Source organism: Carassius auratus, chromosome 23 (assembly GCF_003368295.1).
Source record: "Carassius auratus strain Wakin chromosome 23, ASM336829v1, whole genome shotgun sequence".
NCBI classification, from domain to species: Eukaryota; Metazoa; Chordata; class Actinopteri; order Cypriniformes; family Cyprinidae; genus Carassius; species Carassius auratus.
Window position 1 is genome coordinate 1,039,090 of NC_039265.1, and position 72,089 is coordinate 1,111,178.

Consider the following 72,089-nt stretch of genomic DNA (forward strand, 5'->3'; position numbering starts at 1 on the left):
ATATAGAAACTCTTTGTTTATTTTTGAGCGTGATGCTAACGGTTTAATCAGATTCATTGATCCATCTTAAGCTAAGTGCTACCCCCAGACCCAAAAATTGTCTGAATGGATTCGAAAATGGTAAAACTCATCTCTTTAACTCCAAGGGAGTTGGAAAATGAGCCTATTTTTTTAGAAGTGAAGATTTCCTTTAAGATCTGAAAATCGTCTAGTATGGCCTAAGATAGACAGCAGATAGAAGTTGTTTTTAATCAAATTCTGTTGCCTCTGCAGAAAAGCTGGCCGTCCCTGAGGTGAGGGTTGCTGTGATGGGACAGTCACTACAGATGGAGTGGTTTCAGGGTGTTGGGGGCGGAGTCCTACACTCTGATTGTATCTGAGGACAACGAAGAACATCTGAAGGAGGTTGTGTCCGTGTACAGGACTGAGATTGCTACAGTTACTGACCTTGAACCTGCAACACTATACTGCATCATCGTGTCTGCCAAAAACCACAACATCCAGAGCACCTATTCCCAGCCTGTGCGTATCATTACTGATGCCTCCGAGTAAACGGCCTTCCTGTAGGGTGCACTGTACAGGACTGCAGATACAAAACAAACCAGTGGTGTTCTCTTAACTAGCATCTTCTCTTTCTTATATCCCATGATTACTACTAAAAAGGGAACAAAATCAGCCTATTTGTCATAGCAGAAATCTAACAAATATAGATAAGAATTCTTGACTGATTAACTAATCCTTTTCCAATGAACCCAGTCATAATAAAGCAAAGTACTGAATTTCTATGATTTTATATTTAATATATAATCATTTCTGTTGAATGAATCAGCGTTTGTGTAGCTAGATCAAATAAATGGTTAATTTATCCAGCACTAGTTTTAAACCATACTTTGTATTTTCTGATGTATACGTGGCACTGTTAACTATCTGAAATAGTATTTTTACAAATATGAAAGGTTTAAAGTCTGTGAATGAAAACTTCACAAGCGATACTAGTACTAAGTACTAATAATATGAATCTTCATCTTTTCTTCTAATCACCTAAGTGTAATGCAACATGCTTTTCTTCAAAAAAAAAATAATGTTGCATGATTTTTCTTCAACAATCTGAAATCAAGAATTTTCTCCCAGCCCTAAAGCCATAGAAGTGCATGAGATTGTGATATATACATATATATATATATATATATATATATATATATATATATATATATATATATATATATGAAGATGTTATCATCACCTAACATTACTATCTCAGTGTCCATTTCAAGTAAATTATTTAAAGTGAAGTGTTTCTTAACTATTTGGTCACAACCTCAAAAAATTTAAATAAAAATGTGTTGAACCAGAAGGACAACATAATAGTATTGCAACAACTAAATGGGTCAATTTTGACAGTTACATTGTGGAGCAATGCTTTGCTAAAGGCTGAATTCAGTTAAAGGGAGCCACCTAATGTCTAACTGAGGTATTTTTCTTTTCTTTTTCATTGCCTTTGTCCACTTTGGGACTTAGCTGTGCTATATTTATTTAAACTTAAGGTTATCTGTAAGGTTTATAGCCTACTAATAAATATTTTGAGGTCATGTTCTCCACACAAATGTTTTTTACAGTTGAGCATGGAGTGGACCCTTACATAAAATATCATATACAATATAATCCTGCATCTTAATTAGAAATGAGAAAATCATCCTTTTTATTTCTTTATTAATTAATATTTTATTGAAATATATTTGCTGATATCTATGTTTCTGTACATAGATGATCCTAATACACTTAAATACCTCTGCTATCTTAAAATAGCCAATAGAGAGATATATTATCATCAGAATAATAACACATTATAATTGTTTAGATGTATGAAAGTAGATGCATTAGTCTGGGACCCACAGGTTTTATCCTTTTAACCCCCAAAAGTGTTTTCTGTGAGCAATCCACCATGTTAAATGAACAGGAAATCTAAAACTAAGATTGGATGCTAATCAAACATATTATTTTTTACGATTATCATTGCATTAAAATTAAATTTCTGTTACAGGGGTAGTAAAATCTCAACAATAAATTGTCCATAACAAAAATGTAACATATTCAACATTCCATTAAACATTTAAGGGACTGACAACTTGCTCCCCAATCAACTCCTGCTAAACATCTCATAATATTTATTGCTTTTTTGCATTTATCAACCAGTTTCTGTATATGTATACGAAAATTCAGTTTCAAATCCATTCATATACCTAGAAACCTCACAACTGCTGTTTGCTTCACTTCTTGTCCATATAATTTAATGTTCTCTCGGAGTCCTGTAAAAATAATACCAAAATAACCCCAGCGTCATGACGCTCGAATATGCGCGGTGACGTCATCGGCGCGCGTCCCGGTCGGATAGAGCTTTTTTGGACAGGACAATCGGTGATGATTGTGTATATACAGCAGTGTTTTAAAGTGATCCGTTTCAACGTAAAATCGGATAAGTGAAAGAAACAGGCGAGAGGCATCAGTGAGTAACGCGGGGAGTTAGTTGACAAAGCTTGCGGGTAAGTTAGTGGTTTGTTTATCTAGACTGAAGGTAGAAAGTTTAGCTTGCTAACAGGCTAACCTAAGCAGAAAATAATAAAGTAAATCAAAGTTAAACATCAACAAAATAAAGGGCTAAATACCACTACCATAATCCTGCTAACACTTATTAACTTAATTCTGTACTGTATGAAGTGTCATGAAGTTTTTGTGGCTCTTTAATGTTTTCAGTTCTGTCAAATGTCTGTTTATCAACTTATTGTTTTGTAAACACTAAAACCAATGTGTTTTGGGATAGCTTTAACAGTAAGTTTAATGAAATGCTAAAGGTTCTGGCTGTCTTTTTGGTTTATGGTTCAGTGTGCTGTCACTGTACAAAGACCCGTAGAAGAGTAGCAGAGTTAAGTGGGCCAGTTTTGTTTATGCTGACTAGGAAAGCTGTCGTGGATAAAATCAAGACTGCATTAAAGCTAGAGGAAGTCTGCCAGGAATTCAAGAAGGGCTTTCAGTATTAAAGTAAAGCTTTTTCAGTGTGCACTACATAGTTAAGAAAAATCTATGAGATATGACACCCTCTATGGATTTCCACCTTGTATTTAAACATTTTAAAATGTGTCCTTTTGCTGTCTTTGTGCCTGTTGATGTCTGTTGGCCATTACATTAATGACTTAGTTTGCCAGCTGTGCAAACAAACCACCTACTAATCAGTGTTGATAATATGTAGTTTTGCACATCCCTGGTAAAGTAATGTCTGTTTGCCAAATGAATTTTCATAATATGATAAAAAACTGTTAAGATTTACAATAGTACAAGTTGATGCCTCTAATATTTTTCTGTTAAAATCAATTCACACAGCCTGCATGTTGGAGAATCTTATCTCATTTTTTCTTTCATTTTTTTTTATAGTGGTTGAGACTCCTGCTCTTTCGCGTCTTGCTGCTGTCATCTTAAATAATGGAGGAGCCTCATGTTCATTGCATGTCCTGCATAAGCAGAAGATGCATGGTCAAACCTGAACCCGGCACTTCCTGTGACCTCATCAGCTGCCCTCTTGTGTGTGGTGCTGTCTTCCACAGCTGCAAGGCAGTTGAACACAAGCTGCTGTGCCCACTTGAAAGGGTGCCATGTCTTAACCAAAGCATTGGATGCCCTTTTACACTGGCCCGTGGCCAGATGGCAGAGCACCTTGAGGTGTGTCCTGCAGGTGTGGTGTGCTGCTCTATGGAGTGGAATAGGTGGCCAGTGAACGACGAGGATTATCGTTCGTATGAGAGACTGAGTCAAGAAGCAGATGATGTGGAGCAGCTTGACATGGCGCTTGCCCTCCAGGACCAGCGTACCATGTTAGCGTCACTCAAACTTGTCTCTCTGGCACCAACTAGTAGCCCGGAGAAAAGGACTCAGGCGGCAGGACAAAACAAAAAGCCTGGCCTAGTCTCAGTTGCTCAGGCTCCATGTGTGCAGGTGGAGAGTGTTGACATGGAGCCTACGGCTGGCTGCTCGAAAGAAAAGATTTCCAATGGGATTAACGGTATTAAAGAAGAACATTATGGTGAGCTCTACGAAACCACAGTAGAGACAACCAAAAGCCTGTCTGCAGCTCTCAACGTCCTGATCCACCTTAATTCTTCAGAAACAGATGGTACAGACACTAATGCATCAGTTGGACTTACAGAGCGCAATGGGGAACTGCATGAAAAGGTGAGGAGGAGAGAGGATGCCGGGTTCAGCTGTGATAAAATAGCTAGCGAAGTCAATGGCCTAAAGGAGGAGCTACAGCCTCAACAGCACCAGAAACTCATGGAGCTTGGCAGGAGCTTGGCCTCTGCTCTCGGTGCATTAGGAGATGCTGTCAAAGGCACTGAGACAATTAATGGTTCAATAGTAAATGACAATGGTATGCTCATTCAGTCAGAATCTTTGGAGTCTGCAGATGTTGATATGAAGGATGTTACAGCAGTGGTTAATGGTGAGCTTGGGGCTGTTGGGGGATTTGATGGTGGAGAACCCACTTTAGATGTTCTTGCTCATGAGGCAACAGGTGAGTGTCGACCATTCATGTTGGAAGACATCGATAGACAAGGGTTCTGTAATGGCTCTCATAGTATTGTAGATGACTTAATGGAATCAACCACCGAACACCCTCAAAACCCAGAGTCTCAAGGTTCTTGGGAGTTTATTGGTCCTTTAATTCCCCATAGGCCAGAAATCAGACAAGATCAACATGCTTTCTTGATTCAGGAGGCCTGTGGATCACAAGCTCCATTACTGCAGCAACCCATACATGCTCAAACTCTGACCGTCCAGAGAGACAGTGCTGTACCAACGATGGCATTAGACTTTGAAGACAGGACTTTTGAGAGGAAACTCCAAAACCTTCAGTTCCTGCGCAACTTTATGCCACTTGCTCTTAATGGACGGAAGGGTCCATTTACCGAAGTCTTTCCTCACAGAAATCCACATTGCAAAATGGAGGACAAAGCTGTAGACACATCGGATTTGAATCCGGAGCCAATGGATGACCCAATGGGACTTGGGGAAATTGACTTTACGGCAGCCGCTCTTCTGTTCTGCTTAGAAGAGTCGCCACGAGCTCGGAGGATATCGGACACAGTCTATGGGTTTGGGGGCTCACGTGTTGACTTCGGCACCCAGACGTTTAGTTTCCCCGCTGCCATCTTGGCAACAAGTACGATGGTTGGCGAGGTTGCATCCGCTTCTGCTTGTGATCGAGCCGCTCCACGCCTTTCACAACCAAGTCCGTTTTGCACTCTACGGCTTGATCTTACCTTGGAGCAGCTAGTTCCTCGCCCAAGCTGGGCCCCACGCGAGGGCTCCATGTTTACCTTTGAGTGCGGCCAGCTCTTCCGTCGAGAAGAGTTCCTCTCGCATGTTCGCAATGTTCATGGAGATATCCATTCTGGACTCAATAGCTGGATGGAGCACCGTTGTCCTTTAGCGTATTATGGCTGCACATACTCCCAACGCAGATTCTGCCCATCCTCTCAGAGCTCAAAAGTTGTTCACGACCGCCACCTCAGGTCCTTCGGGGTACAACCCATCTCAGAACCTGTGACTCAACCCAAGTGTGATCACCTTAGTGGATTGCCATTTGAAGTACTTCAACATGTAGCCCGGTTTTTGGATGGCTTTAGCCTATGTCAGCTGTCGATGGTGTCCCGTACAATGAGGGATGTTTGCGCCAGTCTGCTGCAGACTCGTGGCATGGTGGTGGTACAATGGGAAAAGAAGCAATATTTGGATGGAAGACAATCCTGGCAGATAAAAGACAAGGTACAGTATGTCTAAAGAGTAGCAGCATGCTATTGTTAAACCAAGGGTGCATCTCAATCAGCTCCTGAGCTCGTACATCAGTATATTGTGAATAAAACTGTGAATAACAACTACTGGTAAGGGCCCTTGCTCACTACACATGGGGACAGTGATTACTTGATTTCCAGCGACATGACTATGTACAATGTCAACATACATCATTGTGGAATGTCACCGCTGATATTAATCAACAACAGGCAGAACCCCCACTTTTTAATATTAGTTTTATGCTCCTTAAACACATTGTTTGATTACAATGTACTATTATTTTCTATTATGTCATTGAAAAATTTCAGGCAAATTTGAACTATAAATGTTAACTAGATGTGTTTACTACCTGTCTAGCGATATGTGTTTATGCTAAAATATACAAACAAAAGAAAGGTTTGTCTTGTCAAAACTTCTATTGTGTCTCAATATATAGTTATTGCATTGGCTCAGGCATTTTATGTTTCATTCTTCGTATGTGTGACAATTTCTGGTAAAGGGGCATTGTGAGCATTGGTGCTCCCTGTTTTTTAGCTGTCTATTGTGGGATTTTTCAGGGAGTGAAAATCACAGTGCACATGACTACTGAACTAGGGAGCTGATTGAGACACACCCCAAGTGTGCCCAGCACATGTCCTGAAAAGTGAAGCCAAAACATTTTGATCGCCCCTAGTGGCTGGCTGCAGTATAGGTTATAAACCCTGGCCTTCATGTAAACTAATTGGACATTACCAACACAAAATAAAAACATAAAATCTAATTAAACTTCAAAATTATTATTTCCCAAAGATGGTTTCTGTCATTTTAGCTACTTAGTATTACAATGATGTATATTCAAGTGTTTGTTATTCTAATACGATTTTGGCTTCATTTTTCAACAGTGGGAGGAAATAGAGACGCATATCCCATATATATATATATATATATATATATATATATATATATATATATATATATATATATATATATATATATATATATGTATGGATTTTTTTTTTTTTGCTTTTTTATGTGTTAAACAGTTTGTTTATTTCTTTCTGACTGTACTCTTTTCCCAAACGCAGTGGACGAAACCATCTAAACGGATAACACGTGTTACCATAAACTTATGTTAAGCTGTAAATTAAGTAACTGCTTTGTTTTCCTGCAGGTTTGGCGTTTCAGCACAGCTTTTAGCCCAGTTAACCGCTGGGAGTTTGCGGACATCTCTAGCATGGCAGACCATCTGAAACATTGCCCATACAATGAAGTCCTCCGGCAGGTGGAGGCGGTTCCTCTGCCCTGCATGTGCACGACCAGAGAGCTAACACGAGACGGCAGATCGCTTCGATCGGTTCTCAAACCAGTATCATAACACTACGAAAACTTAGTTTGCAAAACAGAACTAAAACACTTCAATATCTAACCTCTTCGATCTACAGTATAATATCACTGTGTAAATAAAAGAAAACTAAATATTTTTTTGTTTTGATGCTAAGATTATTTTTTTAATAATATAACAAAGATTAATTTGGTCTGAAGGTGTGTGATGCTAATGGTTTCTTTGACACAGACCCATGCTTTCTTTATCAAGACCAAGGACTGGTTTAAAAGAGAATAAACAAGGCTTGATTCAGTGGGATTTTATGATCCTTAACCTGACAAATAGCACTTGATTTATTAGTTTTAACACCGCAAGATAATCTCTGTAAAGATGATCAGAAAATGACTTCTGGTTCTTGTCAGTACATAGCCACAATATAGTATATATTTGCATGGTTTGGTTAAGATACTTTTTGAAAAAGGACACCTTCTTTGATTATTTTTGCATGATTCAGTCTTGCTTCATTTTATGGTGACATTGCAGACAGGTGCACTTCCCCCTGTCCCGGGAACAGCTGTCAGGCTTAAGATTTCAAGGGCTTGGATTTATATTGGGCTTCAGAGTAAGAGAGCTGTTCTTCCTTTCACATTATCATAGAAAAGGAGGTTTCCATTTACAGCAGTTTTACAATTGCCACACTCCTAAAGACTTAATCCAGAAATGGCACCAATGGATTTCAGTCAAATGTCTTTGTTTGGACGCTTTCTTTGTACTGAAGCATATGCACTAAAACACCTTGAACTTGTTTAAATTCATTTTCTCCAGTACTATATCATTCAATATCAGCATGCCGACCATATATCAGCATTTAAAGTCAATATTTGCACTTTACTGAATCTTGTGGCTGTCTGCACTCTGATCCTCACTAACCTGAAGTAAGCAGATGCTCTGCTATTGTGTTTCCTATTGAGTGAGCAGGAAAAGCTTAGCTAACAATATATTTGAGTACAAAGAACCTGCTCTATAACTTACGTATGTGATGTGTGACATGTCTTTACCTGTCTGCATTTAAATGTGTGCTGTGGGAATTTGTGGAGGCTAATATTTGAAGGTGTGATCTGCAGCTAATGGGAACACCACAGAACTGTTTCTTTTAACCTTCATGGTTCATGGAAAGCTATGCAGCATTTTCGTGTTAGGAGCTGTTTTAGGCTTCTCAAATTGTGTGTTACCCAAGTTTGTGTGTTCATTTCCATGTAATCAAATTGAAGTGTTTTTTTTTTTTTTTTGTGTGTGTGTTTTTTTTTGGTAATGCAGTCCATATATTGTATTACTCAAGCCATGTTATATGAAGTCTGTTTTTTGGATCTTAGTTTGTTTGTTCATGATATAAGCAGGTGAATTGCCAGTACAGCCGTTGATTGGAGTTGCATGTGGTTTTTGACTTAAATGAATTAAAAATAGCTATATATTTTATTATCTTTATTTTGGCTCGGTGTTATTTTATTAAGTTTTAATTGTATGAATTGCTTTCTTCATCCATACGTTAAACAGGTTTATACTACAGTTAAACTCGGTCAGTACATTCATCAGTACACAACCATATTTCAAAACCATCAAAATTATGAAATTACATATATGTATTTAAGTTCTACTTAAGTATGCAAAACTGCACTCGTGTTCCAGTATCACATTTAATTACATGCAAAGTAAAATACATTTTTATTTGCCTGTAAACCTCACAAACAGGTAGATTTGAATATTCTAGGTCAGAGTTTTGTGTGATAGAGAGTCCATTCAAGGGTTTATAACTAAGTGACAGTATTTTATAATCAATGTGCAATTTAACAGGTAGCCAGTGCAGGCTACGCAGTGATGATAAAACCAGATGATGTGATCAGATTTTCTGGATCTGGTAAGGTCTTAAAAATGCATAGGCCAATTAGCCTGTGCAAGACTTAGTTAAATTTTTAGAGGAACTGTAAAAGCATTGGATTACACTATGAAATTAATAATAGCCTGTTCTTGACATACACTTTGTTGCATTAACAATTATTATTATTAACTTAAAGTATGAATTAATTATTTTTCATTTAAAATGGGTTTAATCATTCTTTATTTGTGTATTCGCCAAACGATACACACATGAGCACAGAAGAGGGCCTCAACGAAATTGTTTAAAAAATATTTTTATTTATGCAACGTTTTTTTATTTATTTTATTTTTTATTTTGTATGTTACTGTCTGAAATCCAGTCTTTTTAATTAAAAATACGAGTGTCATCTCAAATTTCAAATCTAAAAAAATAGCAAAATAATGAGATCTGAACGCAGCTCAATGGAGGATTCATCTTTCTGAGCCATGTGTCGCCCTATGAAGGATGCTTCCTAGTAACAGTTGACGAACAGTGTTACAAACCGACCTGTATAGTGAGATATCTTTACAACTTTATTATAAAACGCACAGTTGTCCCCTCTCAGCCACTGTATCGCATTAAATCAGTGTTGCCAACTTAGCGACTTTGTCGCTAGATTTAGCGACTTTTCAGACCCCCATAGCGACTTTTTTCCAAAAAAGCGACTAGCGACAAATCTAGCGACTTTTTTGACAGACCTTATTTAGTCTCTGAGACTCTCCGGTACTGCCGCACGAGCTCTCTCTCTCTCTATTTCTCCCAGCGTGCACACACGCCTCACTCTCTCTGCATCTGCTATGTTCAACGAGCAGAGAGGAGCAGCACTTTCAGTTAAAAAAATATATTCTGTTGCTTCTAACTCTATTTTACATACAAGTATAGCCGAAATCACAGTACAATCATTATCTTAATCTTATGTGTATGTGATTTCATTAGACAATGTCGTAAATAGGATTTTAGTGCAGAGATTAACATCTTTGAGAGCTGGTTATGTATTCTTAATAGGCGCGTTTCAGTCATTATAATATTAATTCAGTTGTTGGACAACAGAAACATTCAAATATAATAATAAAACTTTTATTGAGAATTTTGGCTGCCTTAAAATGCAGTACATGAGCACAGAAAGGGCAAGATAATATGACGCACTTACGTCATGAATATGCTAATTAGCATATTACGTCATCTAGCGACATTTAGCGACTTTTCAGGCAGGGTTTAGCTACTTTCCATTGAAAGAAGTTGGCAACACTGCATTAAATGTCAATAGTACCGCGTGTATTTTTAGCGCACGCAGCCATTTATAATGTCAGTGACCGAGGACGCACGAAGATCAGTCCCAGTTCCAGATCACCTGTGTGTTTTTACACGGCATGGTTGTGTTCAGGGTGGGTGTCATTCTGACCCCAGAGTGTTTGGATCTCGAGGTGTTTGTAGTGGGCTCTCGGCCGGAGATGGGACACTGGGATCCGGACCGAGGTGTGAAGATGAGTCCGAGCCGCTCGGTCCTGTCCCCCGATGAACTGTGGACCAGGGACGTGCGTCTGTCCGAGCCGCCTACAGATGAGCTGTACTTCAAGTTTATAAAGCGCGTGGATGGCCACTACATTTGGGAAGGTAGATGGAGATGGACGAGCTGTGGGCACGACACAAACACACTTTTTCTAGTGATTACCCAGCTTCAGTTTAAATGAAACATCACTTTTAATGAAGGACACAGAGTGCAATACATGTACTGACGCACCAGATGGAGCTGATGTTTTAAAGTCTGACGTGTAAGACCACTAAATTATTATGAACCTTTTCCATTTAACGTGTGACATTGAACATGTTTACAGTCGCTAACTCTTAAGTTAGTACTATTGAACACTATTTAAGAAATAACGAATTGCACGTCAAAGCCTTCAAGAAATAAAATATGACATAATAAGCTATCTTCACTACTAATTATCGTATTTAATTGTAGGCCTATTTGTTTGTAATGGAACAGTTGATTGGGACCCCACCTTAGACTGTGTGATGAATCACAGCAAAGAGACACGTCTATGCGACTTTAAGCGGGATGTTGAAACTAAAATGAAATAAAAAGGATTCATGAATCAAGTACTGTGTGATATAGCCTACAGTGTTCAGTGAAAGTGATGATGTCAAAGGGGACACTTGTTAACATCTGAAGGGTTATTAGAAGAGGAAGTCATTATAGTTGGTCAAACTTCTATAATGAGAGACTTACAGCAATTCATAATTTAATAACTTTTGTGGTCCCATTTGATCAGATCTTGTTTTTAAAGGGGGGAAAAGAAGATGCTTGAAAACTTTAAAAACATACAAAAAAGGCATTTTCTTACTTTAAATAAAATAAACATGAATTGAAATAAAGTAAAACATAAAGAATTCGAACATTGATTCAAAATATTAAACTATTAATATCAGTGATAGTAAAATAACACTGCTTTCTATTTTTTATTACATTGTTTCACTTATTTTTAAGTCATTTTCAGCAAAAGTAAAACTGCAAAATCATATACAGTGTATTGAAGTCACTGTATCTATATCTATAGGATCTAGGATTTGGATCGATTGGGAATATACTGCATAATATACAAATGTTGTCCAGTATATGTTTGTGCATGCGTGCTTGTTAACTGCCTTTATCGGTCTTGTTTTATTCTTGTAGACAGCATGTAGGAAAGTATTTGTCATAAGAACAAACTTTAAACTTTGCTTTGGGAGCCAAGTGGCAAATATTTGAAAGTGATGAAAAGTGTGGTGTCATTCAACCCTGAACATGACCTGGTTTGTCAGAGAAGCCAGTCTGCTGTCGGCGGTTCTCTCATTCTGTCTTGTTTCTTGTTTGAATGAATGCGCCTGCGCCTGACAAATGGACGATCTGCTCCAGTGCTCACGCCGTCTGTTGAATGAGGTTTTGATTGAGCCATTGTTTGCTGGCATCTTGTCCATTCACACAGTCTCATATGAAAACAACCAAGATCTTCATTGTGTTGAGATGTGTTTTTCGGATTGAAATGATGCTTGTTGATTGCTCTGAGCATGCCTCAGGTAAGCAAGCATGAATTGACAGTCCTCCAGTTGAGATAAAAGTACTCTGATCAGTGGAGTGTTTCAGTTGGGACATGGACAGACCTGGTTTAGGACGTATTGGCCTGTACACTTCAGCAGGCTCTAATTCTGCACCGTTTTTTTTTTTCTGTTTATTGTAGAAAAAACCATATGATAGAGTGTGAACCATTTTTAGTTCAGAGAGGACTAGCTGCTGCATGTGGGGTGGAAATGATAGCAAAACTTATTTTTAAATGATTACATGTAGATGAGTTTGTTTCTCCATCAGATTTGGAGAAATGTAGTATTGCATCAGTGTCTCAGCAATGGATGGCTCTGCAGTGAATGGGTGCCGTCAGAATGGGAGTCCAAACAGCTGATAAAAACATCACAATAATCCACATCATTCCAGTCCATCAGATAACCTCTTCTACCCAACATCGCTTTCTCCAGTGAAAAAGTCAGGATAGATTTATTCACAGATCACTGTTTTTAAGTGAAAAACGTCCAAAATAGCTTTAAATTAATATGTGGGTGGATTGTGACGTGAGAGGACAACAGAGGATGGACATTATCACTGGAGGAAGTGTTGTTATGCATTATGGACTCGTATTTTGGGCAAAATAAAAAAACACATTTTTAAATGTAAAACGTCTTAATGATGGATTTGTTTTTTACAAACACAAATTTTCACTTCTCAAGACGTTAAATGATGGTCTGGGGTGGTGTGGATTATTGTGATGTTTTTATCAACTGTTTGGACTCTCATTCTGACGGCACCCATTCACTGCAGAGGATAGTCAGCAAATGATGTAATGCTACATTTCTGCAAATCTGATGAAGAAACAAACTTAACTAAAAAAAGCAAAGCTTCATTTTTGGGGTAACTATTCCTTTGAGCGCAAAAACATTCTGTATTCCACTGTAATGCTTTATCATTGTTACAGAATGTAGTGTCGAAACGGTCTATTTTTAAAATGAGATTTTAGAAATGAATATCAAAACAAGCAAAAATAAATAACAGTTTTGGTAAACTTACTGCATTTTGGCTTTGTATGGCAATATTGCTTTAAGACATTTAAACTCCACCATCCTCGCACTGTGTGGTGTATACAGTATGCAGTGTATGTACAGTATGTGGCTTCAGCTGAGACTGTGAGCATGATGGTAATGGCCTCGGTTTTGTTCACGCTATATGAGTCAGCGTGAGCTTGATTTGCTTGTTTGCTTGTGGGGCTCTGATCAGCCCAGCAGTGGAAAGAGTGGCATTGGGGTGGGATGATAAATGTTGGACATATAACACATCCCCCCCACCCCCTACTTTCAGAAACCCATACGCTCTCCCTCATTAAAGTGCATTACGTGCACGTGTAGAACTGAGGCAGCACGGTGATACCGTATTAGCAACTCAAGGACTCATTTGAATGTTTATTGTTTTATGAATCATGCTTATGGCTTGACCATCAAAATTATGTGGGATTATGCCCATTACAGGAAGTTGCTGAATCATTGAAGAAACCCTTAGCTTTTAAGTGTGAACTCTCAGGGGTCAGGAACAGGTGACCTGCAGAGTCTGAAAAACACTCAATTTAATTGGCTATTATAATTTAATTGGCTATTGACTTTCCCCTTCAGAAATATAAGGCTTGAACAAAAATGCTATATACCTGTCTGTCTGTCTGTCTGTCTGTCGATGCAGGCTTCCATAGTTTTGTGATATTGACATGCCTATTATAAACATATCGGCTGTTTATTAATACTTATAAAGCAATATTTTGTATGACCATATTCTACACCCCTAGTCCTACCTAAACTTAATAGCTGCTATACTAACTATTAATAATCAGCAAATTCATTGAGGCAAGCATCGTAGTTAATTGTTTGTTAACAGCGAGAATTGAACCTTTAAATAAAGTGTGAGCGAACAACTAAAAACTAGATTTTTACAAGAATATGCTTTTCATTGTATAATTGATTCTAGTTTGTCATTGGTGTGTAAATGATTGAGATGATTTGTAAATGACTGGTAATTGTTTGCTGTGTGTGTCTGTAGGCAGTGGGCCGCATCATGACCGGCACTGTGTGTATGACGACAGAAACATGGTGGACGGGGTATACTGCCATCCGATTGGTCACTGGATCGAAGAGACCGGCCACACAGATGAGATGAAACACACTACCACCTTCTACTTCAGCATAGCAGGACAGCAGGCCATTCACTTCTCCCAGTATGTGTGAATGAATTTCCCATCCATCATGAGTTTTAATGAGAAGTCACATATACTTTTGCTTGCCAAAATTCATTTAAGAAATCCAGTCATTTCATTACAATCTGTGTGAACTTTTGCATGAGCGGAAAGTTCCCAGCTCTGATTTCTCTGAAGCCCCTTTCACACTGCCAATCCGGAAAATACAAGGGTAATATGTCCCGGCAATTGTTCCCGGGTCGCTAGATTTTGCCCCTTGCACACTGCCAGTGATTACCCAGAATATGTGTGTGTGCATTTACACTCAACCTGTAAAGGTCCCGTAATGACACGTGACATCAGTCGAAAATGCTAGGCACTCAGAATCACTGTCGGTCTCCACAGATCAGGGGGTCCAGTCCAGCTGGAGAGTCATCTTCTTGACCTTAATTAGCTAGTTCATGTGTGTTTAATTAGGGCTGGAGCTTGGCAGGAAGGTGGCCCTCCGTGAGCAGGATTGGACACCCCTGATATAGAGTCACCTGAAGTGAAGTGTCTTGGTCAAAGGAACTATGCTGATAACAGACATTAATATGAATCGCTTTATATTAAGGATTACAAGCCCAGAACATCAGACACTAAGCTACCGCTATCCTATTCTGCTCAGAGATACACATCAGAAACACCCTTTTTCTTTTATCTCTCCCTCTCCCTTGCTCTCTAAATTAAAACAGTTTGCTTTTTTATTAGTTTTATATTCATAAAACTGTGTGAGTGTAATTTCATAACACTGTAAAGTTAATAAGGCTCTTGTAACAAAGAGTTCCTCTACTAGGAGCTCCTACAGTAGTAGTCTCATTCACTGTCATCTTCTTCTGAAATTTAAAGCATCAATTTTAACAAATGCCAGTTCCCACTTTTGTTTTAGTGTTTAAGGTAAGGATCAGTATTACTGTTACTCATACTTAAAGCTTGGGATTTAAACACAGCATCAGTGCTTAAGTCATGTGACTTCTTTTGTACTGTAGACTTCATGTTTTTCCTTGTGTCTTTTTTTTGCCACCATTACTGCATTTTTTTTATTAATTTCACACACATTTCATGGCCCTCTATATATTTTGTTATATGAATAATTGAACATGCGGTATGTCAAAAGTAAGAACAGAGCCTCTGCATTTTACCTAGCCTTATCTCCAAATGACTACAGCCCCATTGACTCCCTCTGCAAATGCATTGATGAAATTAATAGTTGGATGTGCCAGAACTTTCTTCAGTTAAACAAGGAAAAAACTGAAGTCATTGCATTTGGAAACAAAGATGAAGTGTTCAAGGTGAATGCATACCTTGACTCTAGGGGTCAAACAACTAAAAATCAAGTCAGGAATCTTGGTGTTATTCTGGACACAGACCTTAGTTTCAGTAGTCATGTCAAAGCAGTAACTAAATCAGCATACTATCATTTAAAAAACATTGCAAGAATTAGATGTTTTGTTTCCAGTCAAGACTTGGAGAAACTTGTTCATGCCTTTATCACCAGCAGGGTGGACTATTGTAATGGGCTCCTCACTGGCCTTCCCAAAAAGACCATTAGACAGCTGCAGCTCATCCAGAACGCTGCTGCCAGGATTCTGACTAGAACCAGAAAATCTGAGCATATCACACCAGTCCTCAGGTCCTTACACTGGCTTCCAGTTACATTTAGGATTGATTTTAAAGTACTTTTACTCGTATATAAGTCACTAAATGACCTAGGACCGAAATATATTTCAGAGATGCTCACTGAATATAAACCTAACAGAGCACTCAGATCACTAGGATCGAGTCAGTTAGAAATACCAAAGGTTCACACAAAACAAGGGGAGTCCTCCTTTAGTTACTATGCTGCCCGCAGTTGGAATCAGCTTCCAGAAGAGATCAGATGTGCTAAAACACTAGTCACATTTAAATCTAGACTCAAAACCCATCTGTTTAGTTGTGCATTTATTGAATGAGCACTGTGCAATGTCCGAACTGATTGCACTATATCTTCACTGTTTTATTTTATATAAAATCAATTTCTAATTGTTTTTAAATTGATTTTAAGTAAACGTTTTAATCATTTTAAAAGTTTTAAAATTGCTTGATTTATTTTTTTTCTTATTTTTCATGATTATTTTACTTTCTTTGATGTAAAGCACTTTGAATTACCATTGTGTATGAAATGTGCTATATAAATAAACTTACCTTGCCTTGCCTTAAATGAAACCATTTTATTCTAGCATCATGCATTTGTCAACACATGAATGTGGGTAAATGTAATTAAAAAAGCAACATTTTGAACAAAAAGCTGAGAGAATCATGTTCACAGCTGCGACTTAAAGTTAAGGGCACACACTTTGAAGGTCGCAGACTATGAAGGCCAAACCTCTGAAGTGCATGAAGGACGCTCCGCCTTTGCAGGATTTCCTAATTGTGCCACCAGGGGTTCATGGAGCAATGGTGGGAGAGCAGAGCTGTCATCCTGATAGGATAGGTGGAGCCAGATTTGCTTATTTTTGTTTTTATGTTTAACGTCATAATGGAGGAGATGGTGAGAATGATTCAACGATGACGCACCTCAGGCACAAAGACCGATGGCAGGTAAGTTACACTGGTATGCTGCATCCTTAATTGCGGGAATACAGCTTTAAATGCAGGTATTGACTTGGAACTTACTTGAATAATGTAAGGATGGATACATATGGAAACAAAATACATGCACACACAAAGCGGTTGAAATATTCAAGTATATTACAGTATGCAAGATAATACATTTAGTTAAAGGATAGTTCAGTTAAAAATTAAAATTCTGTAATTATTTACTTCACTCTTAAGTTGTTCAAGGTTTGGAATTTTCATTTTTGGGTGAACTATTGCTTTAGCTAAGGTTTTAAAAATTACTACTAGTCCATCCCCAAAAATATGGTATTGGTAGTTACTAAAATTAGTTAACTAAAGTATCTCAATATTTATTCTACCAATTACTTTGTCTAAATAGTTTCCCTTTTCCTTCTTTCCCTAAATCAGACCAGACCCTTGTACTGCAGGATAAAGCTGAATGTGGCAGTGTTGGACAGGTTTTTATTGGTTTTAGGCTGAGCAGCGAGGCCCTGACAGTGCTGCTGGATCTTCTGAGAAGTGAACGTTAACATTTGTGGGGTGCCACAATCCAGACCCTGGTGTTTCTCTTATGTCTGGCCAGTGGTACATCATACGGAGTGGTCCCCAGAGTGTTTGACATGTGCCTCCTTCCACTGTCCACCGCATTGTCCTCCGAGTCGCTGAGGAGGTGGTGGCTACTCGCTACCAAATAATTCACCTCCCAAAGACCCCAAAAGACCAGGAGGCAGTTTGGGTTGGGTTTGTAGGGCTGGGTTTAAAATTGATGTTGTCTTTCTGATGTTAAACCAGTTATGTTGTAAATATATAACAATTTGTTTTAATGTGTAAAAAAAATTATTACTGGACAAAAAACAATTTATATACAAAATGTTTTGTGTAAAAGCTATAAGGTGTATTAAAAAAATAAAAATGTACATAACCATTAATACAACACTCTTTTATTTACACATGAACATGCATAACAAAAAATCACAATGTGTACAGAAAGTACTTGGGCTCATTTACAAATAAATTACATTACAAAAATGAATAATGTATACAAATTATTCATTTAAATTCAATTTACATCACAAAAATAAAATACAGAAATTGGGTTGTTTAATTAAAAAGCTCGACCAGCTTCCACTCACCCCCTCACCTGTCCCAGGACGCTCTCGCTCCCAGGGTGCTCGCTCCCTCACGTGTCCCAGGACACTCTCGCTCCCAGGGCGCTCGCTCCCTCACCTGTCCCAGGACGCTCTCGCTCCCAGGGCGCTCGCTCCCTCACCTGTCCCCAAAAAGACCATTAGACAGCTGCAGCTCATCCAGAACGCTGCTGCCAGGATTCTGACTAGAACCAGAAAATCTGAGCATATCACACCAGTCCTCAGGTCCTTACACTGGCTTCCAGTTACATTTAGGATTGATTTTAAAGTACTTTTACTCGTATATAAGTCACTAAATGACCTAGGACCGAAATATATTTCAGAGATGCTCACTGAATATAAACCTAACAGAGCACTCAGATCACTAGGATCGAGTCAGTTAGAAATACCAAAGGTTCACACAAAACAAGGGGAGTCCTCCTTTAGTTACTATGCTGCCCGCAGTTGGAATCAGCTTCCAGAAGAGATCAGATGTGCTAAAACACTAGTCACATTTAAATCTAGACTCAAAACCCATCTGTTTAGTTGTGCATTTATTGAATGAGCACTGTGCAATGTCCGAACTGATTGCACTATATCTTCACTGTTTTATTTTATATAAAATCAATTTCTAATTGTTTTTAAATTGATTTTAAGTAAACGTTTTAATCATTTTAAAAGTTTTAAAATTGCTTGATTTATTTTTTTTCTTATTTTTCATGATTATTTTACTTTCTTTGATGTAAAGCACTTTGAATTACCATTGTGTATGAAATGTGCTATATAAATAAACTTACCTTGCCTTGCCTTAAATGAAACCATTTTATTCTAGCATCATGCATTTGTCAACACATGAATGTGGGTAAATGTAATTAAAAAAGCAACATTTTGAACAAAAAGCTGAGAGAATCATGTTCACAGCTGCGACTTAAAGTTAAGGGCACACACTTTGAAGGTCGCAGACTATGAAGGCCAAACCTCTGAAGTGCATGAAGGACGCTCCGCCTTTGCAGGATTTCCTAATTGTGCCACCAGGGGTTCATGGAGCAATGGTGGGAGAGCAGAGCTGTCATCCTGATAGGATAGGTGGAGCCAGATTTGCTTATTTTTGTTTTTATGTTTAACGTCATAATGGAGGAGATGGTGAGAATGATTCAACGATGACGCACCTCAGGCACAAAGACCGATGGCAGGTAAGTTACACTGGTATGCTGCATCCTTAATTGCGGGAATACAGCTTTAAATGCAGGTATTGACTTGGAACTTACTTGAATAATGTAAGGATGGATACATATGGAAACAAAATACATGCACACACAAAGCGGTTGAAATATTCAAGTATATTACAGTATGCAAGATAATACATTTAGTTAAAGGATAGTTCAGTTAAAAATTAAAATTCTGTAATTATTTACTTCACCCTTAAGTTGTTCAAGGTTTGGAATTTTCATTTTTGGGTGAACTATTGCTTTAGCTAAGGTTTTAAAAATTACTACTAGTCCATCCCCAAAAATATGGTATTGGTAGTTACTAAAATTAGTTAACTAAAGTATCTCAATATTTATTCTACCAATTACTTTGTCTAAATAGTTTCCCTTTTCCTTCTTTCCCTAAATCAGACCAGACCCTTGTACTGCAGGATAAAGCTGAATGTGGCAGTGTTGGACAGGTTTTTATTGGTTTTAGGCTGAGCAGCGAGGCCCTGACAGTGCTGCTGGATCTTCTGAGAAGTGAACGTTAACATTTGTGGGGTGCCACAATCCAGACCCTGGTGTTTCTCTTATGTCTGGCCAGTGGTACATCATACGGAGTGGTCCCCAGAGTGTTTGACATGTGCCTCCTTCCACTGTCCACCGCATTGTCCTCCGAGTCGCTGAGGAGGTGGTGGCTACTCGCTACCAAATAATTCACCTCCCAAAGACCCCAAAAGACCAGGAGGCAGTTTGGGTTGGGTTTGTAGGGCTGGGTTTAAAATTGATGTTGTCTTTCTGATGTTAAACCAGTTATGTTGTAAATATATAACAATTTGTTTTAATGTGTAAAAAAAAATTATTACTGGACAAAAAACAATTTATATACAAAATGTTTTGTGTAAAAGCTATAAGGTGTATTAAAAAAATAAAAATGTACATAACCATTAATACAACACTCTTTTATTTACACATGAACATGCATAACAAAAAATCACAATGTGTACAGAAAGTACTTGGGCTCATTTACAAATAAATTACATTACAAAAATGAATAATGTATACAAATTATTCATTTAAATTCAATTTACATCACAAAAATAAAATACAGAAATTGGGTTGTTTAATTAAAAAGCTCGACCAGCTTCCACTCACCCCCTCACCTGTCCCAGGACGCTCTCGCTCCCAGGGTGCTCGCTCCCTCACGTGTCCCAGGACACTCTCGCTCCCAGGGCGCTCGCTCCCTCACCTGTCCCAGGACGCTCTCGCTCCCAGGGCGCTCGCTCCCTCACCTGTCCCAGGACGCTCTCACTCCCAGGGCGCTCGCTCCCTCATGTGTCCCAGGACGCGCTCGCTCCCTCACCTGTCCCAGGACGTTCTCGCTCCCAGGGCGATCGCTCCCTCACCTGTCCCAGGACGCTCTCGCTCCCAGGGCGCTCGCTCTCTCACCTGTCCCAGGACGCTCTCGCTCCCAGGGCGTTCGCTCCCTCATGTGTCCCAGGACGCTCTGGCTCCCAGGGCGCTCGCTCCCTCACCTGTCCCAGGACGCTCTCGCTCCCAGGGCGCTCGCTCCCTCACCTGTCCCAGGACGCTCTGGCTCCCAGGGCGCTCGCTCCCTCACCTGTCCCAGGACGCTCTGGCTCCCAGGGCGCTCGCTCCCTCACCTGTCCCAGGACGCTCTCGCTCCCAGGGCGCTCGCTCCCTCACCTGTCCCAGGACGCTCTCGCTCCCAGGGCGCTTGCTCCCTCACCTGTCCCAGGACGCTCTCGCTCCCAGGGCGCTCGCTCCCTCACCTGTCCCAGGACGCTCTCGCTCCCAGGGCGCTCGCTCCCTCACCTGTCCCAGGACGCTCTCGCTCCCAGGGCGCTCGCTCCCTCACCTGTCCCAGGACGCTCTCACTCCCAGGGCGCTCGCTCCCTCACCTGTCCCAGGGCGCTCGCTTCCTCACCTGTCCCAGGATGCTCTCACTCCCAGGGTGCTTGCTCCCTCACCTGTCCCAGGACGCTCTCACTCCCAGGGCGCTCGCTCCCTCACCTGTCCCAGGACGCTCTCGCTCCCAGGGCGCTCGCTCCCTCACCTGTCCCAGGACGCTCTCGCTCCCAGGGCGCTCGCTCCCTCACCTGTCCCAGGACGCTCTCACTCCCAGGGCGCTCGCTCCCTCACCTGTCCCAGGGCGCTCGCTTCCTCACCTGTCCCAGGATGCTCTCACTCCCAGGGCGCTCGCTCCCTCACCTGTCCCAGGACGCTCTCGCTCCCAGGGCGCTCGCTCCCTCACCTGTCCCAGGACGCTCTCGCTCCCAGGGCGCTCGCTCCCTCACCTGTCCCAGGACGCTCTCACTCCCAGGGCGCTCGCTCCCTCACCTGTCCCAGGGCGCTCACTTCCTCACCTGTCCCAGGATGCTCTCACTCCCAGGGCGCTCGCTCCCTCACCTGTCCCAGGGCGCTCGCTTCCTCACCTGTCCCAGGACGTTCTCGCTCCCAGGGCGATCGCTCCCTCACCTGTCCCAGGACGCTCTCGCTCCCAGGGCGCTCGCTCTCTCACCTGTCCCAGGACGCTCTCGCTCCCAGGGCGCTCGCTCCCTCATGTGTCCTTCCTCACCTGTCCCAGGATGCTCTCACTCCCAGGGTGCTTGCTCCCTCACCTGTCCCAGGACGCTCTCACTCCCAGGGCGCTCGCTCCCTCACCTGTCCCAGGACGCTCTCGCTCCCAGGGCGCTCGCTCCCTCACCTGTCCCAGGACGCTCTCGCTCCCAGGGCGCTCGCTCCCTCACCTGTCCCAGGACGCTCTCACTCCCAGGGCGCTCGCTCCCTCACCTGTCCCAGGGCGCTCGCTTCCTCACCTGTCCCAGGATGCTCTCACTCCCAGGGCGCTCGCTCCCTCACCTGTCCCAGGACGCTCTCGCTCCCAGGGCGCTCGCTCCCTCACCTGTCCCAGGACGCTCTCGCTCCCAGGGCGCTCGCTCCCTCACCTGTCCCAGGACGCTCTCACTCCCAGGGCGCTCGCTCCCTCACCTGTCCCAGGGCGCTCACTTCCTCACCTGTCCCAGGATGCTCTCACTCCCAGGGCGCTCGCTCCCTCACCTGTCCCAGGGCGCTCGCTTCCTCACCTGTCCCAGGACGTTCTCGCTCCCAGGGCGATCGCTCCCTCACCTGTCCCAGGACGCTCTCGCTCCCAGGGCGCTCGCTCTCTCACCTGTCCCAGGACGCTCTCGCTCCCAGGGCGCTCGCTCCCTCATGTGTCCCAGGACGCTCTGGCTCCCAGGGCGCTCGCTCCCTCACCTGTCCCAGGACGCTCTCGCTCCCAGGGCGCTCGCTCCCTCACCTGTCCCAGGACGCTCTCACTCCCAGGGCGCTCGCTCCCTCACCTGTCCCAGGACGCTCTCACTCCCAGGGCGCTCGCTCCCTCACCTGTCCCAGGACGCTCTCGCTCCCAGGGCGCTCGCTCCCTCATGTGTCCCAGGTTGCTCTGGCTCCCAGGGTGCTCGCTCCCTCACCTGTCCCAGGACGCTCTCGCTCCCAGGGCGCTCGCTCCCTCACCTGTCCCAGGACGCTCTCGCTCCCAGGGCGCTTGCTCCCTCACCTGTCCCAGGACGCTCTCGCTCCCAGGGCGCTCGCTCCCTCACCTGTCCCAGGACGCTCTCGCTCCCAGGGTGCTTGCTCCCTCACCTGTCCCAGGGCGCTCGCTCCCTCACCTGTCCCAGGACGCTCTCGCTCCCAGGGCGCTTGCTCCCTCACCTGTCCCAGGACGCTCTCGCTCCCAGGGCGCTCGCTCCCTCACCTGTCCCAGGACGCTCTCGCTCCCAGGGCGCTCGCTCCCTCACCTGTCCCAGGACGCTCTCGCTCCCAGGGCGCTCGCTCCCTCACCTGTCCCAGGACGCTCTCACTCCCAGGGCGCTCGCTCCCTCACCTGTCCCAGGGCGCTCGCTTCCTCACCTGTCCCAGGATGCTCTCACTCCCAGGGCGCTCGCTCCCTCACCTGTCCCAGGACGCTCTCACTCCCAGGGCGCTCGCTCCCTCACCTGTCCCAGGGCGCTCGCTTCCTCACCTGTCCCAGGATGCTCTCACTCCCAGGGCGCTCGCTCCCTCACCTGTCCCAGGACGCTCTCGCTCCCAGGGCGCTCGCTCCCTCACCTGTCCCAGGACGCTCTCGCTCCCAGGGCGCTCGCTCCCTCACCTGTCCCAGGACGCTCTCACTCCCAGGGCGCTCGCTCCCTCACCTGTCCCAGGGCGCTCGCTTCCTCACCTGTCCCAGGATGCTCTCACTCCCAGGGTGCTTGCTCCCTCACCTGTCCCAGGGCGCTTGCTCCCTCACCTGTCCCAGGACGCTCTCACTCCCAGGGCGCTTGCTCCCTCACCTGTCCCAGGATGCTCTCGCTACATACAGTTTGATCTCCATACAGTGGAGATCAAAATTAGAGAACAATTTACTGTATGAACACTTGATTTTATCCAGAAATAATGTAATCTTCATCATTCAGAATATTAGGAATTGTATTTGTGGCTGTGCCATACTATTAGAACAGTGTTTTACAAAGTAACTAAGGCACTTCAACAAAAACCCTTTATTTATCAAGTAATCAAAAATGAGAACATCAATGATTGTTGCAGGAAGAAAGATTACAAGTGAAATTTCTGAAGGTTACAGCAAAATTAGTAGGAAGTGTAGAGGCCAATGCTTTGAATGACTTCAGCACAGCTGTGGCCACAGTACATCACTAGTCTCTCACACTGCTCTGGTGTGGTCATGGTCCACTCTTCTTCCAACCTCTTCCACAGTTCATTGACTGTAGTGGGGTTCTTAGCCGTAACTTTGTCACCAAGGATTTTCTAAATATTTTTAATCAGGTTTAGATCTTTGGGCCCACCCCCAAAACATCTCCTAAACCATGACACTTCCTCCTCCACCTTTCACTGACATCTTTGCACACTTGTACTTCAGTCTTTCCTCAGTTTGACGACAAACACCATCAGTTTTCCATCAGACTCCAAAGAATTGAACTTGCTTTCATCACTAGTTTGGACCAGTTCTCCTCTCTCCACACAACATGCTCTTCAAAGGTTAGATTAGCCTTTTTATTTATTTATTTTTTTACTGAAGAGAAAAGAGATTCACTACAGAATGCACTTTCAGTTCGACTTCTCTTAAAGGTGCACTTTGTAAGATTGACAGCTAGTGGATGAAATGGGTTCTGCAGTCCAAATTCTAAATATTGGAGAGAGCTGTTTCTCCTCCTCCCTTCTACTCAGACTCGACTCTCAAACAGGTTTTCCAGATTGAGGACACGTGTCAAGCCTTGCACTTTAATTTGATAAGTTAATTATCAAATTAAACTGCATTGTGCAGTTTGTAATATTGCCAGCTAGCGGTTGAAATTGCTGCAGTTCCGACCCGCGGTCTACCCGAAACTCATATTACAGAGTAGAATTACTGGCTATAGCATTATTTTTCAGAGAAACCGTAAACAAAGTAAAAATAGCATGCTTCCTAAATATCTACAAACATATTATGTTATTTATTCATTTATTAAAAGTTTTTTGCTTAAGAAGTCAAAAAATTTTAACCTTTAAACTTGCAGACAGATCCGTACCCTCTTCAGTGCTGAACTGGAAAGCAATTCCAGTTGCTGTGTTGAACTGATTCAAGAAATCGCAGTTTTAAAATGACCAGTTACTCTTGCAATGACTAAAAAGGGTCATCCCTTTGGCCTTTATCAGAAACACCTCCCGTCGGAGGGTTTTAGTGACTTTGAAATGGCCCACCATCTTAGAGTGGTCAGTAAAACTGGAAAGTTAGGCTGCCAGTTACTGTAAATAGGGTTTGTCAAATAATTAAGGATATTCGCACCAGGTGTCAAATTAAAACAAATATCTTCGAGGTATCTGTAAGTGTTCTCCAATTTTTTTCAGTGTTCTTTGTTAAATATCTTAATTTTTTTTTTTTATACAGAGATTCAGTACTCTTTAAGAAACACCTCCTGTATAACAGTGAAAACATGGAAAGTTGGAGGATTCCGTCAGTGGCATTAAAGATATCTCAAACTTTGTGGCTGTTACTTTTCTAAGAGATGCTAAAAGAAGAGATTTCCTCCAAACAGATGGTAAAAATACATCCGTTTGCCTGTGCAGAATTTTGAAATCCGATTGTAATGTCAGGTCCACTAAAAAATTTAGTTTGAAAATGATTTTACATTGATAAGAAACCACATAGTAACCAACAAAAACCCTATTAACCTAGCAGCCAAAAGATTCCAAAGATTCCTCATAATTCACAAACACAATCGGACACACGAGTCATATTAAAAATGAAAACATCTGATTCAGAGTAAAGTGTCTCAGTGAACAGCAAATTTAACTTGCCATAAGCATTTTCCAACTCTTAAATCCACAGATGGTAACATCTAATTACCCAGAGGCATTTAACTTTATTTTCTATTCCCCTCTCTTTTTAATTGTGTGTGTGGTTTCAACAGTGCTATGTAATTAGCTCAATGGTTCTAAATCGCTTAACTCCTTTGGCAATGAGCTATAAGTGCTTGTTTCGTTTGACATCTGACCTCAAAATTTGAAAGTGGAGTTGGATACAAAAGTCTGGGTCATTGAGTCTGGTGTTGGGGAATCCATTAGAGTAATGGCAGATTTACAGTGTCAAAGAGGCTGGTGTAAGTCCAAGAGGGCAGAGATGTCTTTTTAAGACAGAATGCACAGTCATCTCAATAAAGAGTAAAAATTTTAGAAAACACAAAAAGACTTTAATTAGGTGAGTGACAGTGTCAGTACAAAGTTAACCCCGAAAAATATTTAATCACCTTTGTGTCCAAAATCTGTATGGCTTTTTCTGATCTGTTTAAACACAAAATATATTTATCTTTTTATCCAAACTGTTCTTCTTGTTATTTAAGAGCTTTAAGTGAGGACCGGACCAAATTGAAGTTGTTGTTTATAAATTTATAAGTTTGACTGCATCATATAATAATTATTGTTAATAGTGTTTATCTTCTGTTTGACTACATCTTTAATAGATTTTTCCATAAATTTCTGCCATATGCACATAAACTGACAGTCACCACTGAAAAGCTACTACTAAATGTTGTAGAAACTTTCTGTAAAGTTGCTTTGCAAAAAAAAGTGCTATACAAATTGAATGAATATGAGTGGTTATTAATCCACTTACATCTTTACATGTAATATATTATTAATATGTAAACTTAATATTTTTGGTTTAATTTCTGTTAAAACCTGTATAGTATGTGATATATTCAAATATATTACACATTTGTAATAGTTGAAATTTAGTAAATAGAATATGTTAACTTTGTGTTTTATCAAATAACATACTGTAGTTCAATTTTTAAGTCCTTTACATGTGCTGTAGTATTTTAGTCTACACACCAAAATAAGTGAACTTCTGAAAGAATTACAAAAGATGATTAACTTAAAGATTTAAAATGTACTTTAGATACTTTTAATGGACATTACAAAGTGCATTTTTGTAACAGTAAGTAACAGTACAAACAATTCATTTATTTAATTAATATTAGTATCTGCAATTACAGGTTTATATATATATATATATATATATATATATATATATATATATATATATATATATATATATATATATATATATTGAAGTGCTCACGTCCCACAATTAAGTGCATGTCTTTCTCTCTAAAGGCTTGAAGGAACATGAATTACAAAAGCTACAATGACAGGACTGAGAACAGGAAAATGAACTACAAGACACAGTATGAGTCAATGTTCGCATTGTCACTCTCACAGAAGTCTGTCATTGACTCCATAAGAAACTAACAACCATAAACTCAGGAAACAGTGTCTGTCTGTCGTGTAATAAATACAAAGTCTAATTCACACCAAATGGACAGTGTGAAATAAACTCTGGCAGTTGAATGCACAAAGTCCCAAGGAAACATATAAGGATCTTGTTTTTTTTGTGTGTTTTTTTCTCCCAGAAATCAAGTAGAGCTTGTTAGGTCTTTGACCACTAATTAAACATAACTTGTACTTGTCACCTTTGCTCAATTAAAATGCACTACACGTGCCCACTTCTAATGCAGTGCTCAAACACACCCACACACACACACAAGTCATTAACAGGGAAGGGATGCTTTGCACACACCTCTCACATCGTGTACAGCAGCACCAAAAAGAATTTGGACACTTAGGCCACAGAGAAAAAATATATACATGTCATTGCCTTCGACATCAAACCAAGCGCCCTGCCCTGCAGAAGATTTTGGGCAGAGGATAGATCATACTCAATGCTTCAGACCATTAACCTGCAGCAAATTCACTTTCCCTTCAGTCATCTCATTTATTCTTTTCCCTCAAAGAGGCATGTGGGTTTGTGAGGTAAAAACACATCTCTCACCTGATGTCTCTGACCTTCCTGCCTTCATTCCCCTGGCTGTCAGTCTGTCTCCTCACACCACTAAACACTCATTAGCATTTCCATTATTTGAGTCTGGAGCTCTCACTTTCACAAGAGAGGGAGTCTCAGAAACAATAGACCCTAAAAATGTACATTTAAAATGATTTCCTTGCCTCGCCTTGCCTTGCCTTGCAGTTAAGCTATGCTTATTTGCTGTTGCTACAGTGTTCATTGTAACCATTGCTTTGCCCAAGTCAACTTTCCACATTGACATGACATGACAAACAGTGCAGAATGAACTGTGTAGGGGTTAAAGCCCATAGAGAGACCAATATGCTCAATAAAGGCCAGGAGTCACATTTGGAGTTCAAGCAGTTGACAGAGTTTACTAAAGAAAACAAAAAAAAAGGAGACTGCCTTAAACTAACTTAGAATACAGAAAGACTTGTACTTAGTCTTAGGGATCATTTGATGTCATTTCTACAGGTACTGTTGGGCTAATAGTACAGATACTGTGTTCTTTGTTCTGTGCTATCTTTACACAAATCGTATTATCTCTAAGGACAGTTTCGTTAGGAATGATCCTGAGGACTGCAGGCGAGTCATTAATCTTGTGAGGGCACTTCTCATCTGGGCAGTTGTTGATTCTTCTGTAGACTTGTCCTTTGGCATAATCGCATGCTTATTATATTCCTAAACAAGCCCTGCAAATACACCATTTGATAAAACATAGGCAATATCCTTTCCCTTCAAGGTTGAGTGGCAGTACATCACTGGAACAGACCAGTACATTCACACAGTACACCGATACAAACATCTACACAGCGCTGTCATAGGCTCTCAGTCACCTCTCAGATTACAGAAGTGATTTGTAACATAAAAACTAGAATAGCTACTGTACATTTGTTTTTAAGAAAACTATTATTGTGTATTCATTAAATGATAGAAGAGGAGGAGATTGGAAATCTATCCCTTCAGTTTGCAGTCCTAAGATGAATACGAAGGGTCAAGGGGTTGTTTCAGTGACAAAAGGCACTAAAAGGTAAATCACTATGCAGTAACACTGTCTGTGCAGCTGTTAAAGGCACATTTATTTAATACACTATATGTTTTATGATCTCCCCTATCAAACTGCCACATTTATTTCTCCTTCTTGCTCTGGGATCCCATGATATAACTATTAAGCGCGGGTGACCGTATGTTACACCGGTGGCACATGAGGGAATTTTCCAGGGAAGAGTGCAATATTGATCAAACCGATACAATTTTATTTATTTATTTTTGTTGTTGTTGTTGTTTTGCTTCTCATTATACTCCTATACACAGATGATCTCTGGTCTACCATGCAATAAAAAATAATGGTAACACTTTACTTAAAGCCTTTATGTATAATGCATTATAAAGGGTTATTAAAGGGTATAATGCTCTATAATTATTCATAATGTGTGTTGTAATACATTATATCTTGTCGTTGTCGTAAATAATTTTAACAATTTAAAATACATAGTGTAACAATGAATTGAGAAGTGTTATAATCTATTAACTGTGTCTAAAATTATGCATGAGATTTACAATTTATTATAAGTTACCCTAAAAAGCATAATTTATGCTACTTTTAAAATAACAAATAACTACTTTTGTATTGCACTATCCATAAAGATTTTAAGTGTTACCAAAATAATAAGTTTTACTAAAAAAAAAAAAAAACTTTTACTTTTGCACATGTGACCTCTTCAGCCCATTGTCCTCTTCTGATTGGCCGTCACAGGTTTGCGATGTTTCCTCTCTCTCTTCTTAGGGTGCTGCCACATGTCTGGTTGGGCAGCTGCCCTCGACGGGTTGAACATGTGACCCTAAAGCTGAAACAAGAACTGGGTGTAACAGCAGTGATGAACTTTCAGACTGAATGGGACGTGGTAAACAACTCCCATGGCTGCCGGCGTGACCTCAGTCAACCCATGACCCCGGAGACTATGACGCACCTGTACAAAGACTACGGCCTTTCGTACATCTGGATCCCCACTCCAGACATGAGCACAGAAGGTCAGGCATTGATTTGTTTTAATGTGTAGACTACTAACAGCTCTATTGTTGGATATATGTATTGTAATTCTGCCCTCTGCAGGTCGCACACAGATGCTGCCGCAGGCCGTGTTCTTGCTCTATGGACTGCTGGAGAACGGCCACACGGTGTATGTTCACTGTAACGCAGGAGTGGGTCGTTCCACCGCGGCTGTGTGTGGACTCCTGATGTATGTGTTAGGCTGGAGACTCAGGAAAGTGCAGTACTACCTCACTGCCAGAAGGGCGGCGGTCTATATAGATGAAGAAGCACTGTTGAGGGCCGAAAATGACTTTCATATGAAGTTTGGACGACTCCGTCCATCTGTCTGCAATCCAGAGACATGAGAACAGCGCCCTCTACTGGATGGGAGGACAAGGGGACTTGTTTGTACACTCATCTGTCGTTCAACGGTTAGGGATCAGTACGATTTTTGACATTTACGTATGATTTTTCTTCTGCTCATCAAGGCTGTATCTATTTAATCAAAAATACAGAAACAAACTATACATTTGTGGAATATTACTGTAATTTAAAACAAGAGTTTTCTGTTTTAATATACTTTAAAATAAAATGTATTGCTGTGATCAAAGCTGAATTTTCAGCATCATTACTCCAGACTGTCACATGATCCTTTCGGAAATCATGCTATATATGAAATATAATATGATGTATGATGTACTGGTAATACATCAGTTTATAAGAGTGATTTCTGGAAGACTGGAGTAATGATGCTGAGAAGTCAGTGCTGCGTCACAGAAATAAATAGTATTTTAAAGTATATTCAAATAGGAAACCAATATTAGAAATCGCAATAATATTCCACAATATAAATATTATTAATATTAAGTAATATTAATAATCTTTTTTTTTTGATCAAATAAATACAGCACAAAAGACCACATTAAAAAAATGTGAAAAAAAAAAACATTAAAAAGCTTACTGATACCAACCTTTGGAATGTCAGTGTATATTAATATTATGAGTAATTCATAATGAAAATAAAATACATTATTTAAACTTTGTTTGCTTAAAATGTACCAGACTCACTTCATTTTGAATGTTGCACATCCCTGTGAATGATGAATAGCAAATGTTCATTTAATGAGTATAAAACAACTAAACATGATGATACTAGCTGTTATTTGCCAAGAATCATAATGTGAGATGCAGCACAGATGGCTGTGGTAAGCACATGAGTTTACTGCTCTGTTTATCTTTTGAAATGTTTCACACCTTCGTCTGGGTATTCTTCATTCATCTTGACATGGTCTTCATTTGAAAAGGCACCTTGAGGCAGTTGTCACCCTTGACTGCTAATGTGACGGTTATTGTTCGACTATCTGCCCCTTTTCTCCTCTAACAGGCCACTTTCATTCATTTATGAATGTAACTCAATATTCTTGTTATATATTTAGCACAGCAGTTCCCCTGCCCTTGAAATAAGCTGCCATAATGAAAAGCACTTTCCACTCGACCTTTCAATAAATAAAGACTAGTGTCACCACACTGAGAGAATTGATGTAAGAATTGAAAACTTGAAGTTTTACTCCAGAAAGAAAGAAAAACGAAATAAATAAAGGGAACAGGGTTGAACAGAAGATGCCAGTAATGAACCTCAAGTCAAAAACAGGAATAAATCATTGAATGTAAAAGCACGAGATGGAAAAAAGAGAATATCAATAGAGGTATAATCACACCACAAAAATAATCACTTTATTTATCAGAATTTTCATCCTTTTCCAGGAAAAAGATATGTAAACATCTAAATAGCAATAACACTATCCTAACATTTACTTAAACCAAAAAATAGAATCAAATTGATTTGAATTGTAAATAATAATAATAATAATAATAAAATACAAATCCAAAAAACACTATTTAAAGATTCACTACCATGCAAAATATTCTAATATTTATTTGGTGTTCAAGTAACATTACTTATTATTAGTAGAAAAAAGTTCAAAAGAACAGATTTAATTAGTCATCTTTTGCTCTTTAACTTTTGATCAGTCACCCAAGCCAAATAAATGTATTGATTTCTTTATTTGATAATAATAATAATAATAATAATAATAATAATAATAATAATAATAATAAAAGCATGTCTGTATGTTTAAATATTTTTTACTGAAAACCAAAACAAAGAATTTTTTTTTTTTTTTTTTTTGCAGTGTAGTCATCCAACCCTACAGTTAAATTTGTGTTAGCCATAAGCGCTCATGACCAAACAGAAGAGGATCATGGATGAGTCACCGAACTGTGGGCATTATTTCACACAATAATACCCTGATCCACACTTAGCATCTCAACTCACTGCTGTTCCACTTTGATATAAAGCCTCACCACTTCTGAAGTGAGTATACTGTACACAGTCTATTCCAGGAACTAGATCAAGCAGCTTGGTGTTTTGAGTATGAGTTTCTCTCTGTCAGTGAAGTATTTTACAGTCACATGATCTTTTTGAGCTGGTTTCAAAAGGCTAATATTATTAATCTATTTCCATAATCCCAATGCAGTCTTGTGTCTCACTGAAAGTCTTTATTTAGACTGCAAGACAGATAAAGAATAAAGATGAAAAGCATTATTGCAGTTTTGTTTAAAAGCTACATTTACTGAGAAAGAAAGAGTGTGTGTGTTTTTGGGGCAGAAGATGACCGGTCACCGATATTTAGGCATGACTTTGAAAATGTCACTGTGTTTGTGTGCATGTTCCATTGTTATGTTATTATCGGAGGTGTAGAAGCAGATATTTTCCAGCACCTCATCTATTTTTAGCAGTGTTGGTTCTGGAACAGATGCCTACTCTGAGTGGTTGATACTCCTCCACTACAGAAAACGCAGAACTGGCATCCTACATGTACTGGTTTCAAACAAGATCCCGATGGCTACATGGGATTTGTATCATGCAGCGATCAGGATCATCATCATGTTCATTGTAAAACTATAGATATGGGAAAGTTTCCATTTGAATGGGTTGCAAAGATTGTTGTTCAGAAAGAAAAAGTTAAATAAAAATCCACACCGCGCTCCAGTCCATCAATTAACATCTTCTGAAGCCAAAAACTGTTTGTAAGAGACCAATCCATTGAGATGTTTTAACTCTAAAGCATCACTTCTAGACAAAAAAATAACTCTTGCAAAAAGTACCTGATCTGTGCATATTTCTCTCTTGATTCAGATAAGACCACTTTTTCACTGTAGAAAGCACCTCTTTCATTTTTACTCTTATTTATTTTATCCATCCAAAGCAGATGTTTTCACAGGTTTTTTTTTTTTTTTTGACACTTAATCTTAATAATGCAATGCTGGAGATTGGAGATGCTGATTAAACAAAGCCTGAAACAAAAAATGTATGGGCATCAACCAAACAAAATGACTGTGCAGACAGAAAGCAATAATACATCCTGAGTGAACACGTGTGTGACCTCCACTGACTTTGATGGAAAGCAATGAATAGCAGCAAATTGCTGTGAGAAACATCATTTACATTTAAATATATAAAGTTCTTAAGTAAGTTTTGATCAGTTTCTGAAGTTCTTCCACCAGTCCAAATAACTTTCCACATTCACACATACAGTAAATACCTCACAAATGTGAGAGAAATGCTCACACTGAACCCAGTTATTAGTCCAGAAATTGTTTACGAGGTGTCAAGTTCATAATGAGTGCTTTTGAGGAAAAAATACATTGTTACTGGATTTGCTGTGGTATTGCTTTTTGCAGATGCTATTGAGAAATATATATATATTATTTTTTCCTCTTGGAAAATAACACACTTGATGCATCCAGAAACACATACTGAGTTTGTACTGCATTTAAATTCGAACTCAGCTCATAAAAAGTACACTGTAACAAATTTATGTAGTTTTCACAGCATTATTACTATTTAATGAACAAATCCATAATATAGAACATGTATACATGTTTGTACGTTGCTGTAAATCTGCAAAGCATCATGGTTAAAATTACAATAGTGGAAAATGTTACAGTACAATTATATTTTCCTGTGAATCATATTAAAGTAATTTTGAGCAGGATTTTTTTCTTCAGCTAGATTTAACAATGTGATAAAAAATTATTTATTTTTTTTACCTCAAAGTTAAAGTTGCTAATAATGTTTTTTCATATTTTTTGTCGTTATTGTTATATTTGCAGTTTTCACTCATGAAGTTAACTTTATTTGTTTTTTTTTACTTTCAGAGTCCACCGTTAGAGAGCACGTGAGAGTGAGGTTGGACATCCACATTAGCCGGTAAATGTTTGCATATTATTACAAAAAAAAAAAAAAAACATCAAATTTTGATATATATTAATTCTTGGCATCTGATGACATCATTAGTTCGGTAAAATACTAACACTGCTGGATAAAAGCAACTCTGGAATTGTGTCTGTGTATGTTTGTGGATTAGCCATTTGAAGCCGTGTATTTGTTTTTCTCTTGTTAGATACTGCACAAAGATATTGCTTCAAAACTGAAAGAAAATGTAACAATAGGTAAGACTTTAAAACTGCTCAACATTTTTCGCTGTTATTTTATAATGTTGTTAACCCTTTCAATGACAAGCGACAGTAATGAGTAGTTTTCTGGTTTGTTATGTGATGTTTGACATATACCCTATACTGGAACAGCATTTTATAGTTAAAAAAAACTATATATTTTTAGGTTTATGAAAAAATAAAAAGTGTTTACTGACTGAAAAATACAAAATTTAAATCTATTTTATGCCTTTCTTATGTATTTTCACATTTTAAAGTCAATAAATGTTATTTTTGTGGCAAAAGCCATGTCTTCCTTTCACACTACATACAAATAAAACAGTAACACAGCATTCTATTACTCTGATTGCAATTACGGTACTGTGATGTTTACTGTAATACAAATTAAACTATTTACAGTAAGTTACTGTGATTAAATTTATAGTCAGCATACTGTGGAATATATTACTGCAACTTACTAGCCAATTGTTGCCAGCAAGTTACTGTATATTTCACAGTAATCTTTTTATAATGTATGTTCAGTACATACTAGTTCTATACTACATCTGCCATGTCACATGACCCACCTGTGCCTGTATATTACCCACCTGTCATTGTATATTAAAGAGTCCATCAGACATGCTCTTCATAATCCCACTGAAATAATAGGTCTTCCAGGTACTTTTCACCTACTGTTTTTTGAATACTATGACTTTTGGACATTCTACTTGTTTGGCGCACTGTTTTTTTGCATACTATAAAGTAATGAAGTATTTGATTCTGGATGCAGCAAGTATATTTATAATGTGCATACTGATGCCACACTGTAACACTATGATTCTGCAATTCAAATGTTTGTAAGGGCATTCGACACTTGCATGCACAGCTATCAGAGAGATAATCAGATCATGAGACAGAGAGATGGAGTTTGTGAGAGAACTGCATTTAATCAGATAAACACTATTGAAATAATTTCACACAAACAGAAACGAGACGCGAATGCGGTGTGTGTCTGAGAGAGATAAGTGTTGACTCCCACAATAGTGGTTGAACTGACGGAGCAGAACTTTGAATAAATGAATGTGAATGAACCACAACAATTACTAAATGAAAATGAATAGCTGTTTGAAACGCATGGCTGATAATTTTAAATTTTAAATTAGAATTACAAATCCAAAATGTTCTCAGAAATGTACTGAACTGCTCAGTAGTGAAATAAACCACATGGACTTCATCAATCAATCAATGTATACTTGTAAATTAAATCAAATTAAATCACAATTAATTGCAATAACTGATGAAGAAAGTCCCCAAATTATAATTTAAACAAGTTACTTTAGAAGAAAAAAAGAACTGAACTCAAGGTAGATTTTTTTTTTTTTAAGGTGACGTTTTAATAATGTTGGTCAGTGTAAACATGCAGGTTTGTGTCTTTGTCCTTTATGTCGCATGACATTTTTTGTATTAGGTTAACAAGATAAATTGACAGCCCTTAAAAAGGGACTTCTGATTACATGCAATTAAGATCCAGCAGGTATCAGAACTAAACAAGAACATGACGTCTGAGGTTGGTGATTCATTTGCAACAGATGCTAAACTGCAAAAATACAGATATAAATATAAATATAGACTGTTTTGAATGAATTACTCATTTTGTGCATGTGTCTGTGTGAAGTCAGTACATTGCATTTCTCTGTGAAACTTTCCAGATTGTTTCATTGGAAATACAATAAATTGTAATATTTAACCAAAAAATTCTTACTTTACCACAAAAGTAACAAAAAACCAACCCGATCTCACGGCAATTCGTACATTTTTCACAAGGTGGCTTATTCGTACGAATTCGTAAGACGACACTCGTACAAATTCATATGAATGTTGCCAAATCGTACGTATTTTACGAGTTGCAAAATTCGTATGAATTTGTACGAATGACCTACACCTAACCCCGCCCCTAAACCTAACCGTCACTGGGGTTTAGACGAATCCTATAAAATCATACGAGTAAGGTCGTACAAATTTGTACAAATTGGCCGTGAGATAGCGTTGAAAAAACACAACAACAGAAAAAAGCTTTCAAAAATAAAAATAAAAAATCAAGCGCTTATAACCACATAATTTATTCAGTCAGCACTGCATTGTTCAAAATTAAACTCTTTGTTCAGAATACTCTGAATCACACACACACAATTCAAAGTAATTTAACTGCAACCTGTCAAGAACTTTAATTTAGAAAAAAACATCACTTTTCAAGTCTCTGTCACAATCTTCATACACTCTCAGAAAAGTGCCATTAGTGGACCTTTAGGGATAACAACAGCTTGTCACTGCAGTACCTTTAAAAGAAACCCTTCCGTACCTTTTTTACCTTCTGAACAGTGCACATATTAGTACCTTACAATTGTAATATGTACCATTAAGGTGTGCCATTATGGTACTATTATGAACCCCTTTAGGGATAACAAAGGTGTACATTGGTGTCCCTCTGGGGGTGCTGCCCCATTGACAAGCTATGGCCCCTAAAGGTACAATAACTGTGCTTTTTTTTCTTTTTCTTTTTCTTTTTCTGAGAGTGTATGAAATGTCTGTAGCTACTCTTTGTGAAAGAGAGTATAGTCACTGTGTGTGTACTCTTTAATGCAATCTTATAGGAATAGGAAGCACTGTGAGTGATAAGATAACAACTGCCCTTTTCTGTTGATTTTATCATTTTGAATGATAATGAATAGAGGAAGGCATTATAAATGTAGCACTAACACATTTACAGCTCACTTTGCCAGTGGAAGAAGTCAGAAAAACTAGAGTTTGTAAAGAGAATCAACTGATGTGCCTCTCACAATGAATTTTGAGAGTAAATGTGTTGATTATGATGAGGCATGTCATGAGATTGAGGTGAGCAGCTGCTCATTTATCATAATATCATTGACATAAGATGAACAAGTGCATCCAAATTTGACATTTATAACACACATTTATTTGCTATTGTTGCCGTAATCACAAATAAATCATTATAAATGTGTATAAAGAAAGTAAACAGGGCCTATTCGAATTTTATGTTGGCTTAATAATGATGGGAAGAAGTCTGTTTTCTCTCATTCCATGATCACTTGGTACTGTAAGTATGAAAAATTGTTCAAGTGTGAATCTGTTACAAATGTGACTGCATCATATAATAACTACTGTTAATAATGTTCATCATCTGGCTGACTACGTCTTGTATTAATTTCTCTGAAATATCATGTCATACGCGCACAAACTGACAATCACCACTTTAAAAGCTAGTACTAAATATTGTAGAAATTTAATTTTCTGTAAAGTTTCTTTGTAATGATTTGTATTGTAAAAAGCGCTATACAAATAAACTTGAATTGAATTGAATTAAAAAATTGGGTGTGGAATGGTTTTTTGTGCAAATATTGTTAATGAATCACATGCAATACAATTGTGAAGCACATATATGGTTACACGGTAAAAATCTGCTTATTTCAACTAAAATTAAAAACTTAAAATGTTTAGTTGCTTCCATAATTTTTTTTTTTTTGGGAATGCATTTCATCCAAGTCATTTAAACTAAAAGAGATCAAACTGAATTTCATGTAGCTTACTCAACTTATTTTTAAAGTTAAAGTGATGTAAAAACATTGCCAATTTACTATGTCAGGCAAATTAGCATCCGTCTTTTAGAATTATCTTATTTTTCATAGTTTTATAAAACAGACAAACTACAGAACAGTTTACACCAGAGGGGCAGAAAGTTTAAAACTGAAATTGAAATGAATTACAACTTTCTGAGATACACATTACTTTGGCTCTGTGAATTGTGTAAAAGTGAGTGTGGTAACAATATGTAACAGAAATTAGTCGAACCAGACAAATTAAAGAGTCTATCAAAGCGTCTGAAACGCGAGAGCCGAATTCCCTCAGGAAGTCATAAATCAGTTCTAGTGCCACAAGAACCAAGCAAGATAACCAACCAACCAACTTGTTCACACAACAGCTTTCATCATTAACACCAATAGAACAATTATTAACAATTTTAATTCGATGAAGAGATTGTCAAATTTGTTGTTCGTAATTGAAATGCAACACTGGACATCACATGAAAACCCAGGAGAGTACTGCACAAGTCCCATTGACCCCCCCCCCCCCCACCTAGCAGAACCAGACTGAAATTCCTAAGGGGGGGAAGGGCTTTAAACCTCTGTCTTCACAGAAAAGTCCTTTGCCAGAGAATGGCAAAGAAACTTCTTTCGTACAGATATATGGACCAGAATGAACTCAAAAAGAATTATAAATGAATCATTCCATTGCTTAACTCCATATTCATTTATGTGTAACCCACACATTTGACTATCATTCATGACTCTGCACTTTCAGCCAACGCCCAACAACCACGGGCTTCCCAAGACGTCACTTCAGCGACTGAACTTCCAGCCGATCAACGACCTCGGGATAACCCTTTCACCAAGACTCCTTTTTCACAGGAGATGCAAGTAACTTTACCTCCAGACTCAGACATTTGTGCTGGTGTATCTAATATAATTTTAACCCCACTGAGGAACTCAATGCGAGGGTTAATTAAGTGATTGATGGTTGTTCATGTCTATGCAATTTAACGTATTGCTGTCAACTTGGGAATCCATATTTCCATTCTCTTAAACTCATCTTTCCCTAACTTTCGACCTTCCTGCAACTTGTGTGAATGTGTGAGTGCGTGCGTTTATGTGTTAGATTAGTTTATATGTCTTAGATTTATCTAATAAAGCCTTATTCATATTGAAAAGAGAAGTATCTTGTGTTTTGTGCTTACAAGTTAATGTCTTAAACTGCCGATCTTGTTACTGTGCTAATTGATAGTGTTTTCACTATAGTTTGGATATTAATATCCAGCACAGATTTGATGTTAAACCGCTCGTTCAGTGAATCGCAGGCGCGTCTCCGTGAACAGCCGTGAAACAGTGATTCTGTTCAAATTCCCTTTAAAATCTTAAATGATTCCCTTTGAGCTAAATTGACCTGTTTACCTAACAAATATTTAAAAGTATCTAATTCCAGGTACCTTATGAAAAGCAAATCAATTTCCTTGTAGAGTATGGCTAGGTAAAGGCCCACTCCTGAGAAATGCTGAACTAATTGTTCTTTAGTTGATTGCTTATTGAAAACAAATTAAAAACCATCTGTGTTTCTTTGCAAGTAAGTTAATCACTGGCTGCTGTAATGTGGTTAATTATTAATTGTTCTACATATAAAAACTGCAAGTTTGTTTCTGAAGAAGAGAAAATTAGGTTTTGTTGGGGAACATAGTGTTCAGATAACGCTGTGGAGCAATAATCACAACAATGAAATTAAAAGCTATTTCCTTTACAAGAACTCATAAACCAAGCTTCACAGTGAACAAAACTCCAACCCAAATTTGCTCTGTTTTCTTTTCCTATGGTTTTAATCAAACTAAGAGCTTTGCTTTAAACTGAAGCAGTATCAATCAAAGCGAGCCACTCCAAAGACATTGGACTGAATTAGTGCTTTGTGTTTGAAGCCTGAACAGCCTGCTTCATCAAAGCATATTTACAACAAAATAAATCAAAGTGCCTGAATGTACTGAAATGTTACTGCTTTCAACAGACATTTTCCATCCAAAACTGGAAACAATTAAGTGGAGGATTTATTAAAACACAGCAGTCATTACAGTATGTTGAATCTCAAAACATGTCCAGGTCACATTTGACTGCAATCGGAAAGATGAAGAAATAAAAAAAAACATGTAATTATGGTGTTATAACATGGTAAACGTGTTATGGCTGTTTCTTTAACTGTATATCACTCTTAGAAATATGAGTAAAAGGTTAATAAAGTTCATCAGAATCCACATATTTTGTCACTTTTGTCATCATGTGGATTTGTCTGTCAGACCTCATTAATATATTTCACTCCATTATATTTATATTTCCACTGCTCAAAAACAAACTAATTAATACACTGTAAACGAATAACAGATGCTGGGTATGACAAGATATTTAATTAAGTGATCACAAAATAATAAATTAGGTGTCGATCAAAAAAAAAATAATCCTGAGAAGATGAGTTCCTATTGCTTAAATCTGTAAATTAAGTCAAATGGTTTGATGAATGATGTATTTCCATTAGGTGGGACATTTTAAAAAACATAAGGCATTAGTTTGCATTTTAAAAAGCATTTTACTAGAACAGTTTATTTATGTTGTAAAATTTGTTGTCAGCTAGTCGGCTTTCAGGAGTAAAAGTGCCAAAATATGTCATCAAATCAACTTTTAGGAGAAAACTAGTTCATAGATGACCTCAAATCTAAGAGATGTAGCCTAAAAGTTTTCATCTAAAATACCTTGAATAAAAACAAGAATTGAATAGAACGAGTTTTGATATTCAGAGAAGTAAATGTGATGCATATCCTCTTCTGACAGCTCAGATCTAAAGAAACAAATCTTCATACACAGACACAGAATTAAAGCATAAAAATAATTAATGAAACTATAAAACTTTTCTCAGCTCTGTAAGTAAATATAAGACATTCATGATTCAGGAGTCATCTATTGAGAGCTTACCTCATTGTGCTGTCATCCATCAAACATTTAGTCTGCGGCTTTTATTGTGAAGTCTTTTGTTTGTGTTTTTCTACAAAAGACACATCATAGTTGAGGATGAAAAGAACCAGTCTAGTTTTCTAACTGTGATTTCTGCAGTAAGCACATAGTTGTGAGTTCAGATCATCTGGGTTAAGTTCTATCATCTTAATTTATTACATACTGTAAAAAAATAAAAATAGGGTTAATTGACCCTTCGCAAAGACCTGCCCCCTTAGTTACTGTTGCTAAATCTGACAAGCCATGGGGCTCTCACGCCACACATTTTGTGAGAAATACAAACAATAAAAGACGTTTTGCGGCTCTTTAATGTGTCATGACAGACGGGTAGCACCTCAGTTCAAGCAATACGTAAAATAAGCATCTCTTCTTCTTTAATAGTTAGAAAAATGAAATAAACACAAATGAACATCAGAAGGTATGTTATTTTAACTGTGAAAAAGAAATACGTACAAACCGTTTCAAGTCTACATATGTTAATTTACTCTCCTGTCTGATTTGTTTATTGGACAAAATGAAGGATTCTGCATTATTGTTGGTCAGATCTCCTGTCAGTCAAACTCCCAGTGAATGGTGGAATGGAGTTGTATGTGTTGTAGCCTTTAACCTGCTATCATGACTATTCAAAGTAGAGCTGCAGATAACTTTGGCACAATATCCATGAGGACAGCAGAAAGTCACTATTTATGTAAAAGGAGGAAGACAGAGTAGTAAGCAAGGCAATCATCTGATGGTTCAGGCATAACGTCTCAGAGTTATTGTTTAAATCAGTTTAAAAACAAGTACTGTACATCAACTATTAAAATGGGGAAATTTATTAATAAGGGAAAATATAATAGAAATAGAGGCCAATTACAGCACCTTAATTGGTTGCAGCAGCTTGTCAGCAATGTTTACATACTGTATGTTAGCTAGCATGCTAGCAGCTTTCTGCACTCACGTTCAAATCTGAGGTGATTTTACCCCAGTGCTTTCTCTTTCTCCTTATGGTTGTGATACATTTTCGACACATTATTCAGACAGTCCTGTTACTACAAAACGTCTAATAGCATTTTTTTTTTGTTTCCAATATCCAACGGAGCCGTACAGCAAAATGTAGTCATCATCCCGATTTAAATCCTAAATATCAAACTCGTTTTGATACGATTGGGGTGGCCCCGATTTGTGTGCAAGCAGATCGGGAGGTGCAAGATTTGATCTGTGAACACCTCACATTATCAGATAATCCATGCCGAACATCAGGACTGATCAAGGTGCTCGAGAAGATTTTTGCTCCAATTTATTTTCAGGAGAGGAAAATCAGGCCTAAATTGGGCTAAAAATCCTGTAGTGTGAGTCTGGCTTGTATGATGACAGAATTTATTTATTTTTTAAATAATTGAAATTATACTCTAAAGAAGAAACTAAAACTACCAGCAGATGCCGATAAAAATCGATTCGTTCAAACAGCAGATTCATTCAGGAATTCAGTAAACGGCTCCTTCTATGAATGGTGGGTCTTTGAATCTTTGGTTCATATATATATATATATATATATATATATATATATATATATATATATATATATATATATATATATATATATATATATATATAACGACTATAAATTTGCTTACAATAGAAATTAAACTGAAATTGTGGTCGTATCTTAGCAATGTTATCAAATCTGGAAAAGGCTGTGATTTAGTCTAATGTGAGTTATGAGGCGTTTGTAAACTTACTGTAGTTTTCCACCAAAATAAAAGCTTGAGACTTTGATGTTTTAAAATAAAAAAATGTAGGACATATTACTTACTACTAACTACTGTTATTATTGTTATTAATTAAAAAAGCAAGGGCCAAGGCAGGGGACACACTTTATTTTAGGTGGCCTTAACTACTGTGTACTTAATCATTTGATACAACTGAGTTACATGCAAGCATGCTAATTACTTTTAATTTACTTGCACATAGTTAACATGTGTCGGTACACTGTTAACTTAACCATAACCCAAACCCTTGTTCTACAACCTACAGCCAAGGTCAGAATTTTACAGAATCTGCAAAACATTAATTATTTTACCAAAGTAATAGGGATCGTACAAAAAAGCATGTTTTTTTATATTTAGTACTTTCCTGAATAAGATATTTTACACATGATGTTCACATATAGTTTACAAGAGAAAATAATTGTTTAATTTGTAAAAATGACCCCCTTCAAAAGTTTACATCCCCTTGATTCTTAATACTGTGTTACAGAAGGTTCAAATGCTCAGTGGTCCGAAGGAAACAATGCATTAAGTGCCTAGAGGAAAAAATCTTTTGAATTTAAAGATCAGGTTAAATTTACCTGACTTTTGTATTTAATTTTTCTCTGGGAAAACATGTATCTTCTGTAGCTCTTGTGGTAAGTTCTGTACTAATATATATATATATATATATATATATATATATATATATATATATATATATATATATATATATAGGCAAAATAAGAAAAAATTACACATTCAAAAGTTCACAACCTGGCTCTTAATACACTGTGTTTCCTTCTGGAGCATCAGTGACCATTTGAACCTTTTGTCCATGAGTCCTCAGTGTGAGAAGTTGTACTTTGATCAGCCTGATAGCTCTTAATTGATTAAGGTTAAACCAACCCAAGTGAGAACACCTTTAAAAATCTACTATTTCCATTGGCATTAGAGTGTGGTCTCTCTCTCTCTCTCTCTCTCTCTCTCTCTCTCTCTGTCTCTCTAAAGAGTAAATTAATCTCACTTCCATGTTTATGAAACCAGCTTTAGATGACTAGCTGGAAGATATGTTAGCCATATTGACACTTAATCTTTACATTAAAAAAAATTAATCGGGGCCCTAATGCACGCCAAGAAAATACTTACTGCACCAATATAACGGCAGCCTGATCTGTTGAGACAAGGATTGATACATGGATTTATGTTGTTTACACTGAACTCTAACCCTATACGTCAGAACCGAAGAGTCACCCGACCAGGTGTTTTCCAATCTTCTACTGTCCAGTTTCAGTGAGTCTGTGCCCACCATACAGATTTCATGTTATTAGCTGTCAGGATTGGAGCTGCTGTGGTCTTCTGCTGCTCTAGGTTTGATGTGCTATTCATGCAGAGACACTCATCTGCCCATCACTGTAGTAATGTGTGGTGTGCCATTCTCTTCTGATGCCTGGCAACTTGCAGATAAGTTACACTGATAAAAATGTATACTGACTATTCTGTAAAATATTAAAATAAGCATGAATCCACATCAAGATCCACAAAGTGTATGAGGTATAGTGCATCCCCTAAATCAGAACTGGCACTTAGAGATATTGAGCAAACACCCTTTTATTTGCTAAAGAAAGAGATTGATTTCTTTGAGAGGAAAGTGTAAAGTTTCACATGAGGAGCGATTCATATGAAACAAGGTTCCATTTCAGTTAAGATGCCACCTTAGAAAGCAGATGCCGATATGAGCAGCAGACAGCAGTGAAGCTCACTAGGATCTGGAACAGAGCCTGTAGTATATCTGACATAGTTCAGCACTTCTCTGACCTGCCTGAAATTGAATATTGATTGCGAAAAGAGAAATACCAACTACTTACCTCAAACAGACTTTCTGAAGGTTTTGTCGCAAGCAGCCAAAACCAATTAGAAGACACATTGGCTACACAAAGGAGAATTTGCAAGTGGTTTTCAAATGTAGGGATATTATATCACTGAAAACACTGATTCAGTGTTAGAAATTTCAGTAAAATCTAATTCTGTTTCCAAATGTATGTTTGCTTAGAGTGTAATTGAGGTTGTTTGTAAAGGGTGGCATTTACAATGTATATTGAATATAAGCAGGTGTCTCACACTCCCTTATTGCTGATTGTAGTAGTTTCAGGGAAGTATGCCTTCACTGCATTCCCCTTGTACTTCATTGAAAATATATTGTGATCTAAAAGATAACTTTCTCCCAGCAGCACTCTGTGCTACAATTCTTCATCCCCGCGAACTACTTACGGACTCTCTGCACCCTAGAAACAGAATAAGAGTCTGACAAACGCCTTCTTACTTTTTAGAAGAGGCGCCTCTAGCCTTTATAAGTACTGGGCCACAGTCTCTCCATCAAGTTAAAAGTTCATGCTTGACGTGAGTTAGAGCTGGCATTTTGGGACTAGCTGGCAGGCCCTCCATTGAATACCAGTAGTTCCCTTTCAAGGGAACTTCGAACTGCGTCCTCTAGGGGCCGCTATGGGGAACACCTTGTCTGACCCGCGTCTGAAGCATACATTGACAAAACACCAACTTGTTGGCTGGCGACTGCCTCTGACATCACTACCGGCTCGACTATAAACAGGCACAGAGAGAACACGTCATCCTCTTCTTCAGCTTCACTGACTGTTTTGTTTATATGCCCTTAGAGGACACAGTTCGAAGTTCCCTTGAAAGGGAACGTCTCAGGTTATGAATGTAACCATGGTTCCCTGAGTAGGGAAGGGGACACTGTATCCTCTAGCTCCCTGCCATGCTTCGGATGCAAGCTTCAGATGAAGAAGTGAATGATGTGTTCTCCCTGTGCCTGTTTATAAAAGCGCCGGTAGTGACGTCAGAGGCTATAGCCGGCCAACAAGTTGGTGTTTTGTCAACGTATGCTTCAGACATATGCGGGTCATGACAAGGTGTTCCCCATAGCGGCTTCTAGAGGACACAGTGTCTCGTTCCCTACTCAGAGAACTATGGTTACATCCGTAACCTGAGACATTTTTATTGCTGAAAAGTTCCAGAAAAAAAAAATATTATGGGTAATTAAGAAGGAATGAAAGAGCAAAAGTGCTTAAAAAGCCAGATTAAACTTCAGAAAAATAAAACAGAGAGCTAATAGTTGTTCATATGTTACTTCAGTTTGATCAAGACAAAGAGCTGCTTTTAAACAGTGGCCTATAAAAAAGGCATTTGTCTAGCTACATTCACATTAATCCTCATAGAAATTCAATTTTTGTCCAGAGAAAAGGGCAATTGCATTTTAAACCAGTGACCATGGCGAGTGAGGGCGAGATATTTTGTTAATAAAATTATCACATTACAAGAATAGCACTGTTTTCTCTGTGTCGTAACAGTTAGCTTGAAGTTTTACACATGCAAAACTTAATAAAAATTATTTAATCTTTTTCCGATGTTTCAGAAAAGCTTGCAAAGCTTGAAAATGCTAGTGTGGACAGTGAGTGTTTTTTTTTTGTTTGTTTTTTTGTTTTTTCAGATGTGTCCAGATTAATGTAGACATAGCCAGTGATTACTGGCAAGCCTGGATAGAGGACATAATTTTTCTTCCTATCGCCTAAACAACCCCATCACTTTTTGGATTTAATCAGAGTACAGGTACTGTTGCATAAAGTGTGCAAGAACACATGGTGATCATTTAAAATATGTACTAGTTTATGTATTAGCTGGTACAACCTAATAATTAGTTTTATCAGTCAGAGAACACAATTTAGCAAGCCACTTCTTTAAATCAAAACACGGCATGTACCTTACAGACCTACAGTACAAGGATGATGCAGGTAACAAGCAGTGCAATCAAAATATTTTTTGCTTGCAGAGGCAACTAACATGCGATCAAGTGATGTGAATAAAATTTTAAGTTTGCTGGAGTATCACAGCTGTTCGGAAATGAAATATCAGGTTTTGAGTGGCACTTTGTTGCACTTGCTATATAACATACCACTTACAAGAGCAAGCGTGGAACAAAAACACATTTGGTGAAGCAATCATGTTATTTTTAACATATTTTGTCATGACTTCTGTTTCACAGGACACAAGCGCTTTGCATTGCAAGTTCAATACTGTATCAGGTGGACTACCAAGCAAGTTTACTATTGCAAAAAAACTATAGCAAAAGATTATAACAGTAGGCCCAATAATTCATACACTTTGGTAAAAGTGTTTTAAGGTCATAACATTGAATTGTGCAAGGAACTATGTTACATATTCATGTATTTGTGATTTGTTTGTTTTAAGTTTTGATATTTTTGTTCTCTAGAGGGCGAGTGTGTTCTGTCTTTGTTTTATTGGGGACTGATTGCCGGCACCTGTGGATGCTGTATGTTTGGCATAAGAAGTCCAAGCAGCCAAATCTGTGTGGCGGGTGAGGTGGATGGCACCTCTGTGTGCCTTATTGTCGTGTCCTACCCCCTTTAATTTTCCTATTGTTATGTCTATCATTTTGTTAATAAATTCTCTATTGTATGAGCTGTGTTGTCTATGTCCTCTAGTGTGTTATGGCTGTGGTCGTAACAAACTGTATGAAAATTAGTCTTAATTATGTGAAAAGGAATCAAAGTTGATGGTGTTTTACTGACACTCAACTGACATGTTCATTTCAGCAGAAAACGGCAGTGAATTGTATGTATTGGTATTTTTTTACGTTTTGCAGAAATGTAGGGTGATGCATATTTTCCCACTGAGCCTGGGTTGTTTATATTTATAAAATTGTCAATTCCTTTTGGATTCTTATTCCAGTTTATGTCAGTTTATGCCTACTGCAAAAGCATTTGACTGTGTTGCTTTTATTATAGGCTTTTTTCATTTCAGTTCTCATTCTTGTGGCTATTTTTCAGCAAAATGTAAATTTTTACACATCTAAAAATGACATTTATACAAATGTAAAAATTAACAATGCTGCATTTTGTTGAGCTGCTCCATGATTTTTTGGAAAAGCTACAATATTTTGAGAGATGAGCTGCTGTCTAAAAAATATAAATGACTAAAAAATCATTAGTTATTAGAGTCACTACTACTTCCAAGATTGCTGATGATGTGAACATAATCTTTTTACTCTCTTGTTCTGTAGTGTAAGTGAATCAGATGTATAATGTGAAGTCGGAGACTCTGATCTGCAACGAGTGGGCAGACATCCAATCTCCTTACATGACAGCTTTGTTTTCGGCTTTCTTTCAGCACTACCTCATTTAGTTTGCTGTCTAATTTTACTTTGCAGGGAAAAAACTGGACCTTGTTCATTTTCCTGCCTCAGTGACTCCAGCAATAGAAATCCACAGTGAGATAGAAAGAGACATGTGAACCACACACACACACACACAATCACACATTATAACTCACTCAATCAATCCAATGCAAGTAAATGATGGAAATTAAGCGTCAAAGTCTGAAAAAACTAGTTTGTGTGTATATACATCCATGATATTGATAGATACTTCACTACGGTTCACTAATTAAAAACATGCTGAAACATTTCTGCTCTAAACCTCCATAAGGGGCAGCCAGATAATGACATTCAGTCTTTATATTTGTCACAGGTGTCTGTTGTTCAGGATTGAAGGAGTCACGAAGAACAGTCTTTATAAATCCAACAGGTAATACAGAGCACATAGTATCGACGGCATCGGACAAAGGAACAGACAACATTTCTAATAAAATGGTCACAGGGAGCACATGGGGAGAAAAATTAACACAGACAGTTCGCCCCCCTCCCAAAAGGCTGCAGGATCAACAAATGTAGGGGTGGAGGGGAACTCGGGAGAAGGTTCGGGTGGAGAACGGACACCCGGGAGAAGGGCGGCAAACATAGTCCAGGGAGGACCAGATGGAGGGTGGAAACAAGAGGAGCCAGGGCAGACTAGACTGAGACAGGAGGGTTTTGGAGCAGGCGGAGCCAGGCATGACCCAGGCCTCAGCCATGAAGGCGACCCATGGTGAAGGAAGGAAACAGGATGAGCCAGGAGGGACTGGGAGCAGGCGGAGCAAGGCGGGACCCAGACCACAGCCTTGAAGGTGACCCACTGTGGAGCTGATAGAGGGAGGAGCCATGGTGGAGGAGCCCGAGGTGAAGATGGAGAATCAATGAGACAGGTCGACAGGGGGAATCCAGAGGTCCAAGACAGAGCAGATGGCGACTGAGGCAGAGGCAGGGATCCGGAAGCCCACAGTGGAGCCAGAGCTGCAGAACAGAGGATAAGCTAAAGGGAAAGAGGAGCCTGCCGGGTGGAGGCAGTAACTCAACTGCATCACAACCGACCGCTCCACCAGGAGGACCCCAATATAACCCCTTGCTGCAACACCGTCAAGGGAGGAGGAGCCAGCAGTAAAAGGTTACCATTACCTGGTGAGCTCCTCATGCACCTCCGGGAAAATAAGGCACTGAGGCGGAGCACTGAGAACCAGTGTGAGCCAACCTGAGAAACCAATCACCCAGCCTCGAAGGCTCAGGATGTGGTGGAGGTTTCCACTCAAGCCCTACCCTCACTGCGGCACAGGAAAGCCATTATTTCTGGATCTGATTCAGGCATTGCTACAGTCTCAGAGGATAGCAGCACAGCCAAATCTTCCTCTCCAGAAAGCACTGGCTAATATAAAAGATACTGCTGGTGTGCTCCTTGTAGAGGGCCCAGCATGTTTCATTGGCAGCTCAAATGGTTGCGGGGTGCAAGAGAAGTGATGGTCCCCCGAGAGTTGGTTCCCTGGAGGGTTTCCTATCACTGTTACCCTCAGACTGCCCATGTTACTGTCTGAATTCGCCCCCGCCTCACTGCCACCATGATGAGAACTAGAAATAGATGGAGGCAATGGAGCTCCACCCCTTCGAGGAAACAGAGTTTGGCCCGTGACTCCAAGATGATCATCTTCCCACAATGAGAACATGACTCATACACAAACGCCAACTCAACATGTTTAATGCCCAGACATGTGAGGCCGCGATCGTGACAATCACCCAGCGCCAGGTAACGACCGCATCCAGAAATGCCCGGTTGATACATTTTCTAAAGCAAAACCCACATCGTCTTTATGAAGATCTATCACTGAGTTTGCCACACATTGTTTTTAAAAAGACACACTTGTGAAAGCTATTTTAGGGAAAAAGCACTTTTAGCGTGCACAGGGGAGATTTCCGTCTGCAACACAAACAGGGGGTAGTGCCCGTGTGCTTTGGCTCGTTTAGTTACACTCAAACTAGATTGGTCTTTCAAAACAAGATCCCAATACATCGGTCACTGATGTCACATCACGAATGAGTGATTGACTGAAAGGGAACAGCTTTTATTTATCCAAACGGGTAACACAGGGCAGGCAGACAGTGTGTGTGTGTGCGTGTGTGTTTATCTAGAGCTATCAAACGATTAATTGCGATTAATCACAGAAAAATTTAAGTTTTTGTTTACATAATATATGTATGTGTACTTTGTTTATTTATTATGTATACATAAATACACACATTCTGTTAATGGCCTTTGTACTAGGAAACACAATATACCAAATGTATTTATCATATTAATTGGGTAAGTGGTGGGATAATGTATGGTAAGCCATTTATAAAAAGATACTTACTCTGAAATAAATCATCTAACATACATTTTAGAGGTTTATTCTTTGCCAATAGGGTAAAAAACAAAAAAAGCAAAAAAGATTTCATTCAAAATATATTCATTGACTATAAATTGTAATATTCCAGTAATATTCAAGTAGTATTAATTTGGTTTTATGAAAGTTTAGATGTTTTACTAGAAAAAAAATCTGATTAAGAAAATGATTTTTGCTGTTGAATGTACTGTATAAGAGCAGGATCTGTCTGCTCATCACCAAAATGTCCAGAAGATGAGTAACGGTGTAAGGAGGAATGTGTGAGAAAAACAATCCATATTTATCTAACATAATACAAACACACAGTGTGTGTGGGAGCAGCATATTAATGGCACAGTGCTGTTCTCACTGCCAAGAATATGACAATCAAATAGAAATTAATCCAACACAGGTGCACTGAACTTACATGTTCAGACGTTAGAAATAAAGTAAAATGATGATAATTAAAAGACTATTCTTTTCAAGTTTTGTATAAAAAATGTTTTGGATGAAATAGTGAAAATGAATCCAAGCTTGCAGCAGCCTACAGACTGAGGAGGTGGAAAAAGGACAAAACAAAAGAAGGTGGGAAAATGAAAGTTTCTGGCAAACACATTTGAGCCCACACATGCTCATTCTGAGAGTGTGAAGTGGTAATTTTTGTTGCATTACGATCCAGGGAAAATACATCAACCAAAAGCACAAGACAGCAATGATCAATCACTGTCAGAATGCAGTAAAGTGGAATACCAGACAAAATAATAATAATAATAGTATTGTTTGAAGTTTTATTTATATAGAACTTTTTCACAAATTCACACTTTGTATGATCATAAAAACAAAGGTGAAGACAAATATTTTATATTTTATATATATAAGCAAAGCAGATATGACTAATATATTACATACATTTCTCATAGAGGCTTTATAAGTAATACGCAATATTCTATACGATGTTTGATAGGGAGCCAGTGCAGTGTTGACAGGACCAGGCTAATATGGTCATACTTCCTGGTTCTACAATTTTCATAGTCATGAAAATAAAGAAAACTTTTTAAATGAGAAGGTGTGTCCAAACTTTTGGTTTGTACTGTACATGTTGTTGGTTTAGATGATTTATCAAGTTTATACAATTCTTCCTCTTCTATTTTAGAGAACGAGTGGAACTGTTCCTCAGGGGGTCTATAGTGCATCTGATGTGATACTGTAGCTGATGGCTGCATGGTTACAATTTTATATCCAATAGTATCGATTTTAGAAGTAAAGTAGTTCGTAAAGTCATTACTGCTGTGATTATGGGAAATGTCAACACTTTTTGTTAATTTAGCCACTGTATTGAATAAATACCTAGGATTATGTTTATTTTCTTGTAAAAGAGATGTATCCATCACTGTTGTCTTCCGTGGACGTCCAGGCTATTTTGTGTTGTTGTTGCTGAGCTCACTAGTGCTTTTTTTTGTTTTGTTTTTCTCAGAATGTACCAAACTGTTGACTTTGTCATTCCTAATGTTCCTGCTAGATCTCTGATGGATTTGTTTTGTTTTTGAAACCTAACAATTGTCTGTTTCACTTGTATGAAGAGATCATTTGACCACATGATGTGATTCACAGCTTCCAAATGCAAATGACACACTTAAGTCCCATTTCCACACCTGTAACTTTCACCAGGAACTGGAGACTTTGGACATGGACCTGTTGTGTTATAACTGAAAGAACCAGGATCTAAATAAAGTTCTAGTAAAAATTTGTCCCTCAGAAAGTCCCTGTTCTCAAGGTGATACTGGGACTTGGGCACTGAACATGCTGAATGGTATTTCAACCACCATTTATTTGCATAATATATTTTAAACATTACTGTTATTGTGTCATGAAATGTAGTTTTAAAAGTATTTCAGGTGAGAATGTAGTTGTTTAAAACAAAAATCTATGGTTTATTTATAAAGATGACGCCCATTTGAAAATGTGTCTCGCCAATTTCGGAGACTTGAGCTCCATGCGAGCAGCTTAACTGGTGTAGAAATACTGAAGGAATAGCCCAAATCTGTCCTTGAAATGGCTTTTGAGTCAACTGTCCAATAACTTATGGCCCCCTTGGTACATATTAAAGAGGTGTAATTCCTTAACCTTTCCTCCAGTTGTGATGAGAATACCATGAAATTAAAGCTCAAAGTGTGTACTTCATGCCCATATGCATTACTGTAACTTGAACATGTTTTGGCCTGCAGCTGTCAAAATATATATGGACCTGACTGTATGTGCAGACATGGCTCGTCTGTAAAGGCAGTGCCCCACCAAAATATTCATGCAAAATGTAGACTTCTATATATTCAATCTATAATAAATTGCAAGACTTAAAGTTTTTGTGAAATTCTGAGTAATTAATTTAGCTGGATATAATGACATTGTGGGGAGCAGGGCAGACAGTGCCTTGAACCCTCCACTCCCCAGCTCTATAGAAAACCATAATTTTCCAGTGTAAATCTCTGATGAGAAATGGAAATGTAGCACGGTCATTGGGGTGGATTTGAGACTTCCCTGTTTATTTTCACATTACCTTACAGACCTCACTCCACGTGAAAATGATATTTCAAAGCGTTTGTCGTAAATAAACATCTCAGGAAAACTATAAGGGGTTTTAAATCAGAATATGACTTTTTATTATGAAACAGGTCATCCTTTTCATACTTCTTCTGTAGGGGACACAGGGATATACAGCATGTTAATCAGGCATTTTGAGGAGACATAAGAAGTCAATATGGAAATAAATTATACATAAATATTCCTATGAAATATGAGATATTTTAAAGAAAGTTACTACTCAAATTTTACAATTCTTTTTTTTTCATGACAGTTTTCGACAAGAACACATTATTTAACAAATTATACACAATGCAGATACACTTTGTAGGATATGAATACCAATTTATGGACATTTTGAGCACGTATTGCATAAAGTAAATTAGTACAGTATTGTTCAAAATAATAGCAGTACAATGTGACTAACCAGAATAATCAAGGTTTTTCGTATATTTTTTTATTGTTACGTGGCAAACAAGTTACCAGTAGGTTCAGTAGATTCTCAGAAAACAAATGAGACCCAGCATTCATGATATGCACGCTCTTAAGGCTGTGCAATTGGGCAATTAGTTGAATTAGTTGAAAGGGGTGTGTTCAAAAAAAATAGCAGTGTGGCATTCAATCACTGAGGTCATCAATTTTGTGAAGAAACAGGTGTGAATCAGGTGGCCCCTATTTAAGGATGAAGCCAACACTTGTTGAACATGCATTTGAAAGCTGAGGAAAATGGGTCGTTCAAGACATTGTTCAGAAGAACAGCGTACTTTGATTAAAAAGTTGATTAGAGAGGGGAAAACCTATAAAGAGGTGCAAAAAATGATAGGCTGTTCAGCTAAAATGATCTCCAATGCCTTAAAATGGAGAGCAAAACCAGAGAGACGTGGAAGAAAACGGAAGACAACCATCAAAATGGATAGAAGAATAACCAGAATGGCAAAGGCTCAGCCAATGATCACCTCCAGGATGATCAAAGACAGTCTGGAGTTACCTGTAAGTACTGTGACAGTTAGAAGACGTCTGTGTGAAGCTAATCTATTTTCAAGAATCCCCCGCAAAGTCCCTCTGTTAAAAAAAAGGCATGTGCAGAAGAGGTTACAATTTGCCAAAGAACACATCAACTGGCCTAAAGAGAAATGGAGGAACATTTTGTGGACTGATGAGAGTAAAATTGTTCTTTTTGGGTCCAAGGGCCACAGGCAGTTTGTGAGACGACCCCCAAACTCTGAATTCAAGCCACAGTACACAGTGAAGACAGTGAAGCATGGAGGTGCAAGCATCATGATATGGGCATGTTTCTTCTTCTATGGTGTTGGGCCTATTTATCGCATACCAGGGATCATGGATCAGTTTGCATATGTTAAAATACTTGAAGAGGTCATGTTGCCCTATGCTGAAGAGGACATGCCCTTGAAATGGTTGTTTCAACAAGACAATGACCCAAAACACACTAGTAAACGGGCAAAGTCTTGGTTCCAAACCAACAAAATTAATGTTATGGAGTGGCCAGCCCAATCTCCAGACCTTAATCCAATTGAGAACTTGTGGGGTGATATCAAAAATGCTGTTTCTGAAGCAAAACCAAGAAATGTGAATGAATTGTGGAATGTTGTTAAAGAATCATGGAGTGGAATAACAGCTGAGAGGTGCCACAAGTTGGTTGACTCCATGCCACACAGATGTCAAGCAGTTTTAAAAAACTGTGGTCATACAACTAAATATTAGTTTAGTGATTCACAGGATTGCTAAATCCCAGAAAAAAAAATGTTTGTACAAAATAGTTTTGAGTTTGTACAGTCAAAGGTAGACACTGCTATTTTTTTGAACACACTCCTTTCAACTAATTGCCCAATTGCACAGCCTTAAGAGCGTGCATATCATGAATGCTGGGTCTTGTTTGTTTTCTGAGAATCTTGTTTGCCACGTAGCAATAAAAAATATACTAAAAACCTTGATTATTCTGGTTAGTCACATTGTACTGCCATTATTTTGAACAATACTGTATATCAAATAATTCTGCAATATCTTTCATAACATAGGTGACAATAGTCTTTGTACAAATTCTGGTTAGAAATAGCCTGAAACCTAAAAACAGATGAATGAAAAAAAACAAAAAAAAAAACAAACATTATACCTGCCTATACACATCCTCTCATGTCTATTTATTGTTTTAAATAACTTTCTTCTGGTGTCCTTAAAGGATAAAATATGACCAGCCTCCAAGCAATGTACACAATGTATCACAAAACTAGTTGGCATGTTTTTCTTCTTATGTGCAGTATCATTTACAATTAATGAAATTATAAATCATTTAGTTTAAAATGCTCACCCTGTAGTGATTGTTTTATTTATTTATTTTGCATTATTATTTTAAGACTTTTAAGACTAGTCGCAGGATAGTATCAAAAGGAAATATGTTGAGTTTAAATAGCAGAGGACCATGAACAGATCCTTGAGGAACACCATATGTAGTGGGAGTGAGTGGGATTTATGTCTTTGAAGAATGATGAAGAACTGTTTAAAAAACCTACAAGGCTACCAGGTGAACCAGGAAAACACAGAACAACAGAAAGGGATAATTTTGTGAAAGACATATCAAAAGCTGAGTTGAGATTGAGTAATAAAGGAAAGATAATAAACCCAGATTCAGCAGATAATAGGAGGTCAGTGACCACTCTGAGCAATGGAGTCTCAGTGCAGTGAAGTGGACAAAAACCTGATTGAACTGGTTCATAGAGATTATTAAGTTCTAAATGAGACTGCTGTTGAGAAGGAGCTACTTTTTCCAGAACCTTAGGAAATAGGAAATTTAGCACAGGCCTTTAGTATATGGTATGGTAATATGGTAGAAACTGAGCCAGGTTTCTGAGTAAAGGAGAGACAGCAGTTTTGAAATTTTGAGGTATAGACCCAGTGGACAGACTTTTTTTGATCAGATTAAAAATGAAAGCAAAGATATGAAGCCTAATGAAGAGTTGACATTGCAAAAGCAGAGAGTTTAAAGGGAAGGAAAGACACTGACAGTTTAAATAAGTGATTCTAAAAAGGTATGATGCTAGCTGCAAATAATAAAATGCAACTAGTGTACTTTGTTTTACAAATGTGTGACAAATGCAGTGGACTGGGGTGAGGAGGGGGTGTGCAAAGTTTCAGAATGCATTTTTTATAGTGGTATTTTAACTTTAGTGCAAAAGAGGCAAGACATGAGCGCAACAGTCATGATTTATCTTTCCGTTTGATTGATGGCTGTCAGCAGTTGGATAGAAGACAACAAATCCCATCATTCCTCGCTCCTTCTTAGCGTCATCAAACCACAAGATTGTTATGGTTTTGATAGTGTTTTTCGACAAGAACACATTATTTAACATACATTATAGATATATACATTGTGTAGGATATGAATACCTATTTATGGAACCTGCACCTTTAAATTATAGAAGAAAAAACATCTGTATCTTTTGATGCATATCTGTATCTATTTGATGCATGTATTTTGGCATAAATTTGTCATCTGTCAGATGTTAGCAGATGTAAGACATCCGTTTATCTTCTGAACACAAATAGGATATTTTTTAATTAATGAATTAATTTAAATAGTTTATTTAATATTAAATTTCTAGTAAATAAACATAGAAAATGTATCCGCACGGTGCAGCTGAGAGCTGACACAGAACAGCATATGCTGTTTGCATTCAGTGGATACTCTCCAAAATGGTGCTAGGGTGCCATGGAGAAGACAAATTGTTGAATAAAGTCATTAGTCTTGTTTTCTTTGCATACAAAAAAGTATTCTCGTAGCTTCGTACAATTGCGGATTTCAAATGCCAAATGGATTATTTTACTGATCTCCTTGCTACATTTCTGGCCGTTGATCGTGTTAATCACATTGCGTCTATGGGAGGGTCAGAAAGCTTTCAGAATGCATCAAAAACATCTTAATTTGTGTTTTGAAGATGAACGGTGGTCATACGGGTTTAGAACAACATGAGGGAGTAATTAGTGACATAATTTTAATTTTTGGGTAAACTATTGTCTAATGTAAAATCTGTATCCTGAAGGTAAGCTAGTTGAGAACATACAAAAACGAAGAATCAATGTTCTGATTGGAAAGGTCTAATGAACCAGTTTTAAGATGACAGATGTGTTATTGTATCGCTGGAGGCCCAGTTATGGTAGTCAGTAATACATGATTCCAAAATGGTGTATTTGTTCCTCACAGCAACATATTAACGCAAATGGGATTCTCTTCATTACATAAACAGAATTCCACTCACTTGATTTACATAATGAAATGTAGCAGGGTGTAATTAACCTAAAATGTTCAATAAAAAAAATATGTCATATTAATTTCACAGTAAATTACAGACATGCAGAAAAACACAGAGTAATTACTGACTACAAATGACACTGAGCAGGATTTAACATCAAAGAGGATAAAGGTCAAAACGAGCTAGAAAGTTTTTGGCATTGACCCTCATGTTGTTCCATGTTGTGATAGACCTAAATGTTTCTAATTGGCATGTTTAAGTGATTTGTAAATTATTTCATTTGATCTGGTTGATCTCATTCTCAAAGCATACTAATTGTTCACAAATGAAACTGAGCACAACTGAGTTAAATCCTGTGACATGCAATTCTATGTTTCAACCACAGAGGGCAATAGAGAGGCCAATGTTACAGAACTAACAAAGTTGATGTGTGAGGAGAATAACAATGAATTGCAAACCTTTAATGCATTTTAGGAGAGGTCACCTGAACAGCTTCCTTGAAGCCAGGTCATGAAATGCTTTAATACAAACACATGCATGCACACAAACCCCTGAGCAAGGGGAAGATTAATAATACCTGGCTTTTAAAATGGAAACCTGTTCCACACTGCTGCTCTTTCCTAAAGCCCTTTAATTACAACAGCCAAATGATCTCAGCAGAGAGAAACTGCTTCATAAGCAGAAAATGATAACACACCCAATAGGTTATCCAATATCCTCTGCTCCACACTCTCTATTTCACTCAGACAGAACATGCTGTGTATGTGTTAAAAACATTGATCCAATAGCCTGTTTTCAATTATACCTGTTCTTAATAATATCTTTCTTAATTGGGTTGCAGAGACATGTGGTACATTTTTTGTTTAAACAGTTCATGTAAAAGGATCCTCAAATCTGGCCCACTAGATCCATTTTACTAAAGAGTTTAGCTCTAATCTTAATCAAACACACCTGAGCATACTAATCAGTGTCTTCAGGATCATTTAAAAAAATTAGAGGTAGGTGAGTTTGATCAGGGTTAGAGCTAAACTCTGCAGCGCATTGGCCCTCCAGGGTAAGATTCGAGGAACCCTGGTTTATGGGTTAAAATCAGGGCTCTGAACTGGTTCAAGGAACGGAAACGAACGTAATTTTGACAGGAACAGAACCAGAAACAAAATCTAATTTTTTAGTTCCGAACAGAACTGAAATTTGAAATGGACACTAACCGGTTAATAACATTATTTTATCGTTCCATTTAATATTTGAAATTTGCTGTCAACCAATCATGTTGGTTGCAGCATGCTAACATGTATCCGATTCCGATTCATTTTATTGAATGGTTTAAATGTGCATGACTGAAAGTAGTGATGTCCAAGGGTTGAGTAATAGTAGGGGTGCTCCGATCACGATCGGCCGATCGTTAATGCGCATCTCGTCAGTAAAGCCGGTCCTCTAATCAGCGGTTAATTCCATCAGGTGTGTGATTTCACATAGAGCAGCTGTTACTACACAGAGCCGTTGTTAACTGCACTGTAAACCCTAATAAGTTGAGACTACTCAAATGATTTGAGGAAAGTGGTTGCGTAAGTAAAATTGAGTAATGGCAAAATTGACAACTCAATTCAATTGAGTTGACCTAATGTTGGTCTCTTCATTGAATTAACTTAAATGTTCAAGTACAGATAACTTAAAAAGGCAAATAGACTTAACTTAAATTTTTGAGTTTTATATGGTTTACTTGTTTTAATGATTTAATACAAATATTGTTTTTCCATTAATAGCTTTATTTGGTTTATACATTTACATTAATTTAAGAAACATTATCAAGCTCACATTTTTAAGTCACATTAAGACACTTGAACAGCACTTAACACTTAAGCTCACATTTTTAGAAAACAGTAGCTCATATTTTTAACAGCAAGCTGCATTTTTAAGTCACATTAAAATATTGAGCTCATGTTTAACAGTAAGCTTACATTTTTACAAAACATTACACTCACATTAAAAACAAAACATTAAGCTAATATTTTTAAGTCTCATTTTCAAAAGACCATGTGTAATGTAAATGTGTTGCAATTAAAAGTGCGGCAAGCAATTTCTCGATTTTAGCCAAACAGCTGGTTTGCCAACGACTGTGTTTTAGGCTGCAGGTCTTTCTGCCCCAAGGAAAGTAGAATCCGCTGAATAAAGTCAAACATGTATCCCAGTGACTTTGGGTAACTCAGGTGCAATGCATATATTAGTTCGAACAGAAGGCACATTGCTTCTTCAGGAAGGTCATGTAGATTGTCCATCACTAATTTTCCCTCGATTGCGATTCCAGTCGAAGAGGGAGACCCATCTTGTCCCATCTTCAACTATCACAATCCCCACTGGCAGATCAAGAATTGAGCTGTGATCATCGGACATCTAGTGAAAAAACATTAACAAATTAAAATTAATTCACATACATGCAAGCTCATTTACATTTCAAAAAGGTGCAACTTAAAGGGTTAGTTCACCAAAAAATTTAAATTCTGTCAGTAAATAATCACCCTCACGTTGTTCCAACCCAGTAATACATCATCGGAACACAAATTAAAATATTTTTGATGATCCGAGTTGTCTCACTCCTCCATAGGCTTCTCTGTAATTTAAACTTGCCAGCCCAGAAAGTTTGTAAAGACGTTAAAATAGTCCAAGTGACCACAGTGGCTCAACCAGAAATTTATCAAGCGTAGCATTACCTTATGTAACAGCGCAGCACCTCTGGGTTGTACATCAGAACGTAGGCTCACGCTGGTCATGTGTGTGATTGTGGCCAATAGTGAGCCTACGTTCTGACGTACAACCCAGAAGTGCTGCACTGTTAGACTACTTAAACTCACTCAGAGAAACAAAGAGGACAATGTATAGTTGAATAGACGTTATTTTGTTTGTTTTTTTGTGCACAAATGTATTCTCATCGCTTGATAAACTTCAGGTTAAGGCACTGTAGTCACTTTGACTATTATAACAATGTTTTTAACTTTCTGGGCCGGCAAGTTACAATTACAATAGAAACCTATGGAGGAGTGAGACAGCTCTCAGATTTCATAAAAAATATCTTAATTTGTGTTCCGAAGATGAACGAAAGTATTACAGGTTTGGAACAACATGAGGGTGAGTAATTACTGACAGAATTTTCATTTTTTATTACACATTCACACGATGTCTCACATACACTGCATCAATATCAATCTAAAAGGGTTAGTTCACCCAAAATTTAAAATTCTGTCATTAATTACTGAGCCTTGTGTCGTTGCACATCTGAAAGACCTACGTTCATCTTCGGAACATATATTAAAATATTTTTAATGAAACCCATTAGGTTTCAGTCCCTCCATACTAGAGATCCAATTCAATTACCACTTTCAAGGTCCAAAAAGGTATGAAAGACATCATTAAAGTAATCCATGTGACTCCAGTGGTTTAACTTCAATTTCATGAAGCTACACAAGTAATCTGTTTGTACAAAAAAAAAAAAAAGTACAACTTTACACAATATAATCTCCAATGGACATTCACGCAATTACGTCTGCTCTCACATGAATACAAAACTCAAACGTTGTGGTGCTACATGAGATACTGTCTTGATAAGATAAACGATTGTCGTTGCAGATAAACATTTTCAAAATTACATTTTTTTGCACAAACATAGCACTCGTTTTGCTTCATAAAATTAAGGTTAAACCACTGGAGTACAGTAGTACAGAGTACTGCAACAAAGTATTTCCTATCGTCCTTGAAAGTGTAGTTGTGTTGGATGTCAATGGAGGGACAGAAAGTTACAGAATATCATTAAAAAAAATCTATTGTGTCTTGAAGATGGAATGACACAAGGGTGAGTCAATGAATTACAGAATTTTCATTTTTGAGTGAATTAACCCTTTAGATTGATACAGTGTGTGTGAATGACCGAGATTGTGAATGTGTGAGAGTGTGTATAGAGGGTGAGAGGGTGTCTTTTGGACATTTTCTCCTTGGAACACTTACCAAACACATTTTAAAGAAAGCAGGAGAGTCATCTCCAAACCAAAGGGGTAGTCCTTGAAGCACCAAAGTTCAGTTTTTCAGTTGGCTCTGATAGCTTGTGTGGAAAAAAATAACATTTTATTAAATCCAACCACTTGATAATAATACATAATAACAGCCTTTAAAGATTTAATCAGAGATCAACTATGAAGTCTATATTGGAGTTTATACAGAATCAATCTACTATCTTCTAAGATATATCTAGGATAAATTATTGGGACTTCTAACTAACCTTTGTTGCTTCAGAAGGTTCATCAAGAGGTTCATCATCATGTTGGTCAAGGGTCTCGTAAAATTCCCTTTTCAAGTTCTTACAAGCAATCCTATTAAACTCCACGTAGACCTGAAAAAATTATGAAGGGGAAAGTAACGACATGCATGCATGGTGTGCTTGATTATTTTTTAAGATAAGTTAATTCCAGTCAAAGGTACAAACATGTGTTGACCTAAAAAAAAAAAAAAAAGGTTAATTATTTATTTACTTACATTTAAAAGGATTTTTCATTCATGAATAAAAATTTGCTGTCAATTTACTCATACTCAGGCCATCCAAGATGTGGGCGACTTTATTTAGCAGAACATTAAAGGAGATTTTTAGCTGAAATTGTTGTCTTAGGCTATTCATATAATGAAAGTCAACTGTAACCATCCCTTTGATTGTCAAAAAACGTGTGCAAGCAAAACAAAATACAATAATTGTGGTCCCTGATGATATATTTGTGTCTTATGAAATGAAACGATAGGTCTATGCAAGCAACATTATTTATAACATTATAACCTTTACCCTGTACAAACAGCCCTGAGTGTATTTTCTACAGTCTGGAGAGCGAGTGTAAAGATATATCAAACTTTGGGGATATGTGAAAACTCAATCTTCCCAATTTGAGATCACACATGTGAACAATCTTACTTTTTTATACAGGTAGCAGCATCAAGGATAGTAGCAAGTACCATTTTGCACATCCTGCTAGTTGTAAATAAATCACACATCAGGGTGCTTGCGCTCCAGGCTGTCAGGAGGAGATGGGTCTGTTGTGTTGTTCATCAAAATGATACTTGCTGCTATCCTTAATGTTGCAACCCGTTTAAAAAAGCAAAATTACATTCACATGTGTGATCTCAAATCGGGAAGATTGACAGATTCCCAAAGTTTGATATAACGTTAACGTTACATATTTACGCTTGTGTTACAGACTGTAGTAAACAAATTCAGCTTTGTTTGCAGAGGCTGTGGATTAAAGGTAATATATGAGGCTTAGTTTCTTGCATAGACCTATCATTTCATATAATTTCATTCCACATAGCTATTCATTAATTAATAATATCTCTGTAAATGTGTCGCAGGCGGGAAAAGGTCTGCGGTTTTTAGTAAACATACCGGCCAAAGAAATTCTTGTAACGATTAACGTTAGGCATAAGTCGGTATTCACGCGGCAGCACAATTTTACAACAAATAAAAGAAACGTCCTTTCACAAATTACACAAAGAGCCATTTCAATGTCTGGAAATAGATTTTCTCGAAGTTCGAGCCGCAATATCACGCTTAGGCCTATTGTAAACAACAGCGCTAAGTTAGTCTGTAAAACATTGGCTATGTTTGGAAGTTAAGGGGTTTTAACTTAAATGCATTTATACCTAAAGTCCATTTGTATAAAAAAATAACATTTAACAGACAATAAATCAAAATTTACCAGCGTAAAGTTACTCCTGTGGCCTCGACTCTTCCCCCTCCTCGTCTGCTTCATAACCACCTGCCTGCTAGTGTTAACTGTCCCTGCGGGATGAAAACGGGAAATTCAGATGTTCTTACAGAAAGTTGGTAACACGAACGTGTTTATAACTCGAAGATACTCAAAGGCAACTAAGCAAAATTTAAATATATATTTTTCCATTATTCTACCTACCAGCGTACTCTGGGTCTTTCACGACGACTCTCTTCCCGCCTGCTTTAACGCCTGTCTGGCTGCTTGTGCAGCTGCCCGCTGCCAGAGTAAAACGGAAAAGTATTTTCAACATGCAAATAACATGGCAATAAAACGTATAAGGAAATAAAAAAAAACAGCGTGTGTATATTTATGCGTTGCGTTTAAACCTTTACTTACCTATTTAACTTTAAACTTTATTATTTATTTGTTCTTTCAGGTGTTCCTGCAAATGACTGTGTCCTGCAGTCAGTGCTGCGTCTTCAGCAAATTCGACAAAAAATTCCCGCCTTGTGTTATATTGGCCAATCGGCGCTGTTGTCAAGGCAGAATTTCAAGCGCGACCAATCATTTTTAAACAGAGACGTACCGAATAATTTAAATAAATGGAAATTCTGAGTTAATAACACTTAAAATCTTAATTCAAAAGATTTTTCCTGCCAATGAGTAATATAAACACACCTGTTTAAGTTTTGATGGCAAAACTGGTTGTTATAAGTAATGTGAAGTTATGTTAACTTGATTTCTTTATTAATTACAACATTAGGGTTTACAGTGTGAGAAGATGCGCCAATAAACGCTGCAAATGAAGTGGATTTGCGCATCTTCTCTATTAACAACGGCTCTGTGTAGTAACAGCTGCTCTGTGTGAAATCATGCACCTGATGGAATTAAACGCTGATTAGAGAACCGGCTTTACTGAGGAGATACGCATAACGATCGGCCGATCGTGATCGGAGCACCCCTAAGTAATAGTTAATCAAGTGGTCTGTTCATTTTTATCCCCCTGCTGGGATAAAACGCAAATAGTAATTATATTTACTCAAATAGTAAGCATATTTGCAATGCTGTCTTGAAGGAGGGCTCCGAGCTCGCAGTATAGCCAGAACCCAGAGAACTCCCCCATCACTTGTATGGGATGAGAATAGTTTAAGAGTGAGGCACTGGGGTGGAGGAGGGATGCCAGAAAACTGTCATGGTACAGAAAAGCTCCACATGTGCTGAACTGGTTGTTTATCAGATCGTGCTCCTCCCAAACCTTGTTAATAAAACATCATATAATTGTTTTAATGGTTATAATGGGAATGTTATTGGTTTTAATGGAAACTGGTCCCTGTGGGTCCCCACTGGTAATTTGTTGCCTTCTGTTAGTTTTATTAATCCTAATAGAATATGGCCCAAAAATCACTGCTGGACAAGGTTGCCCGGTCTAATTATATACAGTCCAATAAAAGGCCATGAAAATGACCCAGAATCACCTTATCCATATATCAAAACTCAACATATGCTTCTCCCATATGTAAATATGTATTTTGCAGTCACTGTTATGTTATGCACCATTTCAGCTCGAAAATCACTAGTATTTAAAAACTGTCTGTTTTCATAAAGGAGTTCAAAGGCCCCTTACTCACAAAGCTCTGTCTAGCACAGTTTTATCACTGGTAGAATGTAAAAAATTTCAATACATGTATTTCGGGAAAGTACAATATATACAGTATGTTAAACCTTTAAACCGCAGGACAACAAACAACCTGTATCAACTGGTAATAAGTGTCCAAATTCTGCGGGAAACTGACAAACTTGGCAACTGTGTTTCTGGAACAATTAAGTAATTAGTTTATTGGTTAACAGTTGATGGTTTGTAATGTTGATAATGATATTTGTAGTTGATCAAATTAAAGAGTCTGTGGTGGTTTCTATAGTGCTTTTTAACTTGAGTACCCAATAGGTGAAACTTTTCACATAGATTGTTTTCTATTAGGCAACGCCGTCACTTTTCTCTTCAGAGAAAAAAAGAGATACTTTAGGGTGTTATTAGGACTCTAGCAGTATTCATCAAGGAATAGTTCAAGTGAAAGGAACTTGCAGCAACATCTTTCACTGTAAAATGAATAAATGAAACAGAAAATGGGTAATTAAGAATGAATGTAGGAGCAAAGCTGCTTACAAAGCTAGTTTGAGATTAAACCTCAAACAATGCGATATTGAAAGCTAATTGTTTCTCATACAGTATGTTACTTATAACGGACAGAACTGTAGCTGGATAAAGACAAAGAGCTGCTTTTAAACTGCGTTATAGAAAAATGGACCATTATTCACAACATTTTTTGAACATTCTGAACCAACAATTTTATAGTTTATATTTGTAATTTCAACATTTTTGTTGCTCCCGGAGGTCATGTTTTATGATCAAAATTGTCAGGCAGAACTGAATAGAAACATGTTTCTAAAGTTGCCTAAGAAAAGCTTCATCAAAAAGCTGAATATTATACGATTGTATGCAGTGTCATTGGCATATAAAAACAAAGAATTATAACAAAAGATTGTAAATAATTGCACACAAAGACCTAGGCCGTGAGAACAATATTACTTGCAAATTATAGGAATAGTCACAAAGACTAAGCTGTCAGAGGTCACAGTGAAAAGGATTTTGCAAATGACTGATGATGACATCAATGCTTTATTCAAATTCATTACTGTGCCAAAGTTATTTAGATAGTTTTGATGTGTAAAATAAAGCAGTGCACTTGTCATAATAGTCATACTGAACTGTGAGATTCTTTCCCAAAGCATTATTCACCATAATGGTGGTTGATTTTCAAGGTTTCATTCTCTGTTTTGCCACAAAGGAGTACTTTAATAGACATTAGCATAAACTGCCTTCTTCTATGGTCAGTTCAGAGTCCCTTTAAGGCAAGTAATTTCACTTGGCGGCCATCACTGAAACACCGGGGGCTTACTGCGATAGAGTGGTCACACTGAGTGTTGCATTTTTCCCCATTAGAAACTATATGAGGGACACATCTTGGGTATTCTATAGTCTTTGGATCAATTATTCTCAGCTAGATCATAGCTATTTTATATTTTGGTAAATTCCATAAGTCCTTTTTTCTTGGATATATACTGGCCAAGATTTCAAAATTGCCTAAGATATTTGGGTTTTGGCTTTGTTTTTGCACATTGCCTGCATGCTATCAGTCAAACTACTTTTCAGTCACAAACATCAAGTATAAATGCAATGGTGATACAAAGCCAAAAACCCAGACATTGTTGGCAATTTAGCAATCCCATTCAAGATGTATGGTCACCCTAGTGGACCTTAAAATTTTTTCTTAAAATTTTGAGAAACAACATTCTATGAATTAATGCAAAATTGCCACCTTTTTTGTAACAACTGATAACAACCAGCTGGATGTACATTATCCCTTACTTAAAACAAGCATTCAATACGGGACCGTGACATGTTTTTATTACATTTTTACAGGCAAGTATTACTGCGTTTATATTATGTACGTATTACAGCAGTTCAGACTTCAAATAAGTTGGAAAATAGTATACCACCTACACCAAACCCAACCTTAAACCTACCTGATAGTGTTAACAAAAGAGATATGAAAATGCATTTGCTAATGTAATTGTGCCCTTCACTCTAGTGGTCACTTTGGGGACTGCCGCCAGCACTTTCTTGGCAAAGTTGAGTTGAAGGTTGTGGCGAGTGGGTCGGGGCCGAGAGGCGTGGGAACGAGGAGTGAGGCCAGGTGTAGTGATTGGAGATGAGCTGCACCTGGCCTCACTCCTCGTTCCCACGCCTCTCGGCCCCACCCCACTCGCCACAAAGGTGATGGTCCCTCATCCAGCAAGAAAATTAGCATGTCACCAACTTTTGTTACCTTTCGGGAACTGTTTGTTTGACAGTGCGTGTGAAGGCGTTATGGAAAAACCAAGGCTAGTGATTATTTTAGAAAGTGTGTGCCTCTGTGTCCGAGGTTTCTGACACCCAGATTGAGTTACTTCAGGGTTGACCTCTCAGAGCCACTTGAGATGTCCATCTTGGCTCGAGCCACTGCAGTTTCATCAGTGCTGGTATCTGTGAGAGCTCATAGCATCTGCAGTGGTACATGAATTCACATGAATGTGTCAAGCCTTCAGTCTGAATTGCTCAGATGCTGTAATGTGGCCTAGACACAAAGGGGATGTGATATTCTCCCATCATATGAAATGGGTCGTTTTATGAATTCAGTGAGTCTTCCATTCACATCAGAGCTGTTAAAGAAAAGAATATATAGGCTTTGTATCTTTCCGTCATTCAGTCTTATTCTCTCCTTTGCCTGTACTCCATCGACCTTCTTGCCTCTTTAACTTGGTAATACTTATCTAAAATTTATCAAAGAAGTAAAAGTGAGAGGAGGAAGAGAGGTCTGGGGTTCATTCGCAAACCAAGATAGGATCTGATGGAGATTCTTTGGACCAAACTTTACAAGATTATATTATATGACTGCCGCACTGATCTCAAATAATGAATGCTATAAATAATTAGTACTGTATACACAAATTTAATATATGTGCATACAATTACCATACATAATATATTTTATAATATGAAGTAATAATATATATGAAACCTATTAGAATTTGGAACGATTTCATGTATTAACATCTAACCCATATAAAAATGTATGTTATTGTATGTTTTGGACATATATGTTCATGCATATCCATCATAAAACCTTTTAATATGTGTTGGTATTATATAAGTAAATATAAAAGATAGACATGCATTTAAAAAGGTAATTGGTGCAAAATTCACTTTTACATGTTGTTTGAATATAAAAAAGTGTTTTGGCAGTGTGTGTACACATCCACTCTATATAACAATGAAAATCTACCCAGTGCTTTAAAGAAAAAAAAAAAAAAGACTATGATAACAATTATGTGAAGTAGTTCTGCACAGGCTCCTCCCATGATTGGTGATTGACACTGGTGTTTTATAACAGACCCACCCTGAGTGAGCTTTTTATCAGTCCGCCATTGTGCCTACACCAGAGCATTATGGACTTTTGCCTCAATTAACTCCTTATTTGCTGCTTATTAATAATTTATAAGGTAGTTGTTAAGTTTAGGGTATTGGGTAGGATTATGGATGTCATGCATTATATGTACTTTATAAGCACTAATAAACCGCCAATATGTTAATAATAGACATGCTAATAAGCAACTACTTATTAGTGTGAACAGGACCCTATACTAAAGTGTTACCATTTTGGCAGTGACATAAATTTTGTGTTTTGCAAAGTATGCTACTTCAGTATTTGTAGATTATTTTTTCACATGTTTCTACGGTAAACATAAAAACAGTAATACGCATATCATAAGTTTTAAAAGCTATATATTGCCAAATATATATATATAATGAGTCAGAATTTACAGTGTTTACCCTTGTTCTCCATAACCTCTGCTATTCACTCTGACATGCTGGATATTAGCTTCTGGGCCAAATCCTGACTGAGGGGGATCCATTCTTGCCCTATTAGCTCGGGGAGTTGATTTCAATTTGAGGGCTTCTGCTTGTCCACTCACCTTTTGAGGTCTGACCACAGGTTCTCTGTGGGATTGAGATCAGGGGAGTTCCCTGGCCATGGATCCAAAATTTCAATGTAATGATCTTCGAGCCACTTCTTTATCACTCGTGCTGTGTTACATGGTGCTCCTTCATGAAAATGCACACATCATTACAAAAATGGATCGTTGGAAGAAGTCACTCTTGCAGGACGTTTTCATTCACACCAAAGGTTGAATTTACTTCAAATGTCCATTCTTTATTCCTGGCAGTGTTTTTGGGCAGAATTATGATAGAACCCACTTCCTTGGTTGTAAAGCAACCCCACACATGGATGGTCTCAGGATGCTTCACACGTCACAGGACTCATGGTAGCATTCACCTTTTCTTCTACCAAACAATCGATTTTCCAGATGTCCCAAACAGTTTAAAGGGAGCTTCATCAGAGAAAAAAAAAACTTTGAGCCAATCTTCTGCTGTCCAATCCTTGTACTTCTTGCAGAAGGATATGTTCTACATGTCTAAAGTATAAAGAAAGAATAAACCTGTCTTGTAAACTCCTTGATTTCACTGAAACAACTTTAAATATGATCTGCATGCAGAATAAACTGTGCTAAAATTCAGGTTTTCATATCAGGCTCGTTCAAGTACTCGGTGATAAACACGAAGTGCAACAATCCTCTGCAAACTTCAACAGTTGGATAAACCGGCTCATTTGGTTCTTTTTAGTTGGACGTGCTACTTCGGCTGTGCATCCTGCGTCATCAACCCAGAGCTAAAGTCGATTCAGTTCAATTTTGTGTACCGGCTCAAACAGTTACTTCTTGAAAACTGTCTCAAAAGAACAACTCATTCAAGAATCGAACATCACTAGTCCCTAATCTTGTCGCGTCGTGGTTTTGCCAGGTAGCGTGTTTCCTGATCACCTGCCTCTCTTGGATATTTTTTGTCTTGCAGTTTCGGACTCTGTCTGCCCCTCGTCCGGACCATAGTCTGTCTGTTTGATTACCCAATTGCCTTACCCTTTGGATAACATTTGCGTCGATTGCGTCCTCTTGTTCCCACGCCTGTTTACCATTTGCCATTTAGCCATTGTCTGAACCATGCCTGATTTTGCATTTCATATATTTTAATAAATGGATGCCTCTCTGTTACTGCATGACACATACAAATTTTAAAATGGGGATTTTTAATAAATGCATATTCATCAACCCAGAGAATGTACATATGTGAAAATATATGATCAATGTCTAAATTAAGTCCTTAGCAATGTATATTACTGATCAAAAATTGTGTTTTAATATATTTACAGTAGGAAATATAATGCAAAATATATTCTTGGAACATGATCTTTATTTAATACCCTAAAGTTTTTTGGCATAAAATAAAAATCTAAAGTTTTGACCCATACAGTGTATTTTTGGCTATTGCTATAAACATACTAGTGCTACTTAAGACTGGTTTTGTGCTCCAGTGTCACATATTACACTTTTTTTATGGTTAAGAATAATAAAAGAAAATAATATGACCGCCGAGGGCGTAGATTTGGTTTGAATGATTGCACAGTTGTGAAGAGCAAACCAGTTTAGGGAGGTGATGAGTTTTTTTTTTTTGCTACTGGAAGTAATGCAAGTTAAATATCCTTATTATGCTATATACAAGAGGAATGCATCATTAAAATATATCAATATGTTTCATGTAAACCATACCTTATGCACAGAAAACTTGCTTAATTTAGAAACAAGTTCATCAAACGAGTTCAGACAGAATTCATCAAACTGGTTCAACCCATTAGCTAAGTCTAAGATTTTTCTTCTTTAATATTCTTAAAAATAACTTGATTCTGAGACTCTGCACATGAATTAGATTGCACTGGATTCACTAAATGTTTTGAATCACTAAAAATAATTTGTTGCACTGTATGTGTTGTTGGAACTCCAGTCCAAATAATGGATTAATTCATCATTGTCAACAGTAAAATATCATGCTAAATTATCTTTGCATAACTTAATTATTATTCATGAGGTAAGCCTTAGCCAGCACCCCATTTCTCCCAAGTGCCCCCATCACACAGTGACACTCATGTCCTTCACCACAATCCAGACATGTATTCATCTGGACATAAAGTGAGTGATGTGACAAATCAGACCTCTCCCATTATAATGTATGAAGCTGTCTAAGTGAGTGTTTCAATTATAACGCACTATAGACTGCCTAGGTGATTTTAATGGAACAGTTGTATTTTTGTCATGATGCACTGCGTCACTTGATTGCACTGTAGACTGGTGTAAAACTTTAAATAGCATTTAATTGATAAATTAATCAGATTAATACACAAAAGTTTATTCAGTTCTTTAGGTATTTTTTCTTTATTAGTAATCATTTAACAAAGCACCAGGATATGCAAATTCTGTCATTAGTGAGTGATTAGTATACAGTAGCAGGCCATTTGAAGTAAATTTAAACTTCAGTGTGAATCTAGCGGCAAAGATTTGTGATAACAACAAACTGAAGCCTTGACAGCGAAAATAGGCAATTTAACCTCAAAATGTCCTAAACCGCTGGATCTCATTACTTGTTTGAATGAATTAAATTAAATTTAATTTATGCATTTAGCAGACTCTTTTATCCAAAGCGACTTACATTGCATTCAAGCTAACAATTTTCTCCTAACATGTGTTCCCTGGGATTTGAACCCCCAACCTTGCGCTTGCTATGGCAATGCTCTACCACTTGAGCTAAAGGAACAACAAGCACCATCCCCAATTTTATTTGCTTGTGAGATGAACAAGCACTAAACATTTATAAATGCTATGAACACATTTGAGATTATAACATTAGAAGTGAATTGTTAAACCTTGCTGTGACACTACATGACCTGAACAGTGAACACCATGAAGGACGGGCGGTAAAGCAGCTCCAGAGGTGCTCAGGGTCGGGGTGTTAAACTGAAGCAGCTCTGATAAATATTCTGGGGTGAGATTATGAAGACCTAAATAGCATAAGATTGCAGATAATACAGTAAGTATCAGTCTCAGATAGCACAGTCATTAACAACACACAGTCCAACTGAACATAAAATATTTACACAAATAAATTGTACAGTTCTGTCTGCTTGGATACAACAATGTGTTTGACTTTACAGGGCGTGCTTTTAAAAGAAAAAAAAAACTGTACAGTTTTTTAATTATATTGTGGCTCTTGGGGGTCACCAGAAAAACCTATCAATAAAAAATAAACATTAATTAATGTACTGTAAATAGCCAGCTAGCATTCTTAAAACATCTAGCTAACATTACTATTAAGCTATGAAAACTTTATTTCCGAATGTTCTCTTAATGTTTTAATATGTTTATTATTATGATGGGGGAAAAAAAAATCAATTATTGGTTATGCAAATGTTAAGGGAAAAATGCATTATATCATCATGTAAACATTATGGGAATCTAAACATTCTATAACAAAAAAATACAAATAAATAAATGTAAGACCAACATCCAACTGAAACAGAAAAACACATTCCATGAATGATATATGTATTATGAACCATATAATGTAGTAGTGTTTTGAGAACATTATTAACTCTTTCCCCACCTGAGGAATTGTTTACTGTTTCCCATGTTTTCACTGTTATATGGGAGAGGGCGCTATTCGGTATCTTCTAATAAAGTATAAAATCTACAGATCAAAATACAGGTGAAGAAGAAGCAGAAACAAGCAACTGTGTAAGCAGGTGCAACTGTAAAATGATGCAATCATCAAACATTAAACAGCTTATAAAGCTGTTGAGCATGTTGTCAAATGAAATGTTAACCAAGGA

General features: G+C 38.0%; 2 protein-coding genes and 1 long non-coding RNA gene across 5 annotated transcripts; 2 read left to right on the top strand and 1 right to left on the bottom strand.

Moving 5' to 3' along the window:
• The first annotated feature begins 2,365 nt into the window (after positions 1-2,365).
• On the top strand, positions 2,366-8,149 carry fbxo30b (F-box protein 30b). The gene is made up of 3 exons (XM_026199160.1): positions 2,366-2,540; positions 3,427-5,814; positions 6,992-8,149. The coding sequence occupies exons 2-3, from the start codon at positions 3,475-3,477 to the stop codon at positions 7,193-7,195; spliced, it is 2,544 nt and encodes an 847-aa protein (XP_026054945.1). The 5' UTR covers positions 2,366-2,540; positions 3,427-3,474; the 3' UTR covers positions 7,196-8,149.
• A 2,280-nt stretch (positions 8,150-10,429) lies between these two features.
• Positions 10,430-30,519, top strand: epm2a (EPM2A glucan phosphatase, laforin). Of its 2 annotated transcripts, none has more exons than XM_026199161.1 (4): positions 10,430-10,673; positions 14,170-14,344; positions 29,444-29,688; positions 29,771-30,516. In XM_026199161.1, exons 1-4 carry the CDS (start codon positions 10,430-10,432, stop codon positions 30,052-30,054), a joined length of 948 nt encoding a protein of 315 aa, XP_026054946.1. In that variant the 3' UTR covers positions 30,055-30,516. The 2 variants fall into 2 exon arrangements, with proteins under 2 accessions (XP_026054946.1, XP_026054947.1); XM_026199162.1 differs by lacking the exon at positions 10,430-10,673 and adding an exon at positions 11,873-12,116 and having other exon boundaries at positions 29,771-30,519.
• A 28,200-nt stretch (positions 30,520-58,719) lies between these two features.
• Positions 58,720-63,377, bottom strand: LOC113040948 (uncharacterized). 2 transcript variants are annotated; one of them, XR_003275325.1, is made up of 5 exons: positions 63,112-63,377; positions 62,701-62,991; positions 61,242-61,352; positions 60,971-61,064; positions 58,720-59,365 (listed from the first exon to the last, which is right to left on the bottom strand). It is a non-coding gene; the product is annotated as an uncharacterized LOC113040948 (long non-coding RNA). The 2 variants fall into 2 exon arrangements; XR_003275324.1 differs by having other exon boundaries at positions 62,701-63,377.
• Positions 63,378-72,089: the final 8,712 nt, after the last annotated feature.

What these genes read in the sequence shown, in the direction of transcription:
- epm2a (XM_026199161.1), top strand. Translation starts at nt 10,430, where the DNA reads ATGGTTGTGTTCAGGGTGGGTGTCATTCTGACCCCAGAGTGTTTGGAT. An exon ending in TGGCCACTACATTTGGGAAG is followed by an intron (nt 10,674 to 14,169) that starts GTAGATGGAGAT and finishes GTGTGTCTGTAG; the next exon opens with GCAGTGGGCCGCATCATGAC. An exon ending in TCCAGACATGAGCACAGAAG is followed by an intron (nt 29,689 to 29,770) that starts GTCAGGCATTGA and finishes TGCCCTCTGCAG; the next exon opens with GTCGCACACAGATGCTGCCG.
- fbxo30b (XM_026199160.1), top strand. Translation starts at nt 3,475, where the DNA reads ATGGAGGAGCCTCATGTTCATTGCATGTCCTGCATAAGCAGAAGATGC. An exon ending in CCTGGCAGATAAAAGACAAG is followed by an intron (nt 5,815 to 6,991) that starts GTACAGTATGTC and finishes GTTTTCCTGCAG; the next exon opens with GTTTGGCGTTTCAGCACAGC.